The sequence below is a fragment of the Carassius auratus genome, unplaced genomic scaffold (genome assembly GCF_003368295.1).
Source record: "Carassius auratus strain Wakin unplaced genomic scaffold, ASM336829v1 scaf_tig00007919, whole genome shotgun sequence".
In the NCBI taxonomy this organism is placed as follows: Eukaryota; Metazoa; Chordata; class Actinopteri; order Cypriniformes; family Cyprinidae; genus Carassius; species Carassius auratus.
In genome coordinates, this window is record NW_020523890.1 from 1 (window position 1) to 71,085 (window position 71,085).

The 71,085-nt window shown below is 35.5% G+C and overlaps 7 protein-coding genes across 14 annotated transcripts; 6 read left to right on the forward strand and 1 right to left on the reverse strand.

Annotated features, from left to right (window-relative positions):
* The first annotated feature begins 3,989 nt into the window (after positions 1–3,989).
* On the forward strand, positions 3,990–6,908 carry LOC113071720 (ankyrin repeat domain-containing protein 6-like). Of its 2 annotated transcripts, none has more exons than XM_026245007.1 (3): positions 3,990–4,147; positions 4,231–4,543; positions 5,699–6,908. In XM_026245007.1, the coding sequence occupies exons 1-3, from the start codon at positions 4,082–4,084 to the stop codon at positions 6,238–6,240; spliced, it is 921 nt and encodes a 306-aa protein (XP_026100792.1). In that variant the 5' UTR covers positions 3,990–4,081; the 3' UTR covers positions 6,241–6,908. The 2 variants fall into 2 exon arrangements, with proteins under 2 accessions (XP_026100792.1, XP_026100793.1); XM_026245008.1 differs by having other exon boundaries at positions 4,234–4,543.
* Positions 6,909–10,310: 3,402 nt separating this feature from the next.
* On the forward strand, positions 10,311–11,740 carry LOC113071722 (gap junction alpha-10 protein-like). The gene has a single exon (XM_026245011.1). The coding sequence runs from the start codon at positions 10,325–10,327 to the stop codon at positions 11,738–11,740; it is 1,416 nt and encodes a 471-aa protein (XP_026100796.1). The 5' UTR covers positions 10,311–10,324.
* An 874-nt stretch (positions 11,741–12,614) lies between these two features.
* On the reverse strand, positions 12,615–36,858 carry LOC113071721 (transcription regulator protein BACH2-like). Of its 2 annotated transcripts, none has more exons than XM_026245009.1 (5): positions 36,488–36,858; positions 22,571–22,848; positions 18,591–20,057; positions 15,052–15,258; positions 12,615–14,948 (listed from the first exon to the last, which is right to left on the reverse strand). In XM_026245009.1, the coding sequence occupies exons 2-5, from the start codon at positions 22,844–22,846 to the stop codon at positions 14,502–14,504; spliced, it is 2,397 nt and encodes a 798-aa protein (XP_026100794.1). In that variant the 5' UTR covers positions 22,847–22,848; positions 36,488–36,858; the 3' UTR covers positions 12,615–14,501. The 2 variants fall into 2 exon arrangements, with proteins under 2 accessions (XP_026100794.1, XP_026100795.1); XM_026245010.1 differs by having other exon boundaries at positions 22,571–22,827; positions 36,488–36,857.
* Positions 36,859–38,833: 1,975 nt separating this feature from the next.
* On the forward strand, positions 38,834–42,210 carry manea (mannosidase, endo-alpha). 3 transcript variants are annotated; one of them, XM_026245015.1, is made up of 5 exons: positions 38,834–39,004; positions 39,837–40,143; positions 40,228–40,337; positions 40,418–40,494; positions 40,996–42,210. In XM_026245015.1, the coding sequence occupies exons 2-5, from the start codon at positions 39,837–39,839 to the stop codon at positions 41,630–41,632; spliced, it is 1,131 nt and encodes a 376-aa protein (XP_026100800.1). In that variant the 5' UTR covers positions 38,834–39,004; the 3' UTR covers positions 41,633–42,210. The 3 variants fall into 3 exon arrangements, with proteins under 3 accessions (XP_026100800.1, XP_026100797.1, XP_026100799.1); XM_026245012.1 differs by having other exon boundaries at positions 39,505–40,143; positions 40,996–42,209; XM_026245014.1 differs by having other exon boundaries at positions 39,601–40,143; positions 40,996–42,209.
* A 1,089-nt stretch (positions 42,211–43,299) lies between these two features.
* Positions 43,300–49,912, forward strand: LOC113071724 (alpha-(1,3)-fucosyltransferase 9-like). Its single transcript, XM_026245016.1, has 3 exons — positions 43,300–43,685; positions 45,964–46,058; positions 47,479–49,912. Exon 3 carries the CDS (start codon positions 47,487–47,489, stop codon positions 48,564–48,566), a length of 1,080 nt encoding a protein of 359 aa, XP_026100801.1. The 5' UTR covers positions 43,300–43,685; positions 45,964–46,058; positions 47,479–47,486; the 3' UTR covers positions 48,567–49,912.
* Positions 49,913–59,342: 9,430 nt separating this feature from the next.
* LOC113071725 (four and a half LIM domains protein 2) lies at positions 59,343–62,630 on the forward strand. Of its 2 annotated transcripts, none has more exons than XM_026245017.1 (6): positions 59,343–59,448; positions 59,663–59,833; positions 60,338–60,512; positions 60,688–60,857; positions 61,854–62,040; positions 62,159–62,630. In XM_026245017.1, the coding sequence occupies exons 2-6, from the start codon at positions 59,675–59,677 to the stop codon at positions 62,308–62,310; spliced, it is 843 nt and encodes a 280-aa protein (XP_026100802.1). In that variant the 5' UTR covers positions 59,343–59,448; positions 59,663–59,674; the 3' UTR covers positions 62,311–62,630. The 2 variants fall into 2 exon arrangements, with proteins under 2 accessions (XP_026100802.1, XP_026100803.1); XM_026245018.1 differs by having other exon boundaries at positions 59,386–59,448; positions 59,685–59,833.
* A 1,658-nt stretch (positions 62,631–64,288) lies between these two features.
* On the forward strand, positions 64,289–70,599 carry si:ch211-266g18.9 (transforming growth factor-beta receptor-associated protein 1). Of its 3 annotated transcripts, XM_026245021.1 has the most exons (13): positions 64,291–64,371; positions 64,465–64,957; positions 65,084–65,189; positions 65,850–66,044; positions 66,184–66,338; positions 66,519–66,601; positions 66,720–67,064; positions 67,155–67,212; positions 67,313–67,456; positions 68,151–68,291; positions 69,271–69,430; positions 69,572–69,993; positions 70,095–70,599. In XM_026245021.1, exons 2-13 carry the CDS (start codon positions 64,526–64,528, stop codon positions 70,239–70,241), a joined length of 2,388 nt encoding a protein of 795 aa, XP_026100806.1. In that variant the 5' UTR covers positions 64,291–64,371; positions 64,465–64,525; the 3' UTR covers positions 70,242–70,599. The 3 variants fall into 3 exon arrangements, with proteins under 3 accessions (XP_026100805.1, XP_026100806.1, XP_026100804.1); XM_026245019.1 differs by having other exon boundaries at positions 64,465–65,189; XM_026245020.1 differs by having other exon boundaries at positions 64,289–65,189.
* Positions 70,600–71,085: the final 486 nt, after the last annotated feature.

Below are 71,085 nucleotides of genomic sequence, written 5' to 3' on the forward strand. Positions count from 1 at the left end.
TTATGTGTGCTTTTGTATTAAATAATGACCCAGATTGTGAAATAATTTATTATCCTTAGATTAAGGGAAGCACAACTTGGGAAATGAGAGCATCCAGGGTGAGCTATGGATTTATTTTAAATATTTATAATATTCTCTAATGTTATCCATAGTTTTTTTTAGGTTATTTTTTTTTTTAAGTATCGTTTAAGGCACCGTTTAGGCGCCGGTACCGTTTTAAAAGTATCAAAAAAAGGCACTGGACCCTTCTTAAAAGTTATTATTTCTCACTGGCTCATTTACCAAATGGGTGCTTTCTCTTCATCCTCCACAAATTAAGCTGTAGCTAGTTCGGTAGCGAGACGTTTTAATAAATTATCGTTTGCGAATGACGACGCGATTGACAATTTTGTGATAACTATAGGCTTTACCAACTTTGTAACCCCGAACACTGGACATAGCAGACATATGTACCGAATACAGGAAGCTATCAATCAAGAAGGTATCAGGATTATGAGTTATTTTTAGTTTTTGATTAACAATGTGGATTAATCATTCATTTTGACAGCACTATAATATTTATTGTATATAGACAACCATACAAGGGTAATTGTTACAAAGCCTGCAACCCAATGTCTTGTCCATTGCCCTCACTGATTCCTGCAGCTAAGCTTGGATGTACATTTACATTCCATTTAAAGCTTATTGATGACATGCCTCTGAAGTTTGACTTTTGCACCATAACAATAGTTATTGGCAACTAGTCATCGTATCTCTAGCTCTTTAATGTATTTGCATTGTACTAAATGCGTTCATTTTCAGTGGGCATATATGCGGCTGAAAAAAGGTAGCCTAGCCCTAGTGCATCACAAATTTTTCAACATGAACATTTTAATATAACATTATAGTCATTATGGCCTTCTTTTTTTTGAGAGTGGGGTATGCACAATAGGCCCCTCTGGCACGGCCCAAGCTTTTTTTCTTAATGGCATTTGTTCCCTTACATTACTTTTACTTTTATACTTTAAGTAGTTTTTTTAAACCAGTACTTTTACACTTTTACTTGAGTAAAAAGCTTGAGTTGATACTTCAACTTCTACAAAAGTCTTTTTAAACCCTAGTATCTATACTTCTACTTGAGTAATGATGCCAATACTTTTGACACCACTGGTTATTATGAAGGTAAGTTGTATTGAGGGCTGGGGTTAGATGATGCTATGGCTTCATGAATTGGACTGTAAAGAATGACAATTCATTTCCACACTAATCTATCAACAGACAGGCCACACCGCTCTTGACAAAGCCCGGGACAATAACAACCGAGATTTGGCTATTCTGTTAGCAAAATCCAATCAGGTAAGTAATGTTGTTACAGTCAAAGTTTTCCCATTTAGAAGCAGTTCACTGTCCTGCTCTTTCTAGCAAAGCATTGCTTTTGATTGAATAAAACCCTACTGAACAAACCGGTTTGGATGAACGACTCAAAGACAATCCCCTCATTAATTTCTAACTGATTCAGTGTTTTTAAATTAATTGGTGGATAAATGATTCAGCTCATGAACACATTAGCAGGTGCTAAAATTATATAACAATGCTTATTTTATTCAGCCATACTCGGGTGTATGTCCCTGCTTAGGTGCAGCGGTTTGCTCGTGGAAGAACTGTGAGAAAACGAAGAGATGTCTTGCGGGCCCAGAGGAGAACTCAGTCCCTCCCAGAGTTCATTCCTCCCGAGAGAAGGTGGAAAATTAAGATAAGATTCACCCATCTAGAACAAACATCTGCGCTGTTGCAGATTCATTGTTTGTAATATGATTGGGGTCTAGGGGCCAGTGAGAGGAATGTCACATGTCTACTAAGCTTCCATAACCCTAAAGAGATCAGAGGTCATGTGATTGTTTTCGCCTAAATATCCCTCTCGTGCTAAGCACTCCCTTCACTGTGCAGGACTGTACTGAAGTGGCAGAAGACACAAACAACAGTGATCAAGTACATCAAACTGAACGGAAAACAGCAACTCTGAGCCCCGGCACCAGGAGAAAGATCAGGAGGCCCAAGAAGACAGGTATGATATTAAATTGATAATACCTATTATAATATTTCATACTTTAATATTATACTCTATGCCAACATACCATGTTATTGTATGTTGATATTTAGAGGGTTTATTAGCAAAAATGATTGTGCATTATTCAGATTATTAGATGGCTTCATATCTTAAGCAAATAAATAAGAACTATTGATTTATTAACTATTTTAATCATATTGATATTAAAACAATTGACAGATTGTTACAAAAATATTAGAGTTATATATTAACTTGCATCCACTGTAAAAAAAAAAAAATATATATATATATATAGACTAATTTATTTCTTAATCTTTAATTTAGATGTTAAAAAGTGGCAATTTTGTTTAATTATACTTAAAATTATTATATTATTTTACAATACTAAAATGATGACATTGCATTATTCTGCTTCTCATTAGGCTTAATAACGTAAAAAACAGTAGCTTGTTATTTTAAAATTAATAAAATCTTAATCTTAATAACAAATCTTAATTTTACATGTATGTCTTATACATATTAACATTATTTCTTTTAATAATCTGAATTATAATCAGGTAAACTCATTCATTATTTTTGTCTTAAAACAAGTTCATTTAAATGTTATCACATTTTTAGCGGAGACATTTTACCTGATAATGATGGTCTTTAAAAAATTCCTCCTCTAGCATGAATATTTAAAAAAGTACTCTGTTCAGTAATTCTAAATATGTTTTTTGTGGTTAATAAAGTTGGAACATGTGTTCGGAGAGAGTATCAGCTCCATGAAGAGGATCTCCATCCCAGAGAATAAAACCCAGCAGCCCCAGCTCTCAGGAGGAAGAGGAAGCTCCTGGAAGAGTCTATCAGCTTTATACACTATACAGGGATAAAGATGGACAGATAAAGCAGGTAACTCTACATTAGAGTTAGTGCAATGCATTTGTTTGTTTTAAACTCTTAACCAGTGTCTGCAAACAGGCTCCTGCGAATGACTGTCATTGTAAGCCCCTCATTAAAACTCTGGAGAATAAGCTGAAAGCCGCAAAGATGGAGATACGCGTCAGAAATTCACACTGTCCAAGAGGAGATCAACTGCAGGCTGGGCAGAATAGAGCACAAAACAAGCACCAGGTTTGTCGTTTGCTGTGATATTGCAACTTTTTTGTTTAAAATTTCCTTCATGACTTTGCAAAATACCTATCTAACCTCTAGATTTGGAGATGAAACCCATACAATATGGACATTACTTTTTTTTTTACAAAGTTTGATAATTTTTTTTACACATATTTTTGTAAAATGTCTCTTAGCTTACAGAGCTGCATTTTTTTATTAAAAAAATACAGTAAAATATAGTAATACTGTAAAATATTATTACAATTGAAAATAATAACTGTATTCTTTTTTTTATTATATTTTAAAATGCAATGTATTCCTTTGCTGACAAAGCAGCCATTAGTCCAGTGTCACATAATCATTTAGAAATTATTCCAATATGCTGAATTGGTGATCAGGAAACATTATTATTATTTTTCTATATTATCAATATTGATAATAGATGTTGCTTTAATATAATTATGGAAAATTTGAACTTTTTTAGGATTATTTGATTAATAGAAATTATTTGAATTGTTTTAATTCATAATAAGACTATTTGAAATATTAATCTTTAGTAACATATTATACGTTTTACGCATAGTTGTTGAATGAAAGTATTGTTGTTTTTTGGAGAGAAAAAAAAGGGGGGAAAATCTTAATGACCTTGAACCTTTGAATGGTAGTTTAATATAAATAAAAAATAACTTAAAAAGATTATAAATAAATTGTCATTTAGGAATTTGTATGAAAAATGTATTTGAAAAAATGTATATGAATATAAGTAGTACCATTAACTTCCAAGAAGAAAGACATGACTTGGATAAAATAAATTGGAAAATCACTTTCAAAACCAATAGCAGTGAAAATCTGGGGGAGGGGTGTTAGAGACTCGTATCTCATTCTGTTCAGATAAAAGTTCTTGAGAAACTCACACAGGAGCGTGTGTTGGCTGAGGGGATGGAGTGTCATTATCGAATCAATCAGAGAGCTACCCTGGAACGCATGGAGGGCGAGAGAAAACAGGTACAACACCATTAGAGAAGAGATGCACCACCACAATCACATCAGACTGGACATGATTGATTGCTCTGTTTTTATCTTTCAAGCAGGTAGCTGCTTCCAATGCTGTGAAAAGCTGGTGCATGTCTAAGATTCAGGATCTTGAAGTGCGAATGCCTGCAGAGACACAGAACTACAAACTTCTGCGCTCTCCGTCTGTGGATCAGTCTCTGGTGGATTCAGACCCCGAGGGTCTCCCGCTGCTGTCGCTCATCTCTGAGGGGAGCTCCAGCTCGCTGGCCACTTACGTCAATGTGTTACCCAGCCCAGGAGCAGGTCCTAACAATGACGGGAAAAGTCTTGAATTTGGGGACACACGTGGGAAGAGATACTTTGAGATGAAGCTGAACGGTTCTTCAGGTTTGAAAAAAAAAAAGCCCTAATTTTTTTATTGTATTTCCAAATTTTAATTTATATATATATATATATATATATATATATATATATATATATATATAGTAGTATTTTATTGTTATTGCCAGTAAAAATATCTAAACATCCTTAAAACAAGATGTACATTTAGCTAAAAATCATATTATATACATAACATTTTAATGTTAGATTTATTTTAGAAAATGTATCTCGAATACAAAAGTTTTTTCATATATATATATATATATATATATATATATATATATTTATTTATTTATTTATTTTTCTTCATGTGGCATATTTCTGTGTGAAATGGGATATTTAAAAAGCTGAATTGTTCTTCAGGTTTGAAAACATGCATTTAAAAAAGTATTTTATCAGTATCATTATTTCTAGTAAAAATAACTAAACATCCTTAAAACAGGATGTACATTTAAATAAGAAGCCTGTTTTTAGAAATGTTATCTTGACTGCAATGTATTTCCAATATTCAATATTTTTTTATATTTTTTTCACTCATGTTAAGTAAACGTGAACTGACCTCCCCAACCCATTGTACTACCACAATGTGACATATTTCTGAGTAAAACCGTATACTCAAATAATATAAAAACAAAATCATATTTTTATCACTATTATTTCCAGTAAAGATATCTAAAAAGGTATGGGTACATTTAACTAAGAAGTAAATTATAAATGTATGTTAAGCTGTTAAGACTTGTTTTTAGAAAATGTATATTTGTTTCACTTATGCTAAAGTGAACATGAACTGGCCTCCCCAACCCATTTTATTACCATAACATGACATACTGTATTTCTGAGTGAACCACGATACTCAAAATTAAGAATCATTGATTAATTGTTCATAAAGACCAAACTAAATATTTTAAGAAAGTAAATACGTTTTTTTCTTCTTCTTTTTTTCCATATTGACTTTAGAGCACTTTTTTATCATAACTTTTTTGTTATATTAAGTGATTTTTTTTGTTTTTATTATGCTCTACTCTAAAATAAGACCTGGTTTAAATGAGTAAAATATATTTAATGAGAGTACATAACAGTCAAAAAAAAAAAAAAAAATATATATATATATATATATAATTATTATTATTATTTTTTAAATATCTTTCTACATTAATACAGGGGAATATCGTAACCTGGCAGCTCCTTCAATGGTCAAACACAAACCTCTATCACGGAAGCTGGCGACTGCTGACCCCAAGTGGCACCGAGCAGAAGCACAGGAGGTTGATGTCTCAAAGTGCAGGTCAGACAAAGGGGATGAACTGTGTGACAGCAGTGGCAGCAGCAGCCTGTCCACATCCAGCAAGTGTTTCAACACCAGCGATACAGAACCAGCACCCGGCCCGGCCCGGCAACACAGCAGGCATCTAAAGGACAGGATTCAAGCACATCACGCACAAACCCTGCAGAGCAACACCATGAAGACCCTGGAGGTCACCTTCACCCAAGAGCGGGCAAACTTGCATGCCATGGAGGTGACACAGCGGTTCTTTGAGACGGTCTCCACACAGCTGGAACGCTGGTACGAGAGGAAGATCCAGGAAGCGCAGAAGGTGGCAGAAGAGAAAGCTCTGCAGGACAGAGCCAGTCTACTGGAGAGGATCAGCATCCTGGAGGAAGAGCTACAGAAGCTTCGCACTAACACTAATTCAAACTCTTGACACATATGATGCTACATATGCCTAGATCTCTTGATTCCGCCTATATGTAAGTCATGGCCATATAAATGGGAATGGAGCTTTGTAAACACTATAGTAAAACACTACAGTAAAGTTTAATTTCGACCATGGCAGCAATTATTATGTGTAGGTTGAGGTTAAGCTAATGGCACAATGATTCTAATGCTATGTTAGGGAACTGAGTATTTCTTTGTTCATTGTTAAATCACATGGAAAAGTTCACCCATATTAACATTTCACAATATTAACATTTTCCTCGAAATTTTTTATTTTTTCGTGTGTTCCAAGGAGGAAAGAAAATCATACCTATGGTAACATAGTGAATAAAAATGGACAGAATTTGTATATTTGTATAAACTATTACTTTAAATGTGAATAAAATATCTTCACTCCAACAATTTGGAGTTAGTTTTTGTGGATTAAAATATTGTAAATTAGGTGAATTTCAGTCAGTTGATTCTTAATGACTACTGTAGATGAACAGTAAATACCTTTCTTTTAATTCTAGATGGAATTACTTTAAGTTACATAGTTCTGTTTTTGTTCTTGTAAAATATCTAATATATTGTTTGGTTTTTCAGTCTGTGCACCTGTACAAAATATAATTAAATGTATTTAAAAAATTGCAATTATAGTTGCTCAACTTGAGAATGAAGAGAACTGTTTAAAATGCATGCAAGACTGGCAGTCTGTTTTGTTGTGATTGAAATTACATGAGAATTCATGCCATACATGTGAAATCTATTAAATGTTTGATGAGTCAAATGTTGTATAACACTCAGTTCATGACCCACCATGATCTCTGCAGCACAGCATTTCTCTTAGTTAGTGGCTCTAACAGGTCAGATGCATCATATACAGTGTCAGATTTCATTAGTGAATCTCATCTTTTTATATACAACTTATATATTTTCCACTAAATGATTAATAATCATGTTCACTACAAAGTTGACATTGAAAACTATCAAATACTTTGAGACTCAAGCACAAGGCTAAAATAATTAAACAAAAAATTGCAATCCTCAAAGTCTAACATTATTTTTAGATGTTTTCAAGGGAATGCTTTCACGCTCTGTTCTTTACCTCGTTTCACATCCTAACCTCTTCTCAGTAAATATCCGCAGGCGTGCTGGAATCTCATTATCTCTACAGTCAGATCAGGGCTGCACGAGTCTATATTGATTGAAATGGATCAGAGTGAAGTAATCTATCAGCATGGTGGACATCCATCCCACTGCCTCCATCCATTTTCGAACTCCCACCACAAACAACAAAATGTATCTACACTACAACACAATAAAAGAGTGTTGCAGTGACAAGGGTATTTTTTTCTGTTATACATTACTACAGACTGAAATACTTAGATTTTTAAAATAGTATTTAAATTGGCAGTAAGAATAAAACTGAACAAAGAAACAAAAATATATAATTGACTCTTTAGGCTAATAGTTAAGCCTAGTAATCTATAAAAACATCCGTTTTAATAAACAAGGCTCTCACTTAATGAAATTGATCTCTTTGTTACGACTTTGTTTATGATGCTAGATTTCACAGAAGTGCAGAATTTAGTCTGAGAGGTGCACTAAATGTAATGTAGGTTTTTCTGCGATGAATCATTTGTACACCTCTGATTGGCCGCTGCGTTTATAAACTCAACAGAATAATGCACAGGATTAAATCGCTTCGGGGACGGGGGTCGGGAACCCCCAATCTGAGGGTTGTCCCTCAAAAAATATCACTACAAACCACTCTGTGTATTGTTAATAATAGAATGGACGGATTTAAAAAGTGTTTTAAGCATTCAACCTTTGAGACCCCCCTCCCCCACACTTCCTTACCTCATGGTTTGGTCCACTGGCTACCATCACCCCCTACAACCATTTTTCAACAATGTGATAACTGATATTAGGATAATTGTACACCTAACGTTACCAGTGTGTTGGGTTTTACTCAATATGATTATAAGTGGCAGATCAGTGGGCTTGCTGGATTGAATATCTAAATACGAGATGTCCTCATTCCCAGACGAAAATTAAATTGCCTACTGTGTGGAGGACACACAATTATTTAATAATTATAATATGACAGCGTGGTTAACCTATGAACCAAACTCATATTTAAACAAGGTATCGCCCTTGGAATCATGTGTGATTGGTTACAATGCACAACGAATGTGCATTGACCTTTTTCTCATATAAGTTAAACTCAAATCAATATTTAATGTAGATTTATTTACTTGGTGAACAGCCACATTAAAAAAAGTGGAATAATACAGTCCGCCACTCATTACTGCAAAATAAACCTTTACAATGTTATAAAAATGACAGGGTTTATTTTGGGATAATGACCATGTACTGTAGGTTTCAGCACATGCAGGTTATTGTATATGAATGTTTTTGCACTTGAAATATAATTTCCCCTAGTTGCAATACCCTACGACCTGTTCCTCAGTGCATATTTTGGCTCTAACCAAGGCTATTAGATCAAATGAAACACCGCAGAATAAAGACCAGTAGATGGTTTTCTGCCATTCGCTTGGTACCATATGAACTCATTATGTAATGCGACATCCCTGATGTGACTTCTGGCATTTGCAGTTCAAGCTTCTGCGAGGGAAAATCAAATCAATCTCCCATTGACTCTGTCAGCATGTGATGGAAAGCTAATTAAAGGCCCTGAGGAAAGGCTGGTCATTTTGTGAAGCATGTAGTGTGATCGGCGAGATCCAGTTGTGCAATGCCTGAAAGGTTCGTGCAGGGACGAATCAGGATAACAAAATCACGTGCATGTGCTGATTGGTGGATCATGGCTTGCTTTGTTCTCCCCGGTTGTTTTAATATAAAACCATGGTTTTTTTTTTTATTAATTGCTATTGGATTTATAGGGTAAATGCACAATACTGTGCAAATATGCTTTTAATGAGATTTGTGCCACATAAAACTAGAAAAAAGAACACGCTAAACAAATCACTGCAGTATTGATGGATTGAGTTTAGGAGGGGTGGGGGGCTGATGCAATCGAGTGCAAGGTCTTTCATTTGACATTGAATGCTCGCAAACGTAAACAACATGGAAAGCTTCGGCACAAACTCAAAGAGGAACACAAAGGAAAACGCTGAAATAGAGTTGATAAATTCCACATGCATCGTTTTGTTCTAGGCACAGGGTTAGATAAAAAGATCAGCTTTTGAAAACTCCATCTAACAGACTGGGCTTGAACTGACTCGAATTATAATTACACAAAAGATGAATGTTTAAATAGGATGGACATGCATGCTTAAAAAAGTTTGAAACCCATTTTCTTGTTCGAGTCAACACGGTAGTACTGGGTTTGCTTAAACGTGGTTTGCTGGAGTGCAATATCGTGAAATGTGGTAGAATATTGTATTGACTGCATGAGGGACATTCGGTTGGTTGGCATTGCGGGCAACTTTTTATGTGTGTGGGGGTGCTGTTTTCAGCAAATTGCTTGATAAGATCTGCCATGGGGCATTGTCCCGTCAGTTTCTGATCAATTTCTACATCCTGTGAACTCACTGCATGCAACAACTGTGGGGAACATTCACTGTAGCCAACATAATGCAGAGAGGCTGGCTGTGCTTTAATGTGCAAACTCCATGGCTTTAAAATGAAGGAATGATGTTCCTTATCGGGGAAAACATGCTTGTTTATATTCCAAGGAAACTAGACAGCAAATCCCACTAAAATGTAAGTTGATTTTAGTTTGGTTTGTGCTTACATAGGAACTGTTTGTGCATGACTTTCTAAACTTGGAATTTGTCAAACATGCCTTTTTTGTTTGTCGAATGCCTACAAAATGCATGATAACTAATGCATGAATGCAGAAAAAATAAGAATGAACCAACTCGGTAGAATCAAGTCCATTGTACCATGTGCATGACTTTCTAGACTTGGAATTTAATGTCAAACTTGCTTGTCGAATGCATGCAGAAATTCTTATGCATGATGGCTAATGCATGAATACAGAAATCTAAAGAATAAACCAACTTGAATGTTAGGCTTAACTCCTATATTTTTTTTTTAAGCACGGACATGTGGCGGTGAAGATGGGGGACTGGAACTTGTTGGGGAGCATTTTAGAGGAGGTTCATATTCACTCCACAATCGTGGGTAAAATCTGGCTGACCATCCTGTTCATATTTCGGATGCTGGTTCTCGGCGTGGCGGCCGAGGATGTTTGGGTGGACGAGCAAAGTGAGTTCGTCTGCAACACGGACCAGCCGGGATGCAAGAACGTTTGCTACGACCAAGCATTCCCGATATCGCTCATTCGCTTTTGGGTACTGCAGATCATTTTTGTTTCCTCGCCTTCGCTGGTATACATGGGACATGCTCTGTACCGACTGAGGGCTTTGGAGAAAGAACGGCACAGGAGGAAAATCCAGCTGAGAGCTGAACTGGAAGAGACGGAAGGCCTCTTGGAGGAGCACAAGAAGTTGGAGAAGGAACTGAGGAAGCTAGAAGAGCAGAGGAAAGTTAGGAAGGCTCCTCTGAGGGGCTCCTTGCTGCGCACATATATAATTCATATCCTTACCAGATCAGTGGTGGAAGTGGCGTTCATTATAGGACAGTATATCTTATATGGGATTGGACTGGATCCTTTGTACAAGTGTGAGAGGGTGCCTTGCCCAAACAGCGTGGACTGTTACGTCTCCAGGCCGACAGAGAAGACCATCTTCATGGTTTTCATGATTGTCATCGGAGGGGTTTCGTTGTTCCTGAACCTCTTGGAAATATCCCACCTGGGGGTTAAAAAAATTAAACAGACTCTAAGCGGTCTCCAGCTCGTCGAGGACGACAGTCTTTGCAAAACCAAACACTCGACCATTCAGCAACTGTGCGTAATGACGGATATGTCTCCCCACAAAAACCCGCAGTTGAAAACTTTTATTCCGCAGGGGCAAACGGACCCTCCACTGTTCTTAACCAGTGCTTACATGGGCTCCAGCAACAACATGTTGCAGCACAACAGTTTCGCTGCGGCCACCCTCCCGGTGTCCTGCATAACCCAGCAGCCCCGGCAAATGCGCCAGCCTAGCCAGGGAATGATCCATGAACTGCACTCCCAAGGGTCCATGGAGTTACTAGAGGACCGGGAAAACCGTGACAAGCATCTAGAGAGTAGTAACGGCTCGGAGAGGGATGTTAGGCCTTTAAACTCGGGTCATCTGAGTCCTGAGGGTAATATGGAAATACCAGCCTGCCTTCGCAATGCTCTGCACAGGCCCAGCCGTGTGCCAGACCTGGGAGACAACACTGTGGAGTCCTCCGAGAGCGACTTCTGTCCACCCAACAGGAAAGCCAGTTTCATGGTTCGTATGCCCTCAGACAGTATTTCCGGCAGTCCATCATGTCCCTCCACAAGGAGTTCAGAGTCCGAGCTAGGCTCACTCAACGACCTGCCCATGAACCCACCACCAGGGGGAGGACGACGGATGTCTATGGCAAGTAGAAACAAATGACACCCAGCTACTGAGCTGGTCATATAAAAGCTTCTGGTCCAAAATTACTTTTGGGAATTTTAGTGTGGATCAGAATTTTATTTATTTTTTCTCAAGATGAGATTATGCCAGCTACATTCAAGAAATTGAATTGGATTGATTATAATAAATAGGAAAAACAATCAATGATCTGTAATAATATATAAATAATCAGTAATAACATTTTCTATGTTTTTATTTACACATATATTTTATGTTAACATTATGAGTAGACAATATTGATGGATGTTGATAATTAATATAATTATATTTCATATGTGTGCCTAATTTGTACTGATATGAAAAACATCTTCCTTACAGAGCGTATTCTTGGATATCTCTTCCATCATGAAAAAGTGAAAGTAAGAAGGACAGAAGGACAACAGGAATGTAACAGGCCGTTCATGAGCAGAAATGAATGGAGATATCAGTGACAAAGGGTTTGCACTCGGATCTGCTCGGCTTGGAAAGCACTGGTCTAACGCAGCTTCATTGCGGTACAAGAAGTGCTGTTTTGTACGGTTCCTTTTTTTTATTTTTTATTTTTTATTGTGAGCACCTTAATTTAGCAGTGAAGCACGGTATACATTTTTTTCCATGTCTACTTATGGAAGCCAAAAGACATTTGTGCATATTTCTAAAAGCTTCAGACCTTCAGACGGCTGGCAAAAAGAACATTTTTAAATCATTTAGCTTACATCCATAAAATGTGATGCAAGCTGATGGACACTTACGTCAAATTCTGAAGAAAATAAAAGTTTTCTTATTTCCAACATTGTTTGTGTTTGAATTCGGGGTGAATATGGTTCATGCAAATTTTATACTCCTTGGAGCAAATGATGCAAAACACGTTCAATCTGCATAAAACATGCTTGGCAATTTATTTAACATCCTAGTAGACAAATCCAACGTGGACACATTCAAGAAATGTAACAAATACAGATTATGAACATTGAGGTCACAACTTTTCAAGATTCGATTAACAAAAGAAAGCAAAACAATCGTTTGCAAAGAATCCCACAAATACCTATAAACAGAATATGTACAATACATACAAAATCTACATAAAAGAAATGATTGTAAAACGTCTTTTAAAAAGGTTGTAAACCAGTTTTGCTACAGACCTTGTTCGAGATGAGAGGTATATCGATTTTACAGGTAGATCCGCGAATGTCAAAAATTTCTCTACTACATGTAAACTAATAACCAATATTCATATCACAACTGTGGTGCATCATATAACAAAGGCATGATGCCTGATTTATCCAAATCTCTAGTCAAAGCTCATGAGTATAAAAACTCGGAATATGAACAGAATTCTGAATAATTTACTCTGGAAATTTGAAAACATCATGAGGACATATTTGAAGTCTTGACAGTCAATTTTATGAGAGTCATCTTTTATGGGACACGAATTAACCTACATGACTATATGAGATGTTTTCGATTGATTTTTCCCAATTTGTTCAATCAGATTCCCAAAACTTTTGGTAAAACAAAATATTAAACATGAAGCTTAATCAAGTCTTACATTTAATTAAAGTCATGCAGTCCACAATAATTTAAAGTAAACAGACTAAAATGATTAACATTAAAACACATAACCCATCTCACCTTTGAACTTAATTTACAGTGTCAGTGCAGATACGAGTGGCTCCTACGCGCGGTAGCTTAAAGCAACAACAATGTCAGAAACAAAAATAGAAATGCAGCATTAAGCTTTTCCAACTGTTTTTATCTTAAGGCTTGAATTTTCACCATGCTATTAAAGCAAAAATGTAAAAGTGTTATAAGACTAGTGAAAATTACACCAAAACTGATTGAGGGAGTGAATTGAGAACTTTTAAAGTGAAAATATTAGGACCAGAGTGGACTGTTAAAGTATACAAAAAATTTTAACAATAAAAACCCCTCTGCAACCCCCCCCCTAAAATTTTTTTAACATTTGATTTAATTTCTGACCCCAGTTAAACTCTTATGTGCGTAACGCCCTGAAGAAATCAAATCAGATCTAAGAGATCCAAGTGTGAGCTGCCAAAATGAACCAAGTCAGAATAACTGAATTTACTAAAGTTTGCTTGGAGAGTTTTATATACAACAGACATCCCTGATCAATCATTTTAACAGTCTAAAAAACCGAGCTTCGAAAAAAAAAAAAAAGAAATTGCTTCCATAACAAATGATGCTTCATCACAAAATGTTTGAGGGACCATTCAGGCAGCTCATCATCATTGCTTCATCATCCATTTTGTAGAAGAGCTCTCCATTGTAACATTACAGAAAGAGATCAGATGTCGATTTTTCCATGTTGACAACCAGATTGCTTGGCTTCTTGCAAATTCAGGTGAGCAGCTGTTTAGTTTCTCCGGTATTACATTTTGTAAGGAATGCTTAAATGCACAATAGATACAAAACACTTCCACCACTCAATATCACATTTGCATATGCTGACTGTTACCAAAAACAATTAATAAAAAATGCAATTCCTGAGATAAATCTGAGAACCAGATACCATATGATGAATATGAAAAAAACGAAAAAGTAATGTTCAAAACGAAATGACTTTAGCATCCTATACAGCATGTATGAGAACAAATCCATATGCACACACAAACAAAATGGGCCATGGGCGTAACAACAAAACAGTCCCCTAAAGCAGTGACAAACGAAACTTAACACTGGCAAAAAAACGTAACACATAACCAATTGTCATGATAAAAGATATGAATGCAGTTTACCGGACTCAGTTTCTCTCAGGCAGCTCTTCTGTCGTGCACTTCTCGGTCATTTCCAGGCAGAAATCAGTCGTCACACTTGAGCTGCCCACGTGGGAAGCTTCTGACCTCTCAGAGGTGACAGTGTCTTGGGGTGGCACAGCCTCTCTGTCCACTCTGAGATGCGAGTGTGGTGATTCGACTATGGCCTGGCAGTCATTTGAGCCTGTGGACGACACCACACTGTTATGTGAGGTGAGAGTGACATCTATACTGGTGGGATTGGGAGAGATTTGAAGATCTGGGCCGGGTGAAACTGGGTCTGGGTGTAGATTATACAGAGATTGAGACTGTCCTGGACTCCGCTGTTCTTCCCTACAAACCTCCTGAGACAAAAAGGAGAAGTTTTCCCACAGCTCCCCCATGCAGATCTTCAGCTGGCTGCGTTCGGTTAGGAGCTTCTGTCTCTCACAGACCTAGTAGAGGAGAAACACATGGAATAAATGTAGGGGATTTAGAAAAATCTAGATTCTTGTGAAGCGTGCAAGCAAACGTTCTGACGTTGTTGGTGTTGCCTACCAGTTTGTGAATCTCATGCTCCAGGTTCTGGATGCAGTCCAGCTTTCTTTTCCTGCAGCGCTGAGCTGCGATGCGGTTTTTACTGCGGCGTCTCATGCTGTGGATGAATTCTAGCTGATCTGAGGTCAGCGTATACATCTTTATCATCAGCTGAAAGTCATTGCGTGGAAGCTCTGTGATCTGGTCTATTGAGAAAGGCAGTTTCACCTGCAAGTTGACAGCACATTAGAGTTAAGATGCTTTACTGCAGCAGCATGTTACTTCATATACAGGAAGAAACGTAATATTAACAAACAACAATTATATATATACACACTTACAATATGTATATGTATATATTCTGCAAATCTCACACAACCTTCACAGAAAATATGGAACTTCACCACTAGATGACACTGCCATCTAACTTGTATGAAATGTTTTATTTATTTGCAGTCAGGCTTAAACTATAGGAAAAACTAAACTGCGCAAACTCATCAAATATAAAACAATAAATAAACAACCTAATTTTCAAAAAAAGTATTTTTTGTAATACACACACACACACACACACACACACATATACACACACTTATAGTTAGAGAAGATGGATAGATAAATAGATAGATAGAGATAGCTTCCACATAAATGCTATGTAATGCTAAAATGATCAGATCAGTCATTCTGTCGAAATGTTTCAACTTACACAGTTTAAAATTGACAGAGATTCCATAAAATTCTATATGGTATGATTACTTAAAACCACTGTAAATGTCGATTTTAGGATTTTTAGGTGGGTTGGTAATATATGCTTGTAATAAGCTACAGCAAAGAGCTTAAATTTACCATCTTTATATTGTTCAACTAATCATAGCACAGCTCAAGCATGTCATGCAAATGAAGATGAGCACAGGACACATTATGGTTCAGTTACAAATTCTGTTAATAGCCACTGGATTCTCATTTCCATGCAAAGACAAAGATGAAACCTGACTTAAGTCTGCTGAGGGAGCTGGTCATAGTGATCACCATGACGAATACTCCCTCTCTCTGCTGTGACCTTGTGCCACTGCTCAGTCTGTGTAAAATGGAGGTCTATATTTAACCGCTCTACTACAGAGAGCTCTGTAATAAGGCTAGAATGACAGATTAGGCTTCCAGCAGCACAGGCACGTTTTTCTCCTCTCCTTCTCTCTGAAGTCAGGTTGTTTCTGGGAGAAGGCACTCATACTGTGAAGTAGGGCTCATCTGTTAGCCAGTGAGGTGAAGCGGCCCATCCTCAGATGGGAGCCTGGGGGCCGCTGTCCCACTTCTGTCTGGGGACCTGCAGCTGGGAGCTTTAAACTCAGGCAGAGTGAAGGGCAAAATAAAGACGGCTATAGAAAGATTGTTTCTGAAGAGATTTCTACACTATATTTGGTTCAAATTTTGCTTTATTTCATAACCATTTATTTTTCTTAATTTTGTGAAAGATAAAAAATTGCATGGTATTGCCATGGTGCTTTGCACGTGTACTATAGTATTCTTACAAATCTAATTTAAATACCATGGTTCCTTTTTTGCCATCATCACATGATCATGAAATGGTTAACATTTATTGATACTGACAAGCAAACAATTCATCCATTAAGTAATACTGTTTAAACCAGTTAATATCTAATATACCTGAAATTAGTTCAATGTACTTAATGTACGGCACAGATAGTCCATCCAAAAAAGAAAATGGTCATGATTTACTTATCCTCATGTTATTCCAAACCTGTATGAGTTTCCATAGTATCAGAATTTTCCCAAAATACTACAATATGTTTTTCCCTCCTGTGGAACTTTCTATTCTATGGATGTCGATGGAGACCATAAACATTTTGGAAGAAAGAAATCCATACAGGTTTGTAACAATATGAGGGTGACAGAATTTTCATATTGGGGTGAACTATGAACTTTGGTTTAAGAAGAAATACTGCATAATATATTAAAAGTTGTTTTCAGAGAATGCATATATAGTACATATAATCCTAATTGTAGATGTTTGGTTTTCATTTTCCAAGTACAGTACAAACAAGTTAAGAGCAAATTTAAAAAATGTGCCACAGCAGTAAGACAGAATATATGTTTATACAAGATGAAACATAACCTTACTTAACAATACGATATTAATGCTATCTTGTTTTATGTATTATAAGAAAAACAAAAAGAGACGAATAAAAAACGAATTATAAGTAATTCTGCAGTACATAAGGCTAAGTATAATGTTTACAGTCATCAGGCAATGCAGCAAAAAATGATGAACTAATGTTCGTTCACAGGTGTGCGTATATCAGCTATTTTACAACAGCTACAACTCATCCAATCAGACTGCAGAATCTAAAGCTATCAGTTTCATAATGCTGCTTTGAAATATCTGGCTTTTATGGATCTGCCTTCAAAACACACTCTAAGAATCTCACAAAAAAACAACAACTCTTTAGTCATTTGTATACTGACATCAACAACTCAATTGGGTCATCAAAAAAATCTAACGACTTAATGAGACAGCAAATTATCATACACAGATTCTTGAACAGGCAATGTGTCAGTGTTGTCAAGAGGAGGAACAATTATGTCATTGGGACCTCAGGAAGAAGGACGGCTCAGAGCTTATTGCCATGGCAACCCTCCAGTGTTTGCCAAGTTACTGCAGCTTGATTCTCAATCTCAGAAGCTCGGGAATCAAATGTGGGAATGTTTTGTAATGATAATATTTTTCATAATTATTTATGGGGATTTTTGTTTTTTTAATGGGATCAAGATTGGATTTGAACTTGTGCCTATCAAAAGCTCAAATGTCAACAAAATGTGTGCCAACCACTGCAAAGGGCTGGACTGTTTGGGGTAACAAATAATAATAATAATAATAATAATAATAATAATAATAATATTAAATAAGAAGTGATTTGATAGAAGTGCCTGATAAAAATTGTGACTGCTATATAAAGTCTGCATTTTTTTAAAAAAGCTTCAGGGTTGCTGTGCTTGTCTGAAGGGATGTACAATTTGGCAAAAAGGCTGTGATTATATATCTATACAACTATAATATAATAAATAATACAATTACAATTAAATTGCAAATTAAACCAAATAAGAACTACTATCATCTCATTACAGTACAACTGTTAAATTACAATACTACTAATAATTTTGGACTTAACTTTTTTATAATTCAAACCACTGGGCTTTGATTTTCGGGTAGAGAAAACACAAGTTATTATTTATTATTAAATGAGAGTTATTCTTCAAGTCTGGGAAGATGGTTGGCATGCAGAAGTTGCCAAATGCACATTTAAGCGACCAAATGCAGCTGCTGAAAACACTGGATCATGAACTAATCACGTGTAAATGAACACAGTGCCGTGCTACACTCTGAAACATGCAGCACTGACATACATATCTATGTAATTAAATCATGATTTCAGCTTTATTTTGATTAATCATGTAGTGTAACACTGCAAGTTTTAATATCAACTTTTTTATTTGTTTGGGATACACAATGTGCAACTTAATATTTCCAAACATATACCAACCTCTTGAGTGTGCTCTTTGATGGGAAATGATTCGCTATCTCCATCTGAAAAAGATCCAGATTCGTCACTGGAATTGGTGTCGTATGACTTTTCGCACTTGATCTTTGGTGGCCCTGACATGCTATGCTCCTGGTGTTCAAGGGCCAGGCATCGTGCCATGGTGGAACAAGGAGAGGTAGAGAGCTCAAACTGGGGCAGGCTGGAAGGAGATCCTCCACTGCCATCCTCAGCGTAGGAGTAGGAAGAGCAAGAGCTGGAGGTTCTGATGTGGCTCTCGGCACGAGACGAACGCGGACACATTTTAATGGGCACCGGACAGCTGCTCTTTGGCCGGCGGCGGTAGGCCAATGCTGGCTCTTGAGAGACAGAAGTTGGGGACAGTGCTTGGGAGCAGGGGAACGACTGGCTGGAACCTGCCCATAAGTCATTCGAGGTCTCCTGGCCCAAACAGCTCTCACCCGGATAAGAGTGTGCGGGTGCCGCCAGATGATAAGGGGCTTGAGAGGAGAAGATGACACTTCTTCGGTCACTCTCACGTTCAGATTCTTGGGAATTGATTCTTTCAAAGGAAAGTGACTTGAGTGACAAGTCATCTGTTAATTTCTCAGCTTTCTTTGAGGCTGTCACTCCAAGTCCCCCAACGAAGGCCTGATAGTCTTTTTGGAAGTAATTTGGAGCAACTTGTGGTTCTCGAAGGGGAGAGGTTCTGCTGGTGAGTTGCAGATCAGCCGTAAGACAATGATCCGAAGATGTGACTTCCTTTTTAACAAGGGAGCGCAGGCACACTGGTGATCGCTTGCTCACAGGCAATTCGATGGGCGTTGAACTAAGTTGTCTTCCTTCAAACTCCATTTCCATCTCACTCCCTTTACCCCCAACCAGACCGTCCTGCTCCAACTCGGACAAGTCTAGTGGCACACAGTCTTCCCCAATTGGTGGTTCTGCTTTAACCTTGGAAAGATTAAGGCCCTGGGCATCGCTGCTGGTGACGGTATCCTGCAGGGAGCCGTGTAAGCTTGAGGTACTGCTGTGAGAGGAGGTGGTTGCGTTGTGCTCAACAAGAACCTGATGGTACTTTCTATATTTGGGATAACGAGGGATGTCGAAAGTTGGAGGTTGGTCTGATTGGTGCAGGTTGTTGGTGACTTTTAATTTCTCAGTTTCAGGGTGCAGCCTTGATCCAGGCAGTGGTGGTTTGGAGTCACTTGGCTTCACATTTGCATCCTCTAATCCATTATCATAATGGTTTTGAACCAGAGTCTTGGGTGATGGTGGATTCTGGCTGGTCTGCATGCCATCAGCCTCACTTTTCATCTGGGCCTGTAGGAAGTGGAAGCAGGAGTCTTCAAGGTTGTGCATTCCCAGGAATTCGGCACAACACATGACATCCTGGATGTTGTCCCTGTTGAGCAGCAGCTTGGCTGTGTAAGCAAACTGCAACAGTGGGGTAAAGCCTTTCTCCGTGATCTATAAAAAGAAAACAAACCAAGCTGATATTTCAGGGTCATTAGTGGCATTTTAATCAAATTAAAGTAGCACTTTTGTGATTTTTTATTTGTTTCCCCAAAACCACTTATACTGTTACTCAAGGTTTCCTGCCATCATTTCCATACATTTTCTACCTCCTTTAGGAGAATTAAAAAAGGCTGTGATGAACTGATGTTTCTTATTAATAAATAGATTAAAAGATACATGGATAAAAAGATACATAAAAGATACAATTTGACACTACTGTCAGTGCCAATAACCTCATGTTTAGTGTGGTGACCTGAGTTTGAAAACCCTTTTCGTGGTCCTTTGCTGATCCCGCTATCCTCTCTCCACCTAATGCTTTCCTGTCTACTCTATCTCTCAAAAAAAAATTGTTCTGGTTAAAATTTTTGTGGAAACCTTGACAACAAATGACTGAGAATAATCAGCTGATCCTCAAAACACATTTTATAAATCATGCTATAAAAAAAACTGCATCTATGCTACAAAGTATCTGAGCTTCCTATTCAATGTCTCAAAAGCTTTGCATCAAGTAATAAAATGAAGTGAACTGCATAGTGTCAAGAACAAAAATAAACCACCCTTCTCATCACTTTCAATCACTCTATCGTTCTCGGAGGTATCCATGAATGCTCGGGGCAGCGCAACCACATCAAGAACATCACCTTTAAAATAGAAAGTCATCCTGCTGAAAATACAGCTCCCCCAGACATTCAGTCAGTCCTCCCAGAGCTGCAAATAAATAGAAGAGCTAGGGGGGAAAATGCTGAGCATTCTGTGGATCTATTTTCAGCTGGCATCAGCAGCTGCCGCCTGCAGAAGCATGTCTTTATGGAAGCCAAGCGCCATATGAGACTCCTTTAATGTTATAACCAGCAATCCTAATGAGGGCAGCAGGCAGGGACGCATGTACACACACACGCACACAAAGCAGAAAGCAGAGACTCCACACTATAAAGCAAGAGGGAAACAGCACAGCACGGCTCTGAAGAGAGAATGAGATATGAAGCCAATTTCCCGGTCACTCCAGAATACAATTTGACATTAAGTGTTTTGAAGATGAATGATAATTAATATATAAGCGGAGGCAAATGGGGGCCTTCTGACATATCTGGGATATTGTAATATAACTTTGAGCTTTGAGATCGCAAAGCACCTAAGTATTACAACATAGAGAATCAGCCATGAATTAATCATACTTCCTCAAGCACAGTCAAGTTCTGAGAGGGAACTTTGGTAACACTTCTGGTAAACAACATAAGCAATTATTTCAACTCAAAGCTGCAGATGATGAACATGTTTTCTGCACTGACACATTCCTGTCGGACTTCTCTAGCAACAAGCACATTTCTTTCACAGTATGTTCTCAAGCTCTCATTCAGCCTGTCTGCTGTTTTTGTTTCATGCAGATATGTTTTACGTAGAATAGTTTCACATAGCTTAAGCCAGACCGTTCTGTTTTTTTTTTGCTTTAAATTGTGAAATTATTACACAATCCAATTTCATGTATTCTGATTCATATAAAAGCACAGTCAGAAAAAAAAGAAGCTGTGATGCGGATTTTTGGTCAAACCACCCACCACTACACATAACAGAAATATTATTGAAATATTTTAAAAAATCATTTAATTCAGTTAATAATTTAAGCCATTACTCCAGTTTTCAGTGTCACATGATCCTTCAGAAATCATTCTAATATGCTGATTTGGTGTTCAAGAAACAATTATTATAATTAAGTTGTTCGCTGCTTTAGGAAATATACAAGATCCTTTTATGAACAGAAAAAAACTATTTATTTGCTATAGATTTGTTTGTTAACAATATAAATGTCCTTAACATCACTTTTGATCAAATTAATGTGCCCTTCCTAAACAAAATAAAATATTATTAATTTCAAAACAATCTTATCTTTAATAAAAATAAGAAATTATATAATGTTAAAACATTTTAATATTTAAAACATAAACTGCTTAATATTTTTGTGGATACTGGGAAACATGTTTTAATGTATTTTAAAGCATGTACATTCTTTTTTGAGCAGTTTAATGTTTCCTAGCTGAATGAAAGTATCCATTTCTTGAAAAACACCAAACTTTTGAACAGTAGTGTGATACTCATTTTCATGACTTGATTTTTTTTTTCAGCACTCTACATTCACTCTAAATGCAATAAAAAATATTTCCAAACACTGTGTATTGAAATGATGTCTTTTAATCTTTCAGACTGGTAAGGTTATCTGCTACAAGTCTTTTGATTAATTTCCTTATTAAAAAGGAAATAATAGTCCTAAAACTGACAAATAAAACGAAACAAAGAAATGAAAATAAGGGTGTTTATATGCAGGAAATGCATTTTCAGAGATCTCATATCGCCCCTCCTCTGACACAGCTGGGACTTTTGTGAGGTTTTCAGTGCAGGTCATTCAGCTGCATCCTTGCAGGCTGTTAATGTATGCTGAATCTGTACCCCTGCCAAATGAGGACACTCACCTTCTGTGGCAGGTTGATGACCGGCTCATTTTCCGTCTGGCCCCTGAGCAGCAGGGAGAAATACTGGCTACAAGCTGCCAGCACTGCCCTGTGGGCACGGATCTCACTCCCCTCCACCAGCACTGTCACATCACACAGGACGTCCTGCTTCCGCTGTTCATTCAGGCACAGGAGGATGTTGGCACAATGCACTGTCGACTCATAGACATACATGGGAGCTTCAGGCTTCTCCTCCATAGACATTCCTTGCTCAGAGCCTGTGGACGAAAGTGACATGACTGCTCTACATTATTCAGGTTTCAAAATTTTTTATTGCATATGTGATAGAAAGCTAGCTTAAAGGGGGGAAAAATATGCTATTAATCTCAATGGCAATTCTTCAATACCATTAATGAACAATTGCACAATTGCTGGTGCGAATCGCACAGATGTCTCAAATTGAGCCGATGGCCAATTAGCAGCATGTATCGGCTTCAAAAGTGGGCTGATAATTAGGACTTTGATATGTGAATTTTCGAAGCGACACTAGTAGAGCTTCCAAGAGACTGTAGTCGCACATAAACAGCAAAAGTTTTAGCATACAATATGATGGGTAATGGTCTCAAAAAATAAATAACTCAAATAAGCACGCTTAAGCTCATATACCGCCAGATGAGTACTTTACAGGGCAGTTACTACATAAATGGCTAAAACTACATAAACGAATATGATCCTATTTTGCGAGACCAGGTTGCAATAGTGGTAGCCTCTGTTGCACTATTCCTGCCGTTCCCATTTTGAAGATGATAATAACCTAGCCAAAGCTTGAAAATAAAAAACTGATCCAAACATAATTACAGGAAACCCGATTTATGGGAAATTTTGAAATGTAGAGACAAAGTAATAATGCAAAAGACATTAGCATCACTTGATCAATTTAATGCATCTTTGCTGAAAGTGAATATCTTTAAAAAAAAAAAATTATAGTCTATACAAAATTCTTCCAAATTATACTGTATATAATTTTCAGTATTAATGATTATACCATTTGATGATGGTCAGAAACCAAAAATTTTCAGAAGCAAAAAAAAGAGATACAATTTTATTAATAAATGTGACAAAACAATTAAATCAAAAGGAAGAATTAGCTAAATAATATATAAATGATCTAAATATCTAAAAAATAATAAATAGAATTCATTTAAATTGTTAAAATTTTCTAAGCGTAAATCAACAAACAATTAAGATAATAAAATAACTGTAGTGTATATATTACGGAATATAAATGTCAGTATTCATGATGGTTACATGTTGAGCATAAACCTTTTTATGATAGTTAGAATCCTAGTTAAATCAAGAAAATGTAAACAAGATATAATACACATAAGACTGTAAGTGGAAGTTAATCAACAAGTGAGGTAATGCATTAACACCAATGTCCATGTTTATATGATAATTGGGAATATTTACAGTCAGCCAGTCATGACTTTATAACAAACTCCTTGACGATGACAGAAGACCTGATCCAGATTTATTTTGCGACAATGATCAGTTCACCGTGCATCATCCCTTACATATACTTCTACAACACAAGATGTATTTTCTGCTCTATTATCACACTACGTTCATTCCTAGAGGCAGTGAGAAGCTGAAAGGAGGAACTAGTAAGGGGAATATTCCAATTATTTTGAACCAGTCTAGTGAAGATGAGCTGTTGAATAGCAATTGCTCACTCAAACACACAGCATTTCAGCATCTTGGCTTTGGTAATCTCAGCATCAGCTCGTGAATCATTAACACATCTCCCAATAAAGCACATACAGAGCCACTCACACTGACAGAAAAAATGTCTTATAGCAGCTGTCACTCGCTCGCTCTGCCCACACTAATGAGATAACACCAGCATGTCAATTCATTCAGAGAAGCTGCTCTGAAAAGGAAAAATGCAATGCAAATAAACAGAGGGAATTACAGCATGTTTCATCATCAACACTGATGCATGACTATGTCAGACAGCCATGACCATAATGCAGATGAGCATCATTACAATGTCGTTTGAAGCATTGTGTATTGTGAGTGTTGCACATGCAGTACAATGAACTGGGTTATCAAAAGACAAATTACTCTGAGAAATGTGATCCACTGAAAACTCATTCAAGTGCAAAACTAGGCTTAACAGTTCGGTCGCTGTGCAAACAAACCTACTACAGAACCAGCCTATTCTGTTTCTGTTCCTCTAGGACTGAATGGAAATATAATTAGAAAGCATCTGTTAAAATGTCCACGATGCTGACCAACCCTGCAGTCTTGCTAATTTATGAAGCCCTTAATTCCCCGACCTAAATCCATTGCAAACACCACTATGGACGAATAATAACTGCTTTGATGGAAAAGAGACTGCGATAAGCATGTACACACTCTAGTAACAAACTGTAATTAGATAAATTGCATTGAACAGATATACAAGGTAAAAATCTGGATAATTAAACTTAATTTAGCATAAACAGATATTATACTTTTTTTTTCAGCACAATTTTTTTTTCAATTTCCAATTTTCTAAAGAAAGTGAAATTAAATACTTTAATTTAAAAAAAAATATATATATTTTTAATACAAAATGATAAATTCTGTTGTCATTTATACACCACCAAGCTGTTCAAAACCTGTATGAATTTCTTTCTTCCAAAAATGGAAAACATGTTATGGAAGTCAATGGGGACCAGAAACTGTTTGGTTACCCACATTCTTCAAATATTTTCTTTAAATGTTCAAATGAAGAAAAAAAACTTTTTTGGGTTAACTATCCCATTAAAGTTAGTTTAAGCTCATTTATACAAAAAAAAGAAAAAAAAAAGAATATGAAGTCCATTAGATCCCACATGGACAAACATTAAATAATTGATTACACAGCACAAATGCAGTGACCCCATTTCTAACACAATCACCAAGACATTCATTAAAAAGTACATAAAATTCAAGGCCTCCTACTTCAGGGTGTAATATGGCCGTTATGACCACCAAGAGAAGCCTGGCCTAATTTCATACTGACCTGATTACAGCAGCTCTTCTTTCGGTTCCAACCACTGAAGAGCTTTCTGAGAATAATAGCATGCTGTATTTTAAAAGAAGCTTAAGTGAGCTGGTTTAACATGCTAATAAGGAGAGACTAAAGTCAACAACCTAAATAATAAGATGAAAATAAATGGAATTTCCATGACATTTATAGAGACTGCTATAGTCCAGATTTCCATTTGCATTTCAGATAATAATATTTATGTAGCTATATATATATAATGTAACAGATAGATAGATAGATAGATAGATAGATAGATAGATAGATAGATAGATAGATAGATAGATAGATCCTATCTTAAATAGATACCAAACCTATATTAAATAAAAAAATATATTTCTTTCTGTCACTGACCTAAAGTACACATGAACTCTATGCCTGCCTGCATGATGCTCTGGTTGTGAGAACAGTTGATGAGCACATCCTTGTAAAATATATAGGCTAACCGCTATCTGCAGATTCCATGAGCTCATGGTTAGTGTTGCAGGACGTGGCAGGCTGCTGAAGCAGTGATCCAGTGCTGCCAGGTGCTTTTAGCCTGCAGGGCAGGAGAGAAAACCACACACAACCAAACAGAGAGACACAACACACCTTAGATAAGAGCTCATCTTGGGGGGATTTTCCAGCAGGAAACTCAACAATGACATCATTAGTTTCGACAATGAACTATTGTGCTCAAAATAAGGTTAGCGGTCTCTCTTTCAGAGGGTCACTGTCATATTCACAAGCTGGAATAAAGGATGTGAACAAATGGAGTTTGAAAGAATGGATCCCTTTGAAAAATACAAGCTATTTTTTGGTACTCCGTGGGAAATATCCCACAATGCAGTCACGATTGCATTCACATCTAGCTCGTTGGACACAAAAATGCCAGTGTAAACTGTGCCAGTTCACTCATTCATATAAATTACAGTTCTACAAATTAGTTGTTTATTTTATTATCAGGTGTTAGCTAAACAGCTGAAATATCAGTTCTCAAGTCAATCAGGGCATTCCTAAGCAGCCTTTCTAGTGTAAAGATAGGGATGACTCCATGCCAGAGTATTTTGGGCACTGCCTGCTGAAACAGAGCTTGAATGAATCATGGTTTCCCAGAGACTGAAGTGAGAAGTGACTCATAACGGTCTTTAATATGGGCAGAGGCAACCGTGACACAAAAACACAGCAAGCAAGCTATAAATATAGACAGAAGCTCACATTGAGCTGGATAAACATACTTCAGTACAAGCAGTACATACATCAGCAGATGGTGAGGCATTAAAAACATAGATCATGGATATTTCAGACTAAATTGACAAGAGACTGTACATTATCATTCATTTGGCATAATAAACGGATGTCCATTTAGGTACATTAGATTAACTTTGAGATTAAATGTCTTTGCAGAAGTTTAACTTTGAGATTAAATGTCTTTGCAGAAGTTTTCATTAAAAAAAAAAAGAAGTATTTTGCTCACCAAAGCTGCATTTATTTGATCAACAGTAAAAACATAAATATTATGAAATATAATTACAATATTTGAATATATTTAAAAATGTTTTCATTCCTGTGATGCAAAGCTGTTTAAGTCAGTTGTGCTGCTTAATATTTTTGTGCAAACTGTGATCATTTTTTTTTTAGGATTAATAGCCAAGAACAGCATTTTGACAAAAAATATTTTGTGACATTACAAATGTCTATACCATAATTTTGTCTTTGATCCATTTAATGATAAAAAGTATTATTTAGCTAAATAAATATTTTAATCTTACCATAAACCGCTGATTGTTTTATTTTTGCATAAAAAATATTTTATGACAAGAAAATTGTCATAAGCAATCTGATGATGCCAAATTAATAACTGAAGCATTTTATTGAAGGAGATACGGGCAGATTTAATTCAATCACATTAATTTGCTTTGCTATTGAAATTAAAATTGACAACACTACTAAATATCTTGTCTTTTAATTCCATACTCACAAGTTATAAGATATTGGCAAAATTTTCTAATGACACAGCCCTAGCGAACTAGCAAAATACACAAAAAGACATTAAAATACATTCCAATATTGACACTGTTGCCTCCATTTTTTGCCATCAGCATAGAAGAGTTTTTGAATTGAAGAGATTAAACAGCTGAACTTTTTTTCTCACTGCCTTTTTTCTCTTTTTTTTCCTTTTTTCTCAATACCTTATTTGCACTTGAGTAATGCTTGACAACACAACAAAACTAGAACACTCCAGATATAAATCAACAATGCTGCCTACATTTTGTGCGCATTGCAGTTTGGCTTGTAATGGTCTGGTCTATACAGCTTGTTTGATTAAAACTGGAGCATGCTAGTTTTGTCACGTCATGTTGCTCACATGTAGTGTAGATGGGATGTCAGCATGACCAAGGCCTGGACATCCTTTCTAACCAGATGGTAATTGAGGCCAGCATGGGAGGCAGTAACCGTCTGAGGGTGACTGATGGTTCAGCCAGCAGGTTGCACCTGATTTTCTCCCTACAGTAAAATATCATGAATTTTAAATGAATATCACACAAGTACTCTGGGCTCAAATAGCTTGGTAGAAATGATTAACATAATCAACTAGGAAACACTGAAAACCTTTGAAGATTTCATTCTGCTGTGATCTCACAAACCGATTGCAAAACATCAAAAAGAAGGAATGCAAAAAAAAAAAAAAAAAAGGTTTGAGTGCTTATAATTTCATCATGCTTCACAAATTTGATGAAGAACATAAATACACATTTGAAGACAGTTTATTACTTTTTATCTATATAAGACAACCTAAGACATGAACGAAGGCATGTCAGGACAACAAACAGTTGAGAAACGCTAAAAAGCATAAATTATTTAGGTGGCAAGACCTTTTTCTGTACTAATGAATGGAATTTGACAGGCAAGAAATGTTTGCAAGAATGATACACCTAACCATGCTAGGTGGTGTCCTAAAAATGTATTCTGATTCAGTTGACTAATTAGGCAAAACTGTTGGATTAATTAAGGCCTTGATTTATGAGAAAGTCCTGATTGTGGTCTCAATTCTTGACACTAGACATGTGCTGGTATTCTGTAATACATCACGGTAGTGAATATGCACGATATTGTTATCGTGGGCACTTCTAAATACAGTGAATAATTTTATATATAACAAATTATTCAGAATTTGGAATGCATTTAAAAAATGATATTCCCATCATGGTCAAAATGCACACCACCACTGTATGCTGCTTGAAAGAGCGTGTGTGCTCTGATGTAAACAAGCACGCATTAGAAGCACATGGGAGAACACGTGAGAGACGCGCTGAATGAAAACACATTCACTCTCTGACAGCAGATGGCGCTAAACTGCAGAAAATGCAGCTGTTACCCAGGAAACCCCATAAATAAAGCAGCTGCACTACTTTCTAAAACATATTTAAATAATTTTAAATAGCCATTCAGATTTTGTGGATTCGCCGTGGTGATCATCACAGTGCCAAATACCTAAATATTAAGACTAAATAGGCTATTTATTTTCAAACTTTTTTTTTTCATTTTAATTTGGACTACAACATACTTTAAATATTGTTTGAAAGGGTTTTGATCCTTTATTGTTAATTCACACTTTACACTAGGGCTTCATTAGTTAACATTAGTTAATTCATTAGTTAACATAAACTGCCAATGAAAAATTCTTCTGAACATTCTTTAATCTTAGGTATTCTATTCCAATATTTATTAACATGTTGTTAAAATCGAAAGTTGCAGCTGTGCTAATTAGCTAACATGAACTAAGACTTGTATTTTGTAACAAAGATTAATAACTTCTGTAGCAAATGTAGCTATTGCTCTTTGTGAAAGTTAATGCATTAACTAAGATTAACTAATGAAGTCTTATTGTAAAGTGATACCTATCGGTCTTTTGCACTTTAATCTGTGTAAAACTTTTAACTTTATATATTTTTCTGTATTGCTTTATTGTATTTAAATGTTCAGTTATTTTTGTTATAAGATAAGTTATTTAACCTGTTATACTGTACTATGACCACTTTTTTTTTTTAATTTTTAAATTTCAATACCATGATAATACCGTATACCGTGATAAAAGCATGAGCAATTAATTGCAACAGCAAAATTTGATACTGGAATATCCCTACCTGACACATTCAATTATTCTCCTTGAACTGCAGAAAGCAATATTACAATGACATTAAGAATCACCGCCCTGAAGTTGAGCTGAAGTTCACTGTTGTCATTTCAATAGATCTTTCCTAAAATAAGCACAGGTATTTCAATCCACTGGGAATGACCTTTCATTTCTATCACCTCATTTTCTAGGAAGTTGTCTACACCTCTCTTATTTCAGCTGATCCACTGACATCACATCTTGCCTGAGGTATGTTTCATCGGTCTGCAGTGAGAGTATGACTGGACCACTCATCTGAACTCAGTCAAAGCAAAATATAGCAACAAAAGAGGTAACCAAATTCAGTGAAATCTAGGATATTCATGGTCAAATTACACATTATGAAAAGGATAGTTCCAGTCCTGGTTTTTCATTGTTTGATACAGTGGCATTCCCTGCTTAGGCTATCCAAGATGTACAGTAGATGAGTTTGTTTCTTCTTCAGAACAGATTTGGAGAAATTTAGAATCCGTTTCTCAGCAATAGTTCCTCTGCATTAAATTGGTGCCGTCAGAATGAGAGCTCAAACTGCTGAAAAAAAAAACACACAATAATCCACAGGTAACCCACACAGTTTTAGTCCATCAAACGTCTTGTGAAGAGGAAATCTGCATGTTAGAAATAAACCAATTCAAACCATTGTTTCTGGCTAAAACAAGTCTTCTATCGATTATATTGCTTTCACTAGTGAAAAAGTCATCTCGTCTGGAACAAGAGAGAAACATGCACAGATCAAGCAATAGAAAACACACAAAAGATTAAAGCTATTATTGTGTTAAATAAGAAAGTATCAAATAGACATTACAAATTGTAGCTTTAGAAAGAAATATTTTACGATTCAACAAAAGTTATTAAACATAGGCCTAAACATTTAGGCTACAACGGTCTAACATAAACTACGGAACATAAAGGAAGAAAAACCAAAACAACTTTGTTACCAACAGTCTTCTGTTGCGCAAAAGAATGAAAGTCATTCAGGTTTGAAATGACATGAAGGTGAGTAAATGATGATACTATTTATTTATTGTCAACTATCCCTTTAATGTTTATTCATTATTATTTCTTTAATAAATGAAATGATACTCTTAAACGGGAACTAAAACTGCCAGGTGGTGGTAAATGTCTTAATTGGATTCGTTCAAATGGCTAATTCATTCAGGAATTCAGTAAACGGCTCTCTCATATGAATGGGCCTCTGAATCATTAGTTCTCTCAATTTGTTTAAAACGCTGATTCATTCAGAAACTAAACACCAGTGTTGCTCACAAACGCACAACAGTTCTGCTGTCGGCCTATGTCTTTAATATTTTCATTAGCAAAACTGAGCAAAAAAACAATAGTATGTTTAAAATGAAGCACAATATGAACTTCTTATTTATTGAACTGTTGAATAAATTCACATTTGCACTTGTGCTCAATCTGGTGATACTGCTATCGCTGCTCGTGTGAGGTCATTTATCTTGTGATATAAATATGAGAATTTTAGGGTGTAACCGCATTTATGGAAACAAGTTGTTCCCCTGCATCATATTTGTCAACAGTCAACTGGTATGAAGTATAAGACGTGCGTTAACATTGTTAATATAATTTAACCGCATACTTTTTTTCATGACTAATTCATTAAGTTAAAACCTGTTAAATGTCACCGTCCCGTATACGGGACGCCTAAATTTACTTCAATATATTACAATTATATCCTAATCTAATCATGACAAACTATATATCGTTGGAAAGGTCTAAGACTCCTAAATAGATATTTGACCACGTTTTGTTGTTAAAAATTATGAAGGAACAGTAAAAGATTAATTTATAAAAAGAGTGCACCTCAAAACATATACATCATAACTGGAGTTCTGACCTTTGTCACAAAAAATCTATTCCGCTTCCTTTTTCCCTATCACATGTTTTAGTAATCATCATAAATTATATATCATTCGTAAGCTTATATACACCAAATTCATCTTATAAAAACCATTTTGAAATCGGACACTGCGTTACCATGGAAATCGTACTTTAAAATCTTTTAGCGTGGTCCTCCCCCTTAGTGGGAGGGGTCATATTCCAAATATATTACGGTATTTTAGAATCAAAACATTTCATAATCTTGACAAAATACATATCGTTGGAAAGGTCTGAGTCTCAAGATTCCATATTTGGTGGTTATTTTGTCATAGACATAATATTGAGAGAGAAATTGATACATTTGTGACAAACAAATGCATCCAAAAAATTCAATGGAGTTTCAATGACACCCGGTGGCTTTTTGTGGTATAATGCCTAAACAAAATTGCATATGAACATACATTTTTTTTTTATATCAACTTCAAAATTGGAACACAGCTTATTTAGACATATGGCTTTAATTTTATAGCAATTTTGGATTAAAACATATTTTATTAAATATTTATTTTATATAAAATATAATAAAAATAAAATAATAAATGTATTTACAGTAAATTTAAACTTCTATAACTTTTATATGCTTTCATTTTCTTAAATGATTTCACTTCTGCAATAATCTGCAGATTGTCTTCTTTAAAAAGAGACCAACCTTTCATCTGTATTCAGAAGCGTTTATGAATTATAACAATTTAAGTGTGAATAGTGTACTTTCACGTCTATGTTCAAAAATGGGGGTGACAGTTAAAAGGTTAACGTCAAACTGACAGCCCTAGTTTAAAGTTAAAATGCCTTAATGATAGAATTGTTCATTACAAAGGTTTTAACTTCTCAAAATGTTAATTGATTATTTCTTTATTATTGTGATGTTTTTATTAGCTGTTTGGACTCTCTTTCTGGTGGCACCCATTCACTGCAGAGGATCTATTGGTGAGCAAGTGATGCTAAATTTCTCCAAATCTGTTCTGATGAAGAAAACTCATCTATATCTTTGATGGCCTAAGGGTGAGTACATTTTCAACAAACTTTCATTTTTGTGTGAAATATTCCTTTAACAATTTGCTTTAGCTGTGTCTAAATTCACAGTACTGTATCTTGTACATTAACTGAACTACTATGGAAACTAGAAATAACAGCATGAACTGCATATGTCATAGAGAGCGTGACCAAAGAGTTTAGAGGTTAAATGTAACCCAAATGTCATACTGAAACCCTTACGCATTTACTGCTTACTACGCAGCTGGTTTCCTGCATTCATATTCAGCTGGGTTACTTTTACCTAAGTCAGCTGATGACCTACTTCAAACACAGGATAAGAGTCACAGCGCCTCTTTCATCTGTCCGTCAAAGCAGAAGATTCCGGTAAAATACAAAAACCGCTGCGGTAAGCATCATGACACTTTTATATTCAAAGAAATAAAACGAGATGGGGGTGTAGCTGGAGATTTGTGCAAGCTACTTCAGCGTGAATGCATCTTGAGGCTATACATTTGGGTTTGCAGACTGGAGCTGCAATGGCTGAGATATGCATAATTTCGTAAAAAACTCATGGTAACATATGGAACCGTCTTGGGTTTTTTGTCAAACATGCAAAAATGCAAAATCTTGAAACGTGATTCTAGCAGCTTCATCCTGCACTACTAAAATGTAACTCCTACTATATAAATAAATGTATAAATATATTACAATTTATAAACTCCACTATACCATTAAATATATATATATATATATTCTGCCGATGATCAAACTGCTGTATTTTGTATCAATTAAAATGTTTATTTTTAAAGGCAAATATTATGCTTGTTTTTTTCTACATAACTACTCTCATCCCCCATCCCAAGACTCACTTTTATTGAATGTATATGAATGTATAAATATTGTTTTTGTGACCAAAAATAATATATATTAGTTTATTTTATTATTTTTAAAGACAAAATATAACTAATATAATTAAGGTATAAATCTAATTTATTTGTAAATGAAAAAAAAGAAAAGTATTTTCACATTATTTTCAAAGGTGACATTTTGGTGGTTCAGGCCAGTTATTACAGAAACATTTTCTTCATCAGACAGTCCTGTGTAATTTAAATAAAAAATGTCCTTCACCACTAAGGACATCTTTTAATGGCCCCATTAGCTGTGTTTGTATTCTCTTGGATTGTGTCAATGTCTCATACTAACCCTACTCTAGCTGTCCAACAGGAAGTGAACCAGTACTCAATGGGTTCATCAAGTCCACATAGTTAATAAATGACAGCTGTGGCCAAGTGAACTCCAGCTCCGTTTCTCTCCCACTTTGGCCCATCTGTGGGCATTAGAGGCATTTGTATCATCATATCATGACCTGGCACTTCATTATTAGTTTTAAACATAGTATAGAAATGGGTATAGAAATGGCTTTGCAATATTGTGGTAAAAAAAAAAGAAAAAAAATTCATACCCGCAGTCAGCCAAACTGAAACTAAATGAGCAAAAACAAAACTCTGAACACATCAGTCAGTGATTTGATGGTGCAGAGATTGAATTAAATTGACATGCACATACGCTATGGCAGTGTTTAGGCTTATTAGTGCTTGCAGCAAGCTACACTGTTATTAATGCTCATACTATGGGTTAGAGGTTTGCATAAATGTGAACATTATGCTACAGACATGAATTATCGCTCAAATTATGACTGAGAAAAAGGTTGATATTTCTTTCCGAAGTAACCGAACAAAATGCGATAAAATGTTCCAAAGACACTGAAGGAAGTCTTTGGATTGGTTTGGGTTTTTGAATTGGGCCAATAACCAAACCTAGCCACGGTTCACTAAATAGAGAATATACATTGTAAATCAGGTTAAAGCAATAATTTGGTTTCCAAAATATGCTGATGTTGATATATGTGTAGTGTAGCTCTCACAAATAATTCAGCTTCCACTGCTCAACATTAAGGTCACATATATATAGTGACTCAAGCACTTCATGACAGAACCAATTCAGTTAGCTTCATCAAACAATTGTATTACAGAAGCAGTTTTCAGCCAATGAAGAAACATCTGTTGTGTTGCAAACATGAGCAGAAGACAAACAACTGTTTCTCAACCAGCGATAAGCGACAAACCCACAACTGCTGACAAAACAGGTGCTTTCATCAGGAGAACAAACCACTGTTACATGACTAAGGAGATGTCTCTGCACAGCACAGTGAAGACGAAGCATTGATTAGTCACAGGTCAATGATTTGACCTGCTAAACACTTTTTGGAGATCAAATCAGGATGAACACTAAAGCAGCCTCAAGTTTCAAGCCAAATCTTTTATGGTTAGAAAGATCCTGAGAGCACTGAACATCTGTAATCAGTATGCAGTGCAGTTGAACCTCATTATCACATCCAGACCATGATATTACCACACTAAGGTCACAGCTCTAAATAAAGATGCATGCAAGATGTTCAAAAGTGTTAAAAAAAGAGCTAATTTAAGTTAAAAGGTAAATGTGAATTTTCTATCCGTAATCAATATTAATATTTATAGAAATGAGCACAGGAAATAAGCTTCTCTATAAGCTGCACCACAAAGACCTGTGAACATCTCATCTCACAGGAAGTAAACCACAAACACCTCATCCACCCATTAACCGTATCTTTACCTGCCCTGCTTAATCTAAAGCACATCAAATCTGGGTATGTGGTGCAACGCAACTGGTTTCATAAACAGTAATAACAGAGAGAGGATAACGATGATATTTCAGAAGAGATTTTGTAGCATAAGTGTTTTTAAACTGGTCCAATTCAAAATATAGTAATAAGAACAAAAAACACAAGCTAAACTTAGCAGAGTGACTGTAAAGATTCACAAAGCCACCAACTAATGCCCTCTCGCACTTCTTCTTTCATTACAACATTGTGCTGCAATATTTTTTTTTTTAGTATGTTTCAACATCCCTACTTTGAAACTGATTCCAAATATAAGACACTTTTAGGAACAAATCAAGTGTATTATTTCTTGATTTATGTTTTCACTGCGCCAAAGGCTTGGTTAGTTGATCTTTGCCATGCTTTACTTCCTCCAAAGTCATCACACCTCTATTTAAAGACGTGAGCATTTCTAGATAACTCGTGCTTTTATAACATCAGCATTAGCCCACTTTAAATACAGCTTATGAGGCAAGTGCTCGGTAAAAACTCCTACAAATGAGTAACAACACCAACACTGAATAAAATTACTTTTAAGTTCTTTGATTTAATTATTATTGGCTTAAAATGTCAATCTATTTTCTATTAATTTATATTTAGTGTATTGATATCTAAGATGATAGCTAAATATATAGACTATTATTGTTTTTAATTATTAATATATTAATATATTTTCAAAAATAGTTATTTTGCTATTTATCAAAAATATTTATTTTGAGATTTATATATATATATATATATATATATATATATATATATATATATATATATATATATATATATATCTCTTCTAATTAGAAGACAGATTTTTCAGAGAAATGAACACACAAAATTAAACAGTCTTGCTGAATCACTGTTTCCCATTGTCTTAGAGCGGATCCGGTCCAACACATAATTGTACCTGCCATCTACAGTAGCAGAGACTAAATGCAGCACTAACCTGCAGACCTAAAAATGTACAGTCAGTCAGAGAGCTGCACTGACACCCAGAAACGTTGACGTAAGCTTTCTGTCTGTGATGAGACATTGCCTCTTCTACACAGACCACAAACAACTTACACAAACAACAAGACGCTCAAACCAAAACACACATAAACTGTAACGAGCTGCACCTCAGGCGGCTTGGACACTCACCTAAACTTTCAGTCGTTCCCGCGCGAAGATGTTCTGCAAGACGCCTTCACATGGTCTCTTTCTTCGCGCTTCGCTAGCAGCCGGAGGAGCGTGCAGGGTTATTGTTGTCTCTCTGAAGCCGGAGGAACGCTGTGTTCAGTCTCCGTCTATGTTGAGTTACATTCGAGACGGCGTGCACTTGCTTTGCTCTTTGCTGATTGTGGCATTTCCAGCACGCGCCTCCTCTAAATTTCTACATTGTTGACATTGGGGCGATGACGTCATGGCGATGCGCCCATAGTAAAGAGGGAAAAAATAGCACGAACCATTCAGTGGTTTCACAATTTGTCAATTCAACGATCTAGCGAACCAACATCTTCACACCTGTAAATGAATCACCCTCTGAAGTGTACAAGCGGACAGGCGAGCTAATGATTTCATAGATAAAGGGGTTTTGACACCTCATGCAGCATTGACTTAAACCCTCTAGAAAAAAAGTTTACATTAATTGTTTATTAAATGATGCATTATAAGTTTAAAGCATTTTTTAATTATTTTAATTATTAATTTAATAAATCAATAAAATTTTATTAGCTGTAATAAAAAAAAGTCATTCATTCATTCAAATCCCTTTCCCTTACAGAAAAACTGTAGCAGGTACCTATTGTAAGTATTCGTGTATAAATTAATTGAACTCTGTACATTTAGCAAGAAAGCCAATCTGTAGTAGTAACCTATTGCAAATTATTCAAGTAAATAATCAGTTTAATTGTATTGTTTTATAAATTATTCATCATTTTTTATTATTTGAATAAAATTTAATTAAAATAAATCTAATAGAATTAATTTTATTAAAATGTAAAAATGTAGCAGGAACCTATATTGTAAGTTGTTGATGTTGCATTAAAAAAAATTCATATAATGATCATTTAATTATTAATAAATTAATATTATGTTTTGGACAACATGCATCCAGTCTGTAACAATGAGTATCTAATCAGTTATATCTAATAACTTTTAATATTCATTTTTAAAAACAATTAATATTTTATTTATTTATTTATTTATTTTTAAGAGCAACAGCATAACTGTAGACTATATGGTACCAAAAATTGTGAAAATGCTTTGCAACTACAGTTCAGGTTATTCCTAAATTAAAACTGGATAAATCAGAATAAACCGATCCAATTTTATAGAGGTTGTATGTATATTTCGATTAGAGCTAGGCTAGAGTAAGCATAACAGCACTTAATCTCACTGTACCCCAAAGGAGCTGGCAAGCAATTATATGAATTATCGGGTTGTCGCAGACGGCTCTTGCTTCTCCTTTGATTCCGATCCAAACGAGCCATAATTTCACTGTTAGGTTCAAAAATAACTGTGACAGATTCTCAAAGGCACAGAGTGGCACTGACATCAAAGTCCTCTTTATCGCAGAAAACGGAGTGCAACCTGTCTCAGTGTGTGTGCATGGTGCACTTTAGAAAGGATTGCTTTCCAGCTTTGTTTGAGTCACTGAAGTCATTTCAAACACCAGGGATTGATTGTCAGTTGTAAAGCAGCTCAATGTTGACAAAGGAGTGTATATATATTTATATAGTCTAAACTGCTTCCAGAAAGCTAGATTTAAAAGTGGGATTGTCTAGAAATGTATTGTTCCTTTTATTTTTGAGGTGTGCAGACCCCGAATTCCATCATTTACATTTTACTTAATATCCAAAAATTATTTAATTTCATGTTATTGATGCAATCTTGTTGAAATTCACTGTCCTTGTGAATATGAAAATATACATTTGGAAGTATGCATTCAGAAAACTGCATAAACACATCATGTAGCCTTGTAGTCTTCCAGGCACTTCCCTCCCAAGCCGTTCATTTTAATGCAAACAGTGCCCCCTCATGGCTGCGAATGAAAATGCGACTATTTAAAATGTCAAACCTCAAATTAGGCTAATTTTAATGAATAAAAATGACAAATACGAAAATTCTTGTGTGTAGGGGTAAAACTACAAAGATATATTGCTGTAGGCATTTTCTGTAACATATTATTCTGTATGTAACAATTGCAATTGCAACAAGCCGCAATTGAACTTATTTATTTTGCTCTCAAGGAAGACGTGAAAGGAAAGGAAATTTGAACTTAGCTGATGCAAACTGTAACAGACAATGAATGAAAGATGCGCCGTCTGACAGCTGTCAGGGAGGGTTGTTTTTCCACAGCTCTTCGATCTACGAAGTTACGAACGATACTATGGCGAATGCCTGGCTCATGAATATTAATCAGTATCCGTGATTGGCCGTTCGCCGAGAAGCGTAAACGCTACCTTATTATTATTCATGAGTTTAGCCTTCTTCATAGTATGATATGTAATTCGACTCCCGTCCAGTAGATCGCAGCAAAACTCGCCCATATCTACAATTGCCGAATAAACAAGAGAGAAGAAAATACTGGTCACTGATACTTCCGCGTTAGATTAAAGTGTCACATATGTTCTGTTTTCATACGAAAGATGTATCACTTGATGTCTGTCAACAGAGGTATGTCGCTGCATATTTTTTAAAAAATGCAATGCTACAGTGAGGTGAATGTTTAATTTCAGTCTCAGTTACTCAAGTGTCAGTGTTAAATAACTGTACCTCTTTCCCATGAGCTTTTGTGATTAGTGTTCAGTGGTTGTAGTTTTAGCTCTAAAATAGGAATTATTTGTAACAACAATTTACAGATTCTTTTTTAATGGATAATGTGTTGATTATTTTAATAGGTTCAATTTAATAGGTAACTATTGAAATCATATGTTGAATGTTTAAATAGATTCTAGCCAAAAGCAATAAGATTAAACAATTAATATTGACCTTTTATCTTACTGCACGTGTACTTATTGTAAAAAGCAGCATAGCCTGAAAGTTATTGGTTGGTATAAAGTTGTGCAATTAAATGGATGTTTTATTTATATAAACAAATACTAGTAATATTTAAAAAGCTCTCTAAAATGATCTATTTGTTTAAGTGAGCTATATATTTATTTATTTTTTTACAGCTATTCTAGTAGAAGTTTGAAGATGAAGAATGAACCTTGAGGGTATCAATTAACACCACTGACAGTTAACACCATTATTTGTTCCACCATTGACAGAACATCTTTGGTGTAATGGACTTTAAACAACCTCCAGGGTAATGGCACGGTTTAGGCGGAAGTCTTGTTGTGCACTTATTGCTTTAGCCTTGGCCGTGTTTATTATAACAGTCATCCTAAAGTCCCTGAGCCCTGAGGATAATCATTCTGGCAGTCAGTTTGCATTAAAACTTATTCCACCTTCAAGACAAATGGAACAAGATAACAACATTGTTGTATCCGCTAAACCTGTGCAGATGATGTCAGCAGAGAAAGCTGGTAGAATGGAGAACAAAATGCAAGATTTTCCTGAGCCAAATTACAATGTGCACGCTTTCTACTATGTGTGGTATGGGAACCCACAGTTTAATGGAAAATATGTTCACTGGGATCATTCACTCTTACCACACTGGGACCCCAAAGTGGCCTCAGGTTATCCATCTGGACGACACCAGCCTCCTGATGACATCGGCGCCAATTTCTACCCTGCACTAGGTCCATACAGTTCCAGAGATCCAATGGTTTTAGAGGAACACATGCGACAGCTGAGAACAGCTGCTGTTGGTAAGAGACCTTTTTGAAACATGTATATATATTTTTTATTTACAATAGTTTCTCCATCTACTGGATGTTTTTTGCCTGTTTCAGGTGTTCTAGCTGTTTCGTGGTATCCACATAGTATGAAAGACGACAATGGTGAAGAAATTGATAATTTGCTGCCTTTGGTTCTGGATGCTGCTGACAAATATCAGTTGAAGGTGGTATAGATGTAGAAGGAAGTTTGAAATTCATAGTCTTTGCTTTTGTGTCTAATGCATTTTTTGTTTGTCTCTGACAGGTTGTTTTTCATATTGAACCATACAAAGGACGAGATGATGCAAATATGCGTGAAAATATTAAATATATTGTGGAGCGGTATGTTTGATGCATTCAATTAGTCTCTAGACAGTCATACTTACAAAATAACAAAATATATAACACTTTCAGTTTCTTAACATTCGTTGTGTTTCAGCTAAAAATGACAACACTTTTACAACTTTTGTACATTTAGATTAATATTAAAGGAATATTTAATACAATTTTTTTTTATTTGCTGACAATGTGTTTAACCCCAGGCCATCAATGTGTTTCCTCATAAGAAGAGGTTTAGCATTATATCACATGCTCACCAGTGAATGGGAGCCGTAAGAATGAGAGTTTAAACAGATGATAAAAAATCACAGTAATCCACAAGTAATCCACACGACTCCAGTACATCAGTTGCACAGTACAGCACATCCCTGTCAGCTGTTTAAACTCTTATTCTGACGGCACCCATTCACTCTAATTGATCTCTAGTTCAATGGAATAATAAATAAATAAAATCAAACCAAAGTTTTGTGTTTAATAGCACTTATTGTACATTCTATTTTGCAGATATGGAAGTCATCCTGCTTTTTATAGATACAAAACAAGCAATGGCAAATTTCTTCCACTGTATTATGTATATGACTCCTACTTGCAAACTCCAGATGTTTGGGCACAACTTCTAAAGCCAAATGGTATGTCGACAATCAGGAACACACCGTATGATGGTGTCTTCATTGCTCTTCTTGTGGAAGAAAGGCATAAGAAGGACATACAGACTGCTGGATTTGATGGACTCTACACGTATTTTGCATCCAACGGCTTTACTTATGGCTCCTCGCATCACAACTGGAGATCCATTAAAACCTTTTGTGACTATAATGACTTGGTTTTTGTTCCAAGTGTAGGGCCAGGTTATATTGACACTAGCATTAGACCCTGGAACTCCCAGAATACAAGGAACCGCATTAAGGGCAAGTATTACGAGACCTCTTTTAATGCGGCTCTGGAGGCAAGGCCACAGATCATCTCTATAACTTCATTCAATGAATGGCATGAAGGAACCCAAATTGAAGAGGCCATCCCAAAGACATGGGGTAAAACTGTGTATCTTGACTATCTTCCTCATAAACCTTCAGTTTATTTAGAGATAACACAAAAATGGGCTAGAAAATTCAGTCAGGAGCAGAAGAAATGGCTGGAGTAAAAAAAAAAAGTTAATAACTTTATTGTTAATCCTGGAAAAGCAATGCTGCCCTAAGAAGTGCTTACAAGGATCATGATTTGCTTTATTTTCTGTTTGATTTGTGTGCAGTTTGTATTACTTACATGCCTTTTACCACTGTATATGACAACTTGCCTGATTAAACTCGTCAAATGCTAAACTGCAATTCGAAATATTCTGCCTTGAAGCTGTAAATAAAACAGCTTTACTTTATACTAGGTGTTTTTAACTACACTGAAAAAAGTATGCAGAAACCGTCTTTTACTCAGAAATTGCTAGTAAACTTCACAAATACTTGGAAATATATTGTTTAGCTTAAAATTTAGATTGATAAAAAAATATATATATATTATGTTTTTTTGCAAATATGCATTTTAAACTACAGATTCTTTCTCAGAATAACACACTGCACCACATGCTTTATAATTTAATTAAATGCATAACATTAAAGACACCTAATATAAAGTTTGACCAACATAATTGCCTATGGTTGCTCTGGCATCACAACTGATTAATTGATTGACTATTTATTATATTAATAGAAGCTATTAAATTAATAATAAATTATTTAAATGAAAAACATTGTGTCCTGCATTTTAATTCAACATATATGCATAAATGTTATCAATATATTTAATTTAAATTTTTTACCATGGAATGCAATGTGTTCGAGCAGCATGCTCAGGAATATAAAATTTGGCCACAGTTTATTTTGTTGTTTTTGAATTGCAGACATTTCTCTCAAGACAACCCTCTGAAATGTTTTGCATGGTAATGGATATGACAATGTTAATGTATTTGGTCTTGACGGAATTTCTGCGGCTGTTGGTTTCTGCTGTAGTTGTAGATTTTCGCTGTTACAAGCAAGTTCAGGAACTTGCTGCTACCAGTGCATATGGCATTACAGTGTTGTTAGTAGTTAAGACATACTGCTGCTGCATAAATAGCATATAAAATAACCTGTAGCAGATCTACACAGGTGGAGCTGGAGAAGGTGGAAGGTTTCAGAGGAACTCTGAAAACATGCTGGGAAATGCTCGAGTGAAAGCTAACCAGCCATTTAAACAAAAAGCAGCAAGGTCATATGAAGCAAGAACCAATCAGCATGTGCCAAGTTGTTTAACCTGTGAATATCATCAGCTACCCAACAGTCTGCGCCATCAAAAGTTTCATGAAGGAACTAGGCATTTTCTTTACATGTCTTTTTACTCCTTTATATAAAAAATATAAATGAAGATATATAAGTCTACTGACTTATTAAACTCAACAATTGCATTCAGAGATATTCTGACCAGATGCTTTAAAAATGAACAAATTGCCTGTGGTAATAATTTTTTCAAATAATTGATCATGTAATTGCTTATTTACTAATCTTTGAATGTGTGAATTATTGTATTAAACAGATTTTTTTGAACCACGTTTAAAAAAATAATAATGAGATAAAAATAATAATTTTCATACATCCCATGCATTTATTTATAAATAATACACATCTGCTGTCATAGGCTGTAAACCACTGAATTTAAACAGCAGTGATGAACAAAGGAATAATCCATGAGTAAAAACATAATCCAGTCTGACGCGAATTTCCCATTCCATGCATTTCTTTGCATTCTTGCATTTGCGTATATTAAATGCACACACACACACACACACGCGCGCACTCTAAATTTATAATTACATCCATGCATATGAACAGCACGGACACTGGAAAGGTATCCGAGCGCATGTGGGGAGGGGGACATTATTCTACATCACATCACACGGCGTTACATGGCGTCCTTTCCAGCGACGCACTTGCTCGCGTTCTCCGTTTCTGACCCATAGGATCTTACATGTTTTGACTTGCAAGCGCTGATTTGAGTCTGTCATCTTTGCGAACACATAGCGAAGACTATGGGTCCAGGTGCATCCTCTCCGAATATTGCCATCATCGGAGATTTTTCTGCACCACTCCGATATGCGAGGTGTGTGGGATGTAAATAAAAGAAGCGCATGATGTCGCTTTCCTTCGAGGATGTTTGCTGATGGACAGGTGAGACAAACGATTTACTGATATGAAGGTTACCTGTGTGCTCTGCATATATTATACGACACGAGTTCAGGCTTTAAATATCACGCACTGCATATACTATCATTTTTTTCATTCATCTCTTGGGGGATTTTTGAGTTATAATAATTAAACATGGCACGAGCGCAGGGACGATCATTCTCTTGGGATGCTTCATGCGTCCTTTTTGGAAACGATGCGGTTTTGCTTAAAATAGACAAAGCAGTCGATATGTTAGAGAGGGGGAGCGTGTCATATTTAAGGAATAGCCATATTCCGTGTAGTAATATGTCAGATGCGTGTGACAGTCTGTTTTAAGATGACCTTCAGCATCACTGGCGAAAGCACATCACCTTGCACGGTAACACGTTCAATTATGTTTTCTGACCTATTTTAGATGTGTGTTTATTAAATATATTACCATCATGTCACTGATGGGTCAGACACGAATTCGTAAAGCCTGCTAAATAAACTAGACAAATGCTTCATATTTAATGCTTCTTTTCATCTTCCTTTATCTTCTATTTATTAGACGTGAACTACCAGCATGCAACTCTGTGTCCCAAATACATCACAATACATTTAAAACAAGAAGCCTCTCTATTCAAAGACTCCCAGAGAGACACAAGGATGCAACATCCATCAATCTTTGTTTACTTTAATAAAACCAGTGTATTGCTGGCCAAAAATATAAAGTTGGCAGTTAGGAAACAGTATATCAAATGCCAAACACTAGCTAATTAAGAGACCCTCCCCTCAGGACCTTTAAACAGAGCAAAGTTGGTAAACCTCAAAAAATATATCATGCATTAGCATCTATTATATTCAATTATGTACTGGATGTGGGCAATGTTTGCTTTAACGGGGTTATAATGTATTTCCCAGAAGCCTCATCAGTGTCCGTCTCTTTTACAGAGCTTTGCTTTCATATAAGATGATTGAGTCTCAAATGCAGTGATAAACCTTTTAAACAGCTCTTTCATGTGGATTAATAGCAAATGGACACTGCAGAGATGAAACGAAATTCATTTCTCAACCATCGGTGTTGTAGTGTAACGTGTACGATTTCCCAAATCATTTCATTATATATAGAACGTCAATTTTTTTGTCACGTTGCTTGCTTCCTGCTTTTTACTTTACATACCTGCACATGTAAAGTGTTAGCACTTCACAATAAGGTCCCATTAGTTGATAATACATTAACTAATATTAACTAGCCATGAGCAATGAATTTGTTCTAGTATCTATTAATCCCTGTTAAAATTACGACTATTAATTATTAGTTCATTAAATCTCAAGTCCAGATACAACTTTTGATGTTAAGTAAAAGTATTTTTCATTGGTAGTTTGTTATCTATCAAATGGAACCTTGCTGTGAACTGTCAAAGTTAATGAATGTGAAAGATATGTGTTAATTTCTTATATATGTGAGATGAGCACATCCAGTTAAACAGAAAAGGATATTATTAAGTGGAAGCCGTGAAGATTTGTTTATTGGCAGATGTCCGTGTGAAATTGTTCAGTTAATTGATCTCATTATTCAGTCCACTGAAGTTTATTTAATAAGTTAATTGAATGTTTATTTGGTATATTTTGATGCTAATGGCTTTTAATAGCCTCTTGAAGTCACTGGTCTGCTTTTGAAGAATTTGCATGGAATGAACAGTTTGGAATGCAATTTTAAGAAAGACCCTTAGGAAAATGGAAATAATTACGTCATTTTGAATGAAAAAAGAAACATAGATTAAAGAAACACGATTAGGGATTCTGTTCTGGGAATATATACAGAGGACAAAATCTAGGGCTTCTTGATCCTTAAACAGTTAACTCATTTTAACATCTTGTCATGGTGGAAATTTGGTGGAAATAGGCCTTTTGGTTCGATTATCTGTTGACATCCTGAAGATGGCAGTGTTCCCTTGTGTAAAACTGATTGTCTGAATGTTCTTGGTAATGATCCAGAATTATTTTTGAGGATACAAACCTACAACTGGCCCAAAAGTACCAGAAACACTAAGGGAAGCTTATCTCCCCTTATATTCTTAACAATGATAAAATAATAAGTTTTCCTTAACAAAATATTAAACTTCCTCATTTGGTTCCCCAGTCTAAAATGTTTGTACCCACCACCCTACACAAAGTGTTTTTTGATATTCAGTTTTATAGTCAGTCTGCAGCTTTAATCCTTAAAATGCTTGACATCCAGCTGATATTGATTGTAAAGTGATGTCATCTATTTCTGTCTTTTCCCCCGCATGAGAAGACCTATGATTTTAAGACTGACATTCTTCTGGTAATAAAAAGAAGAAACTGGAACATACAATCATTTTACCTTCTGGATATCAGCAAATCTGTCAGGTGAATATTTAAGATGATTTACTTTGCATTTATGTTGGATTTCTCTGTGCTTGTGATTCTACTGTCTTAATAAATCACATGACTTCAGTGTGTAACCCTTATGAAACAAAAATATATTGCAGTATATTGGAAAATATCTTGTAATATATTAGGCATATATTCTTATATATATTTATTTTTTCCAATATATTGCAATATATTGAAAGCGGCAATCATTTGTATATTTTGCAATATATTATATAATATATGTATCATCAATATATTATTAAATGTATTCAAATATATAAAATATTAGAAAATAAAAAGGGAAAATAATATATTACAATATATCACAATATATTTTAAGAAATATATTGGTAAATATATTTTCCTTTCGTAAGGGAACCCAGCCAGCATTTTAATATCTGAAGTGTTTTTGTACAGTCAAGCATCTTAGACATGTAAATGCTTCTCTATTATAAAGTCTAGGATTTTATGTTCATCTTCATTACAGCAACATACATATAATCAGCTGGTGGATGAGACACCTCAACATATGAATTGCAAAATATCAAAGTGCTCATTCTGAAATCTTAATAGAGATGAATCCTTTTTTTAGGGCCATGCAAACAAATTAATTCGCCTTGAACAGTCATTAACTCTCATTATGTAATTGAAATTTGTTAAATTTACTGTACTTTTTTTTTCATTTTGTAAAAAGCATGTTGAAAGCAGTTAAGATTACCTGCTTCAATGTCTGTAAAATTAATAGCAATACAAAAAACAGTTAATTTCAACTAACTTTGCTAATTGATTAGCTAATAAAATGGCAGTTTTATAATATAATATAATATAATATAATATAATATAATATAATATAATATAATATAATATAATATAATATAATATAATATAATATAATATAATATAATATAATATAATATAATATAATAATTCCAAGCATTTATACTGTTATTCTGAGCAAAATGACACATGGTGTAAGACCTTGAATTTTAATGCAATATATTAATATTGATATTTTCTGCATAGCTATGTACATACATAAGTAGACTATGTTTTGTGTTAGTATTCATCTGTGTTGGCAGTGTACTGTAGCCACACCCATCATACACAGTAACAATTAATTTACCGAAATATAATCTGTCCGACTGAAATGTTGCACAGCAGGTCATTTTAGGTCAAAGAACTGTCTATCAGTGGTGGACCCAGTGTATCAAGCTTTAGATGACACAGTCCAGGTCATCAGTACTTAAAGACTTCAGAATCTTAAACACATGATTTTAAATTGATCATAATTTTTGCCAGCTCACAACTTTCAAAACTGGTTTATGGAGATTAATGAGACCTAATAAGAAGCTGTTTCATATAATGACCCATAAACTTTCTTTTGCATTTTGATCTTTATCTATTTCCTTTAAAGGCCAGAGTATGCCATCTGCACCAACTTACAGAATCCTACGACCCCTCCTTCTCGGTATCTTTTTATTAGGATGCTTTGTGACTTTGTTTTTAATGTACATCAAACCATCTACGAGCTGGTTGTCAGGCCCGGTTGAGTCAGAAACATCCACAGCCCGAGTGAAGAGCCTCCTTTCCACCCGAAGTGAGCAGAACCAGACCACCGTCTTGGTCTGGCTTTGGCCTTTCGCTGAGACCTATGACCTGAACGTCTGCAGCTCTTTGTTCAGCATCGATGGCTGCTTCATCACCGCCGACCGAAACCTTTACAACAAATCCGACGCCGTGGTCATACATCACAGGGACATCACCAGCGACCTGTCCAACATGCCACCGGCGTATCGGCCCACGTTGCAGAGATGGATTTGGATGAACTTCGAATCACCTTCGCATTCATCTCAGTTACCAGGAATTGAAAACTTGTTTAATTTAACTCTAAACTATCGGCAGGATGCTGATATAGAAGTGCCTTATGGATCGATTGTCGCAGCCCAAGGAGAGGAGGACTTCGTGCCACCGAGCAAGAACAAGCTGATTTGTTGGATCGTCAGCAATTGGAACCCAGACCACGTCAGAGTGAAATACTACAATGAACTCTACAAGCACATCGAGGTTCATGCATACGGACAAGCATTTGGTGAGTACATTTCTGACCAGGACTATTTCCCTACAGTTGCAAGCTGTAAATTCTATTTGGCATTCGAGAACTCGATTCACAAAGACTATATCACTGAGAAATTGTACAACCCGCTCTCCGTTGGCACCGTACCCGTTGTGCTCGGACCACCAAGGGAGAACTATCAGAACTTTGTGCAGGGAAATGCTTTCATCCACGTTGATGACTTCCCGTCTCCGAAGGAGCTGGCTGATTATCTCCTGTTCCTTGACAAAAACGAGGAGCTTTACCTGAAGTACTTTGACTGGCGTAAACACTTTAAGGTGAAAAAGGCGTACTTCTGGGCCGAGCACACTTGTCTGGCTTGCGATTATGTCAGAAGGCACAATGAGTACAAAGCAATTAACAATCTTGACAAATGGTATTGGGGTTGATTCACAACTGAACCACCGGACCAGATTAATGAAAGTGGCTTGACAATAAGACCTCATATAACTTAATTCCAATGAGGGTCTGTTGTGAGCACTTGCAGACTTTTATTTTTGTAAAATGTCCCAAAGTAGATGTACATTTATTTTGTGTTCTGTTTCAAACGTTTATTAATATGGATGCAAATTATGCAGTGTAGAGTTTAGTATGTATTTATTTGGAAAGCTGATTTTGACCAAAATGCATTTAAAGGGATAGTTCACCCAAAAATGAAAGTTCTCATTTGCGCGCCGCACCATCTTGTTGTTCCAGCTCTGCATGACTTTCTTTCTTCTGTGAAGTCAATTATATTTTGGATGCAATTCATGCATTTCAGAGTTAACATGAAGGCACATAAAAATGAGATATTTTAAAGAGTGTTTCAACTAATTCTACCATCGAATAAAAATCTAAAAAAGTTCATTGCAACTTTTTATCTCAAAGCTCAGAGAAGTAATAAGATACAAACTTGTAAATGCAAGGGGAAAAGTCACATTTTTAGTTTTAAAAAAATCATTGCAGAGAAAAACAAACAATTGTGAAAATCAAAGTCAGTTTTAAGGCATACTGATTGCTGTTTTTTCATACTCAAACTTTTTAAAATTCAGTGTAAATGGGCTTCCATAGTTTTTACCAGTACAATGTAATAAATAAAATAGCAAAATAGCTAAAAATAAATAAATAGTCCAAAATAGCACACAAAAGTAATATTTCAAAAGCTTATTTTCTGTTCTGTGGAAGAAAATAAGTCATACAGATTTGAAATGATATGAGGTTGATTAAAAGAGAAAACTGTAATTTTTTTGTGAAATATCGCTTTAAAGTTCAGTTTTGCTGTTTTCATACACCTACCTACACATTATACAGGAAGTCTGTTAATTTGATGAGAACCGAGCACTTTCTGAAACTAAGATTTTTATGCTTTATTTATGTCATTGGTTACTGTGTAAATGTTAGTGCTAGAGTCATCTATGCAGTGTTTACAGAACTTATGTTGTACAAAATGTCCATGTACTGTAAATGTAATGTGTATGTATTTTGAGACAACCTGCCTTTCATTTCCATGGTTTTGGATGTTGTTTTGCGCATTCATATTTTACCATACCATAATGGACACCTTAGTGACCAACATGCATTTGCTACTGAAAAACAAACATGCCAGAAGTGCGTCATTGCTGATAATGTTTTACTCTACTGAATAACTGCTGATAATATCACTGTTAAGTAGCTTACATGGCTTGAATATGTGATACTGTGAAGTATCAATGTGTACTGTGAAGTTCTGTCTTTGAAATATTTAAATGTCACTTTTGTTTAACAGTGAAATGTTGACTTGAGAGCAGGAGGCTAATATACATACACTCATGTGGGTTGTGCCATATTCACAGGAATGCAGAAGACTTTTTTCCAAATGTTGCCAAATGTTTAGACACGCTCTGGTGTACGAGACAAATGAAATCATAATGTGAGGAGCATAATGACTCGCTTTTCCAGGTGCAAGCTTAGAAGATTTGTTTGCTGCCAAAGTTTTCTTTCTGAAATATGATGCTTCTGATCTGATATCTCTGGGATTCACATCATCCCATTTCTCAGATCGGCTTTCATTCCATAATGAAGGACTGTTTTAGATGTGCTTACATACATGTAGTCAGTCTAATTTTAGATGAGGGTGAAGAACTCTATTATTGATCAATGAGAACATTTTCAGCTGTGGATCACAGACTGAGCTGATGATAATGTCACTGCACAAAAAAAAAATAAAAAAAATAAATAATAATAATTATATATATATATATATATATATATATAAATATACACACACACACACATATATATATATATATATATATATATATATATATATATATATATATATATATATATATATATATATATATTATTGAACGCTATTTTGTCTTGTTTCCAATAGTCAAAAAGCTAAAGTTTTAAACATAAACTCGACTGAATTTAGCTAGCTTTATCCTTAAAGCAAAATAACTAATAATTAAGAATAATTCATTCATTGAATTAAATATAAGCAAGCACACAAGCAAGCCAATGGGTAACAAAATAAGTTTTTATGCATTACATGATTGCACATTTTTCACTGTAATGTACTGTTTAATGCATTTCATGATGTTGATAACAAAGAATGGAATATATTTTCTTTCTCTTTGTTTCTGTTGTGGCTATATATCAGTATAGTACACAATAGTTCCATTAAAGTCTATGTGAAAAAGAATTAGATCAAAAGCAATCTAAAAGTAATTCAAAAAGTAGTCTGACTAATTTACATAATATATGTCATGTGGATTATGCCACAACTACAATATTTCTCATGTAATTTTTAATCAGTAATTTACTACAATTTCGAAGTAATCTACCCAGCTCTGACCTCAAGAAAAAATAACTTTCCTTTTTTTTTTTAAGGATGTTTTCATATTTTTACTGGAAACCAAGACAAAGCAATTATGACATAAATATTTTGCTCTGCTAATATGAAAAAGCACACTTGATTGATTGATATATGTGGTAAACATTTTGTTTATAAGAATGATCATTTCCAGGCCCAGGCACTTACAAGTCACGAATCACATATATTATTGTTGTTTTTATGCCTGAAGCACAAATGATTGTGAATTATTGTTGTGTTGCTGTGTCTGTCAAATTGAGCATACTTTATGAACAGCAGCACCGTCATCAGCGGTTAAATAATTCATGCCTGGGATTTCAACTTTTGTATTCATGAGGGACCATCGGTTTTGAAAAAAAAAAGTGTGCTATTTTAACAACGTCCATCTGTATATTACTCAAATGTGCACAAAGAGTCAGACTTTTTTATATGAACTCTGATGAAAATCGAGATGACGTGTAGTAACACAAGCTCCACTACACTTCTCAGATCAGTGTTTGTCAAAGAGAATCGGTTTGCCGTGAATGTTCTTTATGCATTGTAAATAGCTGTATTGTTGGACAATTTCAGACCTGTAGCGAATGCCACGAGGATGAAGTGCTGAAATGAGACGGGCAAAATAAGCCCTTTCTGAGCCTTTGCACAGAGGAAGAAAAGTCTCCTGCTGAAGACAAAGATGGCAGTGTTACGGAGAGGCCATTTTCTGTCCCTAAAGCGGTTTCCACAATGAACATCCGTATCTTTTTGGGATTAGGAACTAGTCTTCTGAACACTGTTGGACTGGAAAACTTTAAAACCTAAAACCTTCTCTCATACTCAAGTGTGATTTATTGAACTGATGACAGTACAAAGTGGTATTGTGACAAAAAATGAACTGTGAAAAAAAGAATGAACTGTTAATGGTTTCATCTCGCTGTACAAAGTGAATCAGAGATTGCTAATTTACTTACTGACTTGTATTGATTTGTGGTCTCTCTCTCTCTCTCTCTCCTCACCTCTGTATCTTTATCTCTTGTGCACAAATGTTGGCTGTGAGTTCTTGGTACCCTTTAAAACAGCCTTTGCATTATGAGTAGCGGTGTCTGACTCAGAGCCCCTGCTGACTCACACATGTAGGCTGGTCGCACTGACGCTGGCATGGAGTATGATATCTCCTCTATGCATTATGGACTCAAATGCAAAATGACCCACATTCCTATTGTGCTGAGGAACTCGAGGGTGTATAGAACTGTTCATTGCAACGTTAATTGCCAAAACATTGTTATTTGCCAAATAATTTACTGTAGATGTCTGTTAGTAAAATAAAGAGCTGAAAATAAAGATATGTTCACAGAACATTTTGCTTCGCATCTTGACTTTAAGTGTGAAAAAAAATGTAGGAATATTTCAACAAAACAATATTTACTCACCCATACATTGTTAAATTAATTGTTACATTTTTTCCCCAAAATGATATATTTGCCTTTACATGAACCCGTTTCATTGTAATTAAGACATACATACATAAGTACATACAGTATAATACATAGGCCTACATAAAATAGCATAAAAGACTTGTATAACAATGTCTGCAAAGTCATCTGAAGCCATACAACCAAAATGTAAGCTATTCTCTGGCTCTGAAATCAATGCAACTCAAAATTCAAAATGTAACTATAAAATAAAAAAGCAAGACAAACACATTTGCTAAAGCAGCCATGTCACTTTAGCTTTAGCTTTAGCTTTACTGTTTCACTCGTACCAGGTGGGCTACCGAGCAAGTTTACTGTATTGGAAAAGTCATACATATGTTGCTGATTATGTGATGCAAACAATAAGGGCGAGATTTATTAAGAGCTTGCACCAGCACAAACCATCTTTTGGCGTTAAAATATGGCGTTAATACAGTCAGGATTTACTAAATTTGTGCAGATGCAAAATTTAAGGTAGGAGAGTATTAAAATTAACCATGCAACACATTTGACTTGTATTTGCGCCATTATTTAACGGCCAAAAAAATTGTGCATGTACTGTAAGTAGATCACCCACACCTGCTTATCTGCTACTTTGCTATGCTGTGCTTGGTATACTGCATTGGCCGATATGTAAATGAGATGTTGCGTACATGTTCTTTAATTTGCGCGCTGTCAGTAAAACACCTGCAGAAATTTCCGCGCCTATCTGTGCTGTTTTGGAATTGCACTCTCGCACTAGTTTAGTAAATCTGTCCCTAAATGTCTTAGTTTACAAATCTAAATCCGCTTTGTATCAGAGTGTAAATACTGCTTTTTTACTCCACTGAAAAAAAATTAACAGAAAATCTTTTTTTATTTATATTAAGATTAATACAAAATATTGGTTAACTGTTTCTTTAAAACACAACTGCAAGCCTACAAAACTGCACCACCCGCATTAGTCAAACTGCAACTTGCTTTTTCAGCAACACATCTCAGGCTGGTAAAAATAGCTCACCAAATCCACTGTACGCTGAATGATGACACCAGAGGGGCAGTATGGTGTGCATGCCATCAAATCCCTCGCTGTTGTTGTGACCTCTCTGTGTTTATACTTTGGCATTTGAAGTTATCCTTCTGAACCCAATAAGGTGATGTTGTCTTGTTCTGTTCCTCAAAACAAAAGGACTGACAGTTGTTCAGGCTATCAGCCAAATGAGGTTTTAAAGTTCATCCGGTTACTACATATTTCAGTATTATGTTGAAGAGGGAATGTGTATGTTTGTGTGTGTGTGTGTGTGTGTGTGTGTGTGTATTTGCGTGGGCATATACACGGAACCAGAATATAATCAGTGTGTAAATCCATATAGGACAGAGCTTAAGAATTAAGTTCTATTCTGGACTGGGATATTTAAAGATTTGATCAACAAAATCCACAAACAGGGAAAATAATGTAGATCACTGAGCAGCATTTTATACCATCTGATGTACTGCTGACATAGTGCAATGAAAACTACAAATAAAATGAAAAGCTATTTCATTCCTCTATAGATGATCACAAGAAGGCACATGAGGAATTCATAAATAAGATAAATGTTTGCTTTAGCTATAGACAATTGCTTCAGTCTCCTCCAAATAAAAAAAAAAAATCCAGTTGCTACCAGTTAATATTTGAAAATACCTGACAGCTGAAATCCTTTTTTTATTTTATTTTGTTTTATATAATTTATTTATTATGATAATATACAGAAAATAGATAATATAATACTTTTATTATCAACATTTCATGTCCAAGTGGTTATTTATTTGGTGAGTAGCCATGAAATTTGGGAGTTATGTTCATTAGCTATTCATTACCTCAAAATTAATGTTATTTTAATACAATTTTGTGTTTTTATTAATATTTTGAATTTCCATATTTTGAATAGTTATCAAATTTTATTTCAGTTTCAGTTTGAGTTATTTTGGTACATATGTTAACCTAAACAAAAAGTTTATGGCACTAGTTTTCCCAGCTCAAAAATAATCAAACAATACCTTAAATCGTGTGGCTTATAAAACAATTGAAAGCCTGACTCAAACCTAGAGACCAGAATATTATAAAGACTTTGGGTGGGTTAAATCAGCTTTTATGGCACATCCTGTGACCTTGTCTCGCCATTCCTGCCTGAGCATCGCTGAGATAGCGTCTCAGAATCCCTGAAGGGGTATACGGTTCTGTAAGATCATAGGGTTTGGATTTTGCCTCTTTGTCTCTTTGTCCACCAAGCCTATCTTATTTCCAACCGAGAGCTCTGCGGATCCTCGTCTGCTCAGGGCAGCTGTGAAAGGCAATCGTCAACTCTGAGAAACTGAATGGTGTGAGACCACTTATTACTGTGAAGGCCACCTGATCTCAACCCAATGACTCCACTTATGCTGTCAACACTTTGTTAAGCATCTTAGTCCTGAGTAGAATGTGTGAGAATGAAGTAGCCGAAGAGATGCCTTCCCATAATCAGTGTCAGATCAGCAGATTTTACAGCAGATATGTCACAGCAGATTAAATAGACAGTTGGTAAGTATGATTGTAAGATGTGGTTAATGTTTCTGCCATTTGTAAAAGAAAAAAAACAAAACAATTGTGCCTGAGATACAACAGCAGGCATGAATATTTGGCCAATGCATTGGAAGTGCACTGTTCTGTTGTACACACAAGTGAGAGAACATTAGTGAAAAAGCTCATATTTTGCATTATAATTTTTTAAAAAAAAAATCATTGTATTACATATATTTCTATTTTATTTTAAAATCCTTGATCTTATATTTTTTAATTTACTTATATATTTTGTTTTATTTGATTTGTAAATATGTGATTTTGAATGTGGTCTCAGACTTGTGGACCCAACTGTCATTGATGTTATTGATAACTAAAACCAAAACGAACTGTTTTGATTAATTAAAATTATACTGAAATAAAATATTAGATAAAAAAAAATGAAACATAAGATAAAAATCTTACTAAAAATAAATTAAAGCTAAGCAGTTGGCAGTGTTATTGGAATATTTATTAATATAATGAAAAAGCTTTTATTTTTATATTTTTATTTTTCATGTTAATTTTAGTTTACATTTGAGTAATTGTGTAGTATATATACATACATACAGTATAAACACAATTACTAAAGTGTGAATTAAAAATTAACATTAACGCTCATTCAGTATATTAATAAATACTCCAATAACACTGCTAACTGTGTTATTGTATTACTGCGACAGTAACAAACTTACTCAAAGGGCAGTAGAATTCATTTATAATATTTCTTCCATTAAATCGGATATGCCAATATATTTGGATTAACTACACTGAACAAAATTATGAATGCAACACTTTTGTTTTTGCCCCCATTTTTCTGAACACAAAGATGTAAGATTTCTAATCTAGGGAGAAGTGCTCACTAACACAGATTTAGACAGATTTGTGAACAATATTTGAGAAAAATAGGTCTTTTGTGTACATAGAACAGTCCAAGAATAGTACAAGTCAAATCATAGAACAGAACAAGTCTTAGATTCAGGAACTTGTGAAGAATATGTTTCTGACTGCCCCCCCCCCAATCATTTGCTGTCATTCCTCCACTTTATAAAAAAGCCTAGAAATATTAGTCAGTTACACTTTAGACATATTTGCAAAAATGTAACTTTGTTGTAATTCCGATTACTTCCTTCCAAAGATTCCATCTATTATATTTAAGTTATTATTCAGATATGTCCTCCAATTTCCCCTCCTAATCTCTCTAATCACACAAACACATATAAGGATACACACTTTTGACTCTGGACTCATTTGTCTAGTTTCAGTCAAATGTGCTGCATGCTCTGGGATGCCTAGCAACCGAAGGTCTGTGCAAGTTTGTTTGTTCTGAGACGAGCTGCTAGCTGCGCAGTTGGACATTAATCTAGTGATCGCAACAGCCGTGCTCTGAACTAAAACCCCTGTTGATGGATGTTCATCGATTCAAATGTCTAGCAGGTCATGTTGACACCTGGTAAAGAGAACGAAAAGACAGACATGAATGCTTAGGACAGATAATGAGACTCGAAATACTGCTGTCGAGAGTTATGTAATTGTGGCACGCGGTTCTCCAAACTGTCACTTTTGGCATCCAGGACACTTCACTTTATTAGACACTTTTGCAAAGAAGAATCATACGAACTGACTGTCATCACACTGAATAAATTTCCAAGCAATGAATGAGTTTTTATCTGTTCATTCGTTTAAGACACTGCAGAAAATCTGAGGTAGTGTTCCTCACTACTTTCTTTAATAGACTGACCTCCCTTTGTGCATGCATGATGGATTAAGTTCTTTAACCACTGATCTTCTGAGCTATTTTTGCACAGAGATCATTTCACCTCTTGATAAATGATATGTTATGATGGGACTCATTTTTAATTAGCTGGATGCAGCTCAAGTGTCAAGTGTAAAATACTGCAAACAAAATTGTTCATTACTGTTTGAGATTGAAGATAAGTTTGACTTTTGAAAGTTACAGTAGGCCTTAAGTTCTTACATTTCATTTAGAACAAAAATGTTTTACAACCTCAAACAACAGAGTTGGAGTGGCAGGAAAACAAGAAGCTCAGTCTATGGCAGGTTTAGCTGAAAGTGAGGTTCTTTCATCCATGCAGAGATGACCGCCAGGCTGCCTGAGATCCATGCAGCTACCTTTGGATCATCTGGATGAAATGAGAGATAGAGTTGTGTGTCATCAGCATTGCAATTGTAGGAGAAGCCAGGGCGAGTGTGATTTCACCAAGTATAACATGTTCCTGGATCAACATCCTTGTTGATCCTGGAACAGCATTCTAATCAATCAATCAGAATTGAAATGTAACTTTTCAGAAAATATCAGTTTTAAGCTTATGATCAGGGTTAAGTGCTTCTACACTCTTGTTAATCAGCTATCATTTCCCACTAATTTTAATAATAAATTATTGTTAGGGTTAGGTTTAGGGGAGAAGTGAAAAAAAAGTGAAAGTGACATACAGCCAAGTATGGTGACCCATACTCATAATTCATGCTCTGCATTTAACCCATCTAAAGTGCACACACACACACACACACACACATCACAGTGGGTAGCCATTTATACTGAGGCACAAGAGAAGCAGGGGTTCAGTGCCTTGCTCAAGGGCACCTAAGTCGTGGTATTGAGGGTGGAGAGAGTGCTGTACATTCACTCCCCCCACCTACACTTCCAGCCAGCCCGAGACTCAAAATCACATCCTTTGGATTATGAGTCCGATTTTCTAACCATAAGGCCACAACTTCCCCCGTATGATGGGTCCCATTGATGTAGTGTATATGGAGAAGAGGAGCGGTCCAAGAACTGATCCTTGAGGAACCCCAGTGACCAGTTGATGTGCTTTGGATACCTCCCTTCCCCAGGCCACCCTGAAAGACCTTACAGTGAGATAGGATTCAAACCTGTGAAGTGGAATCCCTGTGATGCCCTGTGATAAGAGGGTGAACAGGAGAATCTGATGATTGACAGTGTCAAAAGCAGCAGATAGATCCAGCAGAATAAGAACTGATGATCTAAGAAGAAGATGGGAGTTTTACCAGTGGGTGTGGTTGGTTTGAGGTCCTGTGTGTGTGGGGTTGAGAACTGACTACTGATTGTTGTAGTTTTGTCTGTGAAGAATGTGGCGAAATCATCAGCTGTTATAAAAGTGGTGGAGGGGGACAAAGGAGAGAATTTAATGTTTTCAAGAGATTATGTGTGTCTGGAGTGGTGTTGATCTTGTTGTGGAAGTATGAAAATTTGGCAGTATGGACTTCAGCAGAGAAAGAGGAAGCCAAAGCCTGATACAAACTCAGGTCTGACAGAACTTTTGATTTGCTCCATTTTCTCTCTGCTGCCCTGAGTGTGGTCCAATGCTCCCAAAGAACATAAAAAAACCAGGGGTTAGAAGGGGCAGCCCGTGCTGGCCTGGAGGAGAGAAGAAAAATATAATCTAGACAAGAGGTAAAGTAGAGAATTGTTGTCTAATTACTTCTCCCAAGTTATCACAGTAACCAAGCAGTTTAAGTAGTCTACATTCGCTGTGGCCACTTTCTTATTAGCCAATAGCCAACAGCCAATTTTACCATGTATTCATTTACAAACAAGGCTCAATTCGTAAGTATTTTCAGAAAGATTGAAACTAAAAGTCTACAATCCACCACGCCTATTGACCCCTTTGAAGACCAGATATCGCTGAATGAACATTCTATTAATGTTACTGGAAGAATGTTTGCTCATTACTTTGAGAGAATCTTACCATAACATTAGCCAAAGTACTGAGAATGTTCTCTGTTATTGGGGTATATGGCTTAACTGTACATTACATTTACATTAAAGATATCTTACAGAGCCCCCCTGTGTGAAACCTGTTAAGCTGTGGAAATTGCTACATAGTTCTTGTAAACAGATGTCCAATCAATCCAAGCCAATTTTAGTGGTTGCAGAGAAACTTGGCAACTACTGCAACATTTGCTTTCAACACTCTCTTTAAGCCTTCAGCAGTTGCTTGAGGTCTCAAACAGTTAGATATCCGGTTTCCGAGGACAGAGTAATTGCTAATTTCACTGATACATAAGACATGAAGAATTGTAACTATGAAGATAATGTGTTAAAGATTAATTTGACACAAATTAATTTAGCTAAAAGTATGATTTCTATAACTCTTATGGGAAGTACTTGTCCATATACAGTATTCTCAGAGTTCAATCACTGATTTAAGAATACTCAAAAGGAATAACATTTCAATGGCACTATTCATGTATCATCTTGAACATCAGGCGTGCTTTGTGATTGGACTCCCATAAAAGGTGCAGAGATCAGCAACTGGGCCATTCTCCCCAGGGATTTCAGCTAATAAGAGCAATCGTATTTATAGAGGCTCGTTTTAATGCATCCCCTCAATCACTGGCCATATCACCCTGCAGCCCCTCAGAAGCCCATTGAGCCACTGAAGGTGAGTTTTACTCACTATTACAGATGGCAGGCTGTTCTTTTGATACCTTAAATTGGTTTTAGGATCCCATGGAGGAGACCTAGTTTGCAGAGACGGTCATTTTAGCATGCTGTGTCTATTTTAAGAGGCGTTCGTATTTTGTGGCTGACACCTCCCTGATTGCTTTAGCCTGATATGTAGTAACATTTTTACGATTCTGTTTACTGCTTTTAAGACATAAACAACAATGTCTACAGAACGATTCGACTGCCATTACTGCAAGGACACTTTGCTGGGAAAGAAATACATCCTAAAAGAGGACACACAGTACTGTACAAAGTGCTATGAGAATCTGTTTGCTAACTGCTGCGAAGTATGTTCTTTGCCAATTGGGTGCAACTCTAAGGTAGGTATAAGCAATTACTGACATCATAATTAACACATTTATATTTGAAAATTAAATTGAAATTGAATTTAAAATATTTTTTTAAAACAATACAACCATAAATCAAAAAAAAAAAAAATTTGGAGAACAATGGACCCTTTTTACAGAATGTTATTTTTTTTTTAATTAATGCATATTTAGAAGACTACACTTTTATTTTAATGTCAGACTGATATTATATTTCAGAACTCTCTTCTGACCAATGTAATTAAAGTAACAGAAACACTATCTTGTTTCTATTATTTTTACACTTATTTCTTTTGCTATTGGATCAAATGGAAATTCAAATTATATGTTTTGTAGTATCCATTCATCACTATAGAAGTTTACCCAACTTTGACTACTTTTGCTTTTAAGAACCCTGAAAATGTGAAAAGCATCCATTAATTAAAGATCTATGAGTGAAAGAAAATCAGAACAGATTTGCAAGCTTTTAACTAGACTTTCTCTGCATGCATAATGAAGGATCTCTCCTACAAGGACCGGCACTTGCATGAAAATTGCTTCAAGTGTGCCAAATGCAGTCGATCATTGGTGGACAAAGTGTTTGCTGCTAAAGATGACCTTATGCTTTGCACCGAGTGCTATTCTCATGAGTATTCCTCAAAGTGTAACACCTGCAAGAAGACTATCATTCCAGGTAGAACTCTTTGTATTTTAATATTTTCTGTAGAAATTAAATGTAACTAGATTTATTTTCCTAAAAATATCTTACTGGCATGTTTTTCTTTGTATTAAAAATAGGTGGTTTATCAAGTTAAAATAAAATATTAAGGATCTTAGTCTACAAAGGTTGTCTTCTGTTCATGTGTTAGGATCACGAAAAATGGAGTACAAAGGCAACAGCTGGCATGAGACGTGCTTTCTGTGTCAACGCTGTCAGCAGCCAATAGGAACCAAGTCTTTCATCCCTAAAGATAACAATTACTTCTGTGTGCCTTGTTTTGAGAAGCAATTTGCCTACCAATGCTGTGCTTGCAAAAAAGTAAGTCAAATACTGTGTGTTTGTGAAGGAATCAGGCATTTCCCAAACAGTATTTCTATTGGAGTTACAGTTCACCTAAAAACGACTCACTCTCTTATTGCTCTAAACTAGAATGTTTTTTTTTAAAATATGGATTACAAAAAGAGAAAGTTTGTGAAGGTCTTTTTTGAACCTTGAAACTTCGGCCTCCATTCAATGAACAATGCAAAAGAACAAGCATTACATTCAGGTTTGGAATGAAATTAGGTTGAGAAAACCACAACAGAATTTAATTGCTAACTCATGTCAACTCGGAACTATTTTATGTTTTGGTGAACTGGTGGCTAATTTGTATGAATCCATACACAGTCATTTGTAGACTTATAGGTGATTTGCATTTAAGTTTTGGGAAACAAACTGCCTCCTAATGCTGTGCTTGTAAAAAGACACAGCCTCCGTATGAAAAACGATTACAGTCTATTACATGTGGGTGAACCACTCAAAGTGACTCACCCTCATGTTGCACCAAACCAGAATGACTTTATTTTTAAATGTGGAATACGAAAATAGAAAATTTGTGAAAAAAAATATCTATTCATGCAGTTGGAGGTTTTAAGATTCGAAAAGCAAATAAAATCACATTAAAATCCTCAACAAAGCTATCATTTGCAATTAAAGACACAGGAAATAGCATATGAATTTAATAGACTACTACTATCATACGTTATAGTGCTTTTGCATTTCTTTTTTTAACCTTGAAAGTTTCAGTCCCCATTTATTACAATTGCATGGAAAACTTTTTGGCAAATTGGTGGGTGAATCCTTGTAATAAAATTTTCATTCATGCACTTTCAATGTTTATGTACAAATTACATTTATATGAATTTGCCACTACGTACATTTTTTTTTCAAGAACTGGATTGGAATTCTCACTTTTGGGTGAAATATTTCTTTAAGTTTTGGACAATTTTGCATATTTATTATACTGTACTGAGATCCACACTTTCAATTCTGCAGGCCATAACAACTGGCGGTGTCACATATCATGATAAGCCCTGGCACCGAGAGTGTTTCACTTGCATTGGATGCAAGAGACAACTGGCAGGCCAGCGTTTTACCTCAAGAGAAAACTACCCATACTGCCTGGATTGCTTCAGCAATCTGTACGCCAAGAAATGCGTGGGCTGCACCAAACCAATTACTAGTATGTTTTCATTCTTGACATCTGGCGGCTATTTTTATACGCCTCTAAATTGAAATAAAAAATTTCATCAGCATTGTACTCAACTGTAAAAGAACCATGTGTGTGTGTGTGTGTCCAGGCTTGGCAGGTGCTAAGTACGTCTCCTTTGAAGAGCGGCAGTGGCATAGTGAGTGTTTCACATGTATGCAGTGCTCTGTGTCTCTGGTGGGCCGTGGATTCCTCACCCAGAGAGATGACATCCTGTGCACTGACTGTGGCAGGGAGAAGTGAGCTCACCCGACTGGGTCAGACAACCACAGGAGCAGCACAGTCATCCAAGTATAGTAGGAAACCTACTGAGGGCAAAATAGATGTAGAAATGAGTTTCTGCTCCTATAAACGGAATGATGAATGAACACGAACAATGAATAGATTAATTATCTGTGTAGCCTGCTGATTAGGATGCTTAATGTATTGAATAATAAGCTTTCAACAATGATTTAGAATCAAATGTCTTTATAAAGCCCGAACCAGCAAAGAATAATATTGAAAATGTTTGAAGTCTGTCACACGAAATGCAATTTCGGTCAATAAACTTTGTTTAAACTCTTGTCTTCTGCCTGTTTTTCAAGTCTAAAGATACATAATCATGCACAACCCTACCCCTAGTAAGAAAGTAATATATTTAAAATGCATTCATTTAAGTTCAGTTCAAATCTATTAAGATATTTACTGACATGTTTTTTGAGATTTACTGATACACACACACACACACACACACATATATAAACCTTATTTAATTTACTACTTGCGCACAATGCCTATTTTTTAAAGCCTGAAATGTGTTTTAATGTCTCTGATGAGGACTGTTATGATTTTTGAAAAACATCAGTCTTTAAATGCAAGTTATTTAAAGTATAATTGCAATAGTTCCACTTCAGGACATTCCAATTTTTTTAGTTCATAAATAAATCATATTTCTAGTATACTTGGAATTAAATAAGTGCATTTCAAATACAGGGACAACTACAAATGCATACATTAAGGGCAGTCATAAAGAAGGTGAAAGTTGGAAAGGATTATAAATGACTTATATTTTTGGCTCATTTTTCCTGGAGATAAATATTTTATATGCATGAAAACTGCTAATTTGTTGTGACTTAACAAGCATAAACAGTCAAAAACAAACATGATCTAAAGGCCACTAAATTCCCATTTTTGATTTCATTTTTTAAAGGTGCACTTAGTAATTTTCTTTTTCACTGGCGAAATAAAGTGAGTAGAGGTACGTTCACGCCAAGTCAGAATTACTGTTATTACATGATTCTGTAAAAAATGTTTACGTCCTCATAGAACTTGTAATTACAACTTGTAAACTCTGACATTTTCTAAAAAGCTCCGACTTGTACGACCTGGCCGCTGTATCGTCATGTGGAAACACTCAAAATGACGGTAGCTTCAAATGTAGTTAAGTGCACACTTAAAAATAGAGGAAACTTTCCTACAGTATGTGCAAAAGGTTCTTTGTAGTGAAAAATGGTCCTATAGATTAAAAAAATGCTTTTCACTCTAAAAAAATGCTTCTAAGAAAGGTTCATTCTTGTTGGTTAAATGTAGTGGTTGATTCTGTGTGAAATAAATCTGAAAATAAATGAGAATGAGAATCTAAAGAGTTGATAAAATAATCACAATAATCCAAACAACTAATGACGAATTTGTTTACTGCAAACACACAGCATTTGACTTTCTAAAACATTAACAGATGGACTGAAGTCATGTGGATTACTTGTGGATTACTATGGATTATTGTGATGTTTTTATCAGCTGTTTGGACTGTTTGTTCTGCTGGCACCCATTCACTGCAAAGGGTCCATTGCCATACAAGTGATGTAATGCTACATTTTTCCAAATCTGTTCCGATGTAGAAACAAACTCATCTACATCTTGGATGGTCTGAGGGTGAGTAAATTTTCTGCAAAGTTTTTATTTTTGAGTGAACTATTCCTTTAATGCATACTCCTAAACTAAACCCTAACCTACTCCCAATTGATAGCATGAGCAAAAGTACACGTGAGATAAAAATGCATTTGCTTAAGCAAGCATGCTGCTTTAGCTTACTTTTATACACTTTAAAAGACATGAAAGAAATATTTAACTAAAGGTTTTATGTCTCTAGCCTTTCATAGACATTTGGCATTGTGCAACCAACCATCCATTCAGAGCCAGAGTAAAAGCAGTAAAAAAAACTGCTGACACCAACTTCCTCTCAGGATGAGAGTCACATGGCAAGGTCAAAATACACTTGAGTAAAAAATAAACTTCCATAAAGCTGACAGCTTCTACGCTAATGAGGTGAGACCGTTCTTTACTTGTTTTATTTAGCTTTAACGCAAGGAGATATCTGAGCTAATAAATGCTGTTTTCCTTCTCTGCCCTATGTACTAGGTTTCTCATTTATTTTTAGGTGTATTTTTGCAGCTGAGGCCTAGATTAAGAGTAAATAACCATGAAAGTCTTCACCCCTGTGCTAGTTTTTCAAAAAATGCCCACTGGGAAAGGCAGAGACAAATTCAGCATTCAGTGTTTGGAGTGTTTTGGTAAAAACCTCTATATAGGGACCAAAGAGGGAGTCGTTGAGTACCTCACTGTAAATAACACAAGCGCTGAAGAAAGCCTTTCAGTGCGGGAGGTGGGGAAGAGACAGATGGGCCGAAGCGGAGCAGTCAGCCAGCTGACGGCGGTCCCTGTTCTGAATCATCTCTTAGTTCTCTGGGACGGTTCGGTCACGGTGCTTAACATGTTCTCCCTGGAACTCCTTCCTGCCCTGAAGAAAATACAGAACGTGTCACTCTTCTGTATCAGTGAGTCAGCAGTTCAGACTGATTCCATTGAGCTCATTGCAGCTTCGACCAAGAGGAAAACAGTGAGCGTTTATAAGGTGTGTGTGGACAGATGGGAGTGTGTGAGACAGGTGGCTCTGCCGCAGGAACCTGTGGTTCTGGCTGCGCATGGGACGTGTCTGTGTGTGGCCACTTGTGACAGATATTTTCTCCATGATTATCAGAGCCAAACCACCCTCGATCTCTTCCCACATAACCTGGGAAAGCAAAATATCATTGCCAACAAATGTGGAAAAGGAGAATTCATTTTGAATGGGCCTGGATGTTTGGGTAAGAATAAAAATAAATTTACAATTATAAAATACATTTTAAACTTTAAGTGGCAAAACAAGGTAAACAAAAAGATGTGAAAAATATGATAGTGCAAGAGAAAAAAAGTGATTTAAGGCCTTTATCTGCATGCTTAAAATGACATAACATTTTATTGAATGTACTCACGATAATTAATTATATATTAAGTCCCCATAAGGAAACATTATTTTTTTGTAGATACTTTTTTATTATTTAATATGTGTCTCCTATAAAGTTTCAGAACAGATTTAAGCAGAAGAGATTTATTAACATGATTACATTTTTCCAAGACCAGATAATCTGAGCTACAGTATTATGGAAGTTCATTTACCTTTAGTATACTTTTGATATATATTTTTGTTCATCAGTTTGTAGCTGTATTTAAATTATTGAATTAATTTAATTCAATATCTTTTTTTTTTTTTTTATTCCCCTTTTTTCAATTATTTTATTCTTGGAATTTTAGGATAAATAACTCACATTTAACTGACCAAACTGAAAACTCCATTAATGAACGTCTATAAAGTAAACAAATAAAAAAATAATATAATACATACCTTTACATTTAAAAAAATAATTAGTGCAAATATTTATTTGCTTTATAAAGTAACAAGTAAAAGTATTCTATATGACATGCAGGCATGTTTGTGATGAAGAATGGCACTTCCCAGCATCCTCCAGTACAGTGGCCTGATGGAGTGGTGGATGCTGCAGTTCATTTCCCATATGTGCTAGCGCTACAGAATCAGACTATTCATATCTACAGCATTCTGGACCAGCAGCTGAAGCAAACTGTCCCTTTACAAAGTGCCAAATCTCTCGTCTCAACAGAAGGTTCATTTACAATCCAACATCAATCTTTCAAAAATCATTCATCAGAAGTCATAGTAAATTCTCTTAGGTTCTTAATTGCTTATGTATTGTATCTTTACTTCTTTTACATTATTTAATGGCACATTTTTTTCTGTTATAGAAAGTGTTTTTGTTGTTGCTGACAAAGAGATTCATCGGCTGTCACCAGTTCCTTTGCAGGATCAGATTGAAGACCTTGTTAAGAATCAGAGAGTTGATGAAGCTCTGATGCTGCTGGACAGACTTCAAGATCTCCTGCCAAAAGATTCATACAAGGTAATAACCAATGAAAAATGACTAAGTAATTACAAATTACAAAGTGGATGTTTATCTTACCTTTTTCAAATATGTACTGTATATGTATGTATTATATAGTCTAACTTCATAATTGGAGTGAAAACTAATATATTTATCAGTTGCATGACATCTATCCTGATTTCATCACTTTACTTTTAGGATCTGCATAAAAATGTCATCTGTACATCTGGAATGATAAAGTTCTATAGAGAGGCTTTTGTGGAAGCAAAAGATCTTTTTATGTAAGTAATGCCTTAATGTGTTTTACAATATAAATATATATATATATTTTTCAGTTTTATGTCATTTGTGAAGTTTACTAGTTTCGACATCCTACACCTTTCCACTATAATTTTTCAGTAAAGGTGAACTAGACCCACGGGAAATCATTAGCCTTTATCCAGCTATGCCTGTTATGAGTGAAGACTTTACACCTCAGACAACAGCAGTGAGCAATGCCAAGGACCTGTGGATGTTAAGTCGGGACGATTGGCCGACATTTCAGCAGTACCTAATCTTCTTGGATGACTTCTTGAGAGAAGTCAGACCAACAGGACAGGGCCAAATGTGTCCTCAGGACATCGACTCAGCACTTTTTAAGCTGTATTTGGAACAAGGTGAATACGGCAAACTGGACCAGCTCGTGTCGTCGCAGAATAACTGTAACCTCCAAATGTGTGTGCCTGACTTGGAACAGCACAGAAGGTTCGTGCTCATCAATTAATGCTACTTCAGTGTTCACAGGCTATTTTCTGTTTTCAGGTGAGAAGCCAAACTAATTTGCTGCCATTTCAGGTTTTTTACACTTGGATTGCTCTATCAAAGTCAAGGCCAGCATTTCAATGCAATTCAGGTATCTTTTAATCTTCGAAAGATCCACAGAGCAATGACGAAAGATGGATCAGAAAGGAAATTACATTTCTTTGTTTGTTTTTTTTTTGTTTGTTTTTTAGACCTGGGTTAAAATTGTGGAAGAGCAGAGCGAGGACCCCTCACACATCAGCGTGTTCCAGCATATAGTTAATACACTCTCAAATCTGGAACATAAACCCATCATCTGGAAATTTGTAGACTGGGTTCTTCAGAGAGACCAAGAGGCAAGGATATTAACTGTACTAGTTATCAACAGCAGAGGGCAGAGTTACACAGAAGTCTAGTTTACGCTTTTGCCCTTGAAAAAAAACACTATTACTATGTATCTAGAAGTTGCTCTAAGAACACCCTTGCTATAATACACGATTTATTAAAATATATATTTTTTTGAATATCTTTGAAAGAAGTGTCTTATGCTCTCAAAGGCTGCATTTGTTTGATCGGAAATAAATTACAATTAAAATTAAAAAAATGTATGCATTTAGCAGACGCTTTTATCCAAAGCGACTTCCAGTGCATTCAGGCTATCAATTTCTACCTATAATTGTGTTGTATTGTAAAATACAGTAAAAACAGTAATATTTTGAAATAATACTATGCTTTAAAATAAATTATTGTCCAATTTAATACATCTTAAAATATAATTTATTATTGTGTCAGTAAGGATTAATTTTTTTCATGATCCTTTAGAAAACAGTTTTATATGCTGATTTGGTGAACAAAGAACATTTATTATGATCAATGTTGAAAACAGATGTGCTGCTTAACATTTTGTGAAAACCGTGATGCATTTTGCTGAATACAATGTTCAAAATGTGTGTATATATATATATCTTACTACTAAACTTTTGAAGGTCAGAGTTATTACATTTTAAGCTATGTGTTTCTTTCTAAAACATGCTCTTCATTTTAATATAGGCTGGGATACTGATCTTTACAAAGAAGCATACAAGCAGCCATGTTACGTTTGCGCCAGAAGAAGTCCTTACCATTCTCTCCAGCTACCCACTTGCTCTGACTCTCTACTTGGAATATTTAGTCAGTGAATTACACAGCAAGGTGACTTATCCACTTGTAATTAATGAAATTCAAACTGAAATGTGTTTGATACTGTTGCAAGTGTTCATGGATGGTCACCAGGAATTTAATTTACATTGGCATTCGGACGTACACAAGAGCTTATATTTATAGAACAGTGTTATTTTAGTATTACTGATATACTGTTATAGTTTTATTAATCATTTATTAATATTTTGCCTTTTTTATTTGAGTTTCAGTTTCATTTTTAGTCAGTTTGTTATATACTTTGACATTTGACAAAAAAGTAGTTTTTTTTGGAGATGTAGTTTTATTTCAGTTAATAACTACTTAAACTTAGATTTATCATTTTCATTAAGTTTTTTTTTTCATCAAATGTTTTTGATTTTATTTCAGCTTAATTTCAATTGCCATTTTTTTTTTAAAGATAACAAATCTTATATGAAAAGATTTGTAACATTCATAACAGAACACTTCCTCATCCTTCAAAAAGATATTTTAGTGAAACTTGATTATGAAAAACCGACTCGCTCTGAACTTCTGCAGTTTTGTGGCATTGCGTCAACACATGACCGTCCACGTTTACACATCAGACCTGGACGATCAGAAGCTTTACCCGGCCATTCACAGTGATGTAATAGAGAGAAAGCAGGATAAATGCTATCATTTCAATATCTCATGATCCTATTACAGAAAGTGAAGTCTCAAATTAAGCCCTAACTAGCTTCAAACTGAAATCACAATGGTTACTAAACAGATAGGACTCTAGAATTAGGATGTTTCTGTAATACAGTCCCAGAGAACCAAAGTTAAGTGTACAAATTGTGTAGAAAACTAGCAGAAAAAAGAAACAGTCAGAGAGAGTATAATGATTTAGAATAACAGGAGAAAAAAAAGTATTAAAAAAATAAGTGACAAAAGATTCTGCAAAAATTACCCCTTCAATGCCAGTTTTCCATGACTGAACAATGCATTTAACAAGCCAGTTGTCTGTTCACAGGAAGAAAAGCATCATACCATGCTCGTCACATCATATGTCAAATGGATACTGCAGTCAATTGAGGATGAATACAACAATAAAACAAGCAAGGAAGAGATGAGACATAAACTACAGCAAATACTTTGGCAATCTCCTTTCTATAACGTGGACGCCATATATAGTGAGCATAATACATTCAGATAAAGACTTTAATAGGTTAATTACTGTACACTAATATACCTGAAATTCAAACTTAAAGGCATTTGATACTGTTACAAGTGTTCATGGATAAAACAAACCACAATACCCTTTCTTACCACAGACCAAATAACACCCTCGTTTCTTCATGTGGAGAGAGCTATTTTACTTGGGAAGTCTGGCAAACACAAAAAGGCCCTGCAGGTTTTGGTCCACGAAGAAAAAGACCAGCAGGCTGCTGAAAGCTACTGTCGGAGGACCTCTGCAGGACGAGACAGGAAGTTCACACAGGGAGTGTTTCTCTCCCTGCTTCAAATCTACCTCGAGTCCTGTCAACATGTTATCACGGCAGTGGATCTGCTGAACAAAAATGCAGCGTCTTTCGATTTAGTCAGCGTGTTGAGGGTGCTGCCGGACTCCTGGTCTCTTAAACTGGTTCTGCGGTTCCTCAGTGAATCACTGAGAGGAACGGTGCATGACAAAAGAATGAGAGGGCTGGAGATGAGCCTAGCCAAGGTGGAAACCCTAAGACACAAGCATGTCTGGGTGAGGCGTACTATGAATGAAACCATTTACGTGAGGAAAATAAACTCAAATATTCAATTTAACCTAAACATGCAATGCTAATGTATTCTTTATGCTCCCAGATGGAAGCAACGCATGAAAAAATCAGAGTTGACGGAGAATGTGTTTGCCAATCATGCCAGAAACGTCTTTCAGGGCCCGAGTTCCTGCGCAGGCCGACAGGAGAGCTGACACACATATCCTGTCACAGTGGAGAAAGCGGACACTGAACAACAAAGACACTATTGTTCACTCATATTCACATTTTTACTTTACAGTTATACTCTAAGCAGATGCTGTTTTACTAGGCTGCCTACAATAAAGACTGTAATTACTTGGACAGTAGGCAATTACTAGCACAAATTGCTGAGAACATGCGAAGACACCAACAAAGCAAGCCACAATACGAGCAGGAAACCCACAACAACTGCACATATACTCCACCACAATATATAGCTGGGATGAGGTTGTACAGTTTAATGCATACGGACAAACGTGACCCTAGACAACAAAACTAGTCATATGGGTAATTTTTTATTTATTTATTGAGATTTATAATACACATCATCTGAAAGCTGAATAAATAAACTTTCCATTGATATATGAGGGTTTCTTTTTTAGGATAGGACAATATTTAAAAAATTAAAATTACATTTAAAGTTGTCCAAATGAAGTCCTTAGCAATACATATTATTAATTAAGAAATTTGATATATTATCGGTAGGAAATGCTCAAAATATCTTCATGGAACAGGATCTTTACTTAATGTACTAATTATTTTGGGCTTAAAAGAAAAATCAATCATTTTGACCTGTACAATGTATTGTTTGCTATTGCTACAAATATACTTGTGCAACTTATGACTGGTTTTGAGGTCTAGGGTCACAAATGACAATATTTTTATCCACATTAAAACATGTTATAGTTTTATTATTAGAATAATGTATTATAGTGCAAGATAAAGATTCAGAATTGCAAAAAACGGATCAGATTTCTGACTTATGATTCTGACCATATTACACTTTTTTTTCTCAGCATTGCAAAGGTCGAAATTGTTTTTGAAAGAAGTCTCTT

What these genes read in the sequence shown, in the direction of transcription:
- LOC113071725 (XM_026245017.1), top strand. Translation starts at nt 59,675, where the DNA reads ATGTCTACAGAACGATTCGACTGCCATTACTGCAAGGACACTTTGCTG. An exon ending in CAAGAAGACTATCATTCCAG is followed by an intron (nt 60,513 to 60,687) that starts GTAGAACTCTTT and finishes TTCATGTGTTAG; the next exon opens with GATCACGAAAAATGGAGTAC. An exon ending in AATGCTGTGCTTGCAAAAAA is followed by an intron (nt 60,858 to 61,853) that starts GTAAGTCAAATA and finishes TCAATTCTGCAG; the next exon opens with GCCATAACAACTGGCGGTGT.
- LOC113071721 (XM_026245009.1), bottom strand. Translation starts at nt 22,846, where the DNA reads ATGTCACTTTCGTCCACAGGCTCTGAGCAAGGAATGTCTATGGAGGAG. An exon ending in TCATCAACCTGCCACAGAAG is followed by an intron (nt 20,058 to 22,570) that starts GTGAGTGTCCTC and finishes TTCTTTTTATAG; the next exon opens with ATCACGGAGAAAGGCTTTAC. An exon ending in AGCATGAGATTCACAAACTG is followed by an intron (nt 14,949 to 15,051) that starts GTAGGCAACACC and finishes CTCCTCTACTAG; the next exon opens with GTCTGTGAGAGACAGAAGCT.
- LOC113071724 (XM_026245016.1), top strand. Translation starts at nt 47,487, where the DNA reads ATGCCATCTGCACCAACTTACAGAATCCTACGACCCCTCCTTCTCGGT.
- LOC113071720 (XM_026245007.1), top strand. Translation starts at nt 4,082, where the DNA reads ATGGAGTGTCATTATCGAATCAATCAGAGAGCTACCCTGGAACGCATG. An exon ending in TGGAGGGCGAGAGAAAACAG is followed by an intron (nt 4,148 to 4,230) that starts GTACAACACCAT and finishes TTATCTTTCAAG; the next exon opens with CAGGTAGCTGCTTCCAATGC. An exon ending in GAAGCTGAACGGTTCTTCAG is followed by an intron (nt 4,544 to 5,698) that starts GTTTGAAAAAAA and finishes ACATTAATACAG; the next exon opens with GGGAATATCGTAACCTGGCA.
- manea (XM_026245012.1), top strand. Translation starts at nt 39,642, where the DNA reads ATGGCACGGTTTAGGCGGAAGTCTTGTTGTGCACTTATTGCTTTAGCC. An exon ending in GCTGAGAACAGCTGCTGTTG is followed by an intron (nt 40,144 to 40,227) that starts GTAAGAGACCTT and finishes TGCCTGTTTCAG; the next exon opens with GTGTTCTAGCTGTTTCGTGG. An exon ending in CTGACAAATATCAGTTGAAG is followed by an intron (nt 40,338 to 40,417) that starts GTGGTATAGATG and finishes TGTCTCTGACAG; the next exon opens with GTTGTTTTTCATATTGAACC.
- si:ch211-266g18.9 (XM_026245020.1), top strand. Translation starts at nt 64,526, where the DNA reads ATGAAAGTCTTCACCCCTGTGCTAGTTTTTCAAAAAATGCCCACTGGG. An exon ending in TGCCAAAAGATTCATACAAG is followed by an intron (nt 66,339 to 66,518) that starts GTAATAACCAAT and finishes CTTTACTTTTAG; the next exon opens with GATCTGCATAAAAATGTCAT. An exon ending in TCAGTGAATTACACAGCAAG is followed by an intron (nt 68,292 to 69,270) that starts GTGACTTATCCA and finishes GTCTGTTCACAG; the next exon opens with GAAGAAAAGCATCATACCAT.
- LOC113071722 (XM_026245011.1), top strand. Translation starts at nt 10,325, where the DNA reads ATGGGGGACTGGAACTTGTTGGGGAGCATTTTAGAGGAGGTTCATATT.